Consider the following 72,089-nt stretch of genomic DNA (forward strand, 5'->3'; position numbering starts at 1 on the left):
GAATTATACACCATGACTAAGTGGGATTCATTCCAGGTATGCAAGGATGGTTCAACATAAGAAAATCAATCAATGTAATACACCATATAAACAGATTGAAGGAAAAAAATTGCATGATTATATCTATAGATGCAGAAAAAGCATTTGACAAAATACAGCATCCTTTCTTGATAAACATACTCCAAAGATCAGTATACAAGGAAATTTTTTGAACATGATAAAGAGTATATATGAAAAACCTACAGCCAACATCATTTACAATGGAGAAATCCTAAAATCCTTCCCTCTAAAGTCAGGAACAAGACAAGGATGCCCACTGTCTCCCCTTCTATTTAACATTGTCTTAGAAGTACTTGCTCGAGCACTGAGGCAAGAACCAGATATAAAAGGCATTCAAATTGGAGAGGAAGAAGTAAAAATTTCATTATTTGCAGATGACATGATCCTATACATAGAAAACACTGAGAGGTCTACAACAAAGCTTCTAGAACTCATAAATGAGTTTAGTAAAGTCGCAGGTTATAAGATCAGTGCACAAAAATCAGTAGCATTTCTGTACACCAATAATGAGCAAGATCAGGAGGAAATCAAGAAACAAATATCATTCACAATAGTCAATAAAAAAATCAAGTATTTAGGAATAAATTTAACTAAAGATGTAAAAAACTTATACACTGAGAACTATACAAGACTGTTCAAGGAAATCAAAGAAGACCTAAATAAATGGAAGAATATTTCCTGTTCATGGATAGGAAGACCAAATATTATTAAGATGTCTATCCTACCAAAACTGATCTACACATTCAATGCAATCCCAATAAAAATCTACACAGCCTTCTTTAAGGAACTAGAAAAACTAACTATGAAATTTATTTGGAAAGGAAAGAGGCCCCAAATAGCCAAAGACATATTGAAAAAGAAAAACGAAATTGGAGGAATCACACTACCTGACTTCAAAAGATACTACAAAGCAACAGTAGTGAAAACAGCATGGTATTGGCTCAAGGAGAGACACACAGACCAATGGAATCGAATTGAAAGTTCTGATATAGAACCTCATATATATAGCCATATAATATTCAATAAAGCCACCAAACACACTCAACTGGCAGAGAATGGCCTATTCAACAAATGGTGCCTGGAGAACTGGATACCCATATGCAGAAGAATGAAAGAGGATTACCATCTCACACCTTATACAAAGATCAACTCAAGATGGATCAAAGACCTAAATATAAGAGCCAAGACCATAAAGACCTTGGAAAGCAGTGTAGGGAAACATCTATAAGACCTTGTAATAGGAAATGGCTTCATGAACATCACACCAAAATCACGAGCAGCAAAAGAACAAATAGATAAATGGGACTTCCTCAAAATTAAAGCCTTCTGCACCTCAAAGGAGTTTGTCAAGAAAGTAAAAAGGGAACCCACACAATGGGAGAAAATATTTGGCAACCATATATCCGATAAGAGACTTATAACTTGCATATATAAAGAACTCCTATATCTTGAAAATAAAAAGATAAACAACCCATTTAAAAAATGGGAAACAGATTTAAACAGACACTTCCCCAAAGAAGAAATACAAATGGCTAAAAAGCACATGAAAAAATGCTCCAAATCTTTAGCTATCAGGGAAATGCAAATCAAAACTACAATGAGATACCATCTTACTCCCATAAGATTGGCAGCTATGAAAAAAACAGAAGAATACAAATGCTGGAGAGGATGTGAAGAAATGGGAACACTCATCCACTGCTGGTGGGAATGCAGAAGGTTCCAACCATTCTGGAGGACAGTTTGGCGGTTTCTCAAAAAACTAACCATAGATTTGCCATATGACCCAGAAATACCACTGCTGGGTATATACCCAGCAGAACTGAAAACAAGGACACAAACTGATATATGCACACCAATGTTCATAGCAGCATTGTTCACTATCGCCAAAAGTTGCAGTCAACCCAAATGCCCATCAACAGATGAGCGGATCAATAAAATGTGGTATATACACACAATGGAGTACTACTCGGCTTTAAGAACAAATACACTACAAACACACGTGATAACATGGATGAATCTTGAGAACCTTATGTTGAGTGAAGCAACCCAGGCATTGAATGACAAATACTACATGACCTCAATGATAGGATATAAGCAAGCTAGAGACTGCCTCAGAGAGCTAGAGACTGGAAGATAGGCTTACAGGAAATTGGGGGGTAGAGGAAGGATGTAAGCTGACATCTACATGGGTGAAATCTATGATAAGCTGAAGGTAAGTATGTGCACAAGGAAGAGATAAAATGGGGGCATAGGGTTACCTTTGGGTAGGGCTTTGCGGGTTTTAGGGGGGCTAGGGATGGGCAGATGGGTAATATTGCCCAAAAAAATTGGGGTGAGGGAGGGGCAACATGCAAACATAGGAGATTGTCAGGTGTTGGTTGAGAGTAAAATGCTGAGAAAACATTTTCAAAATATAATTAGGAAAGTTACCTGTTTAAGATACTCAAAGGGGATAATCTGATGCAGGACAGACTCCTAGGGAATATCTGAATGCTCATTTTGCCAGAGTGGGTTATACTATTGGGTAGAGACCCATATAATGAGAGTAAAGGTAGACCCACATCCTGGGGAGGACTAATGTCATCAAATAGAGGGAACTGTATCTCTCAAGAGAAAGGGTGGTTCCCAGGGCATTAGGGCAGTTGAGCAAGTCAAGCCCTCATCAGTGTTGCAAATATTTCTGAACATGGCTCCTCAAGAAATGAAGACTGACTGTCACTGTGAGGCCTAAGGGGAAGGGGGAAATAGATATTGAATAGCTGGAACCAACGTAACTGTAAGGGCAATAGAAGTGTTTCACAAGAGTACACAAGAATGGATATAAAACATGTAATATTACACCAAAAACATATAGGGGATGACAGACTAATAATGTAAACCATAATGTAAAACATAGGATTGCGGTGGCTTGCTCGGTCGGTAGAGGTGGGGTCTGGCTGCGGACGAGGGGTCGGTCCAGCTCTGGACGAGGGGTCAGTCCTGCTTGGGACAAGGGGTCGGTCCGGCAGCAGACAAGGGATCAGTCTCACAAGGGGTTGCGCGGTTTGGCTGACGGGGTCGCCCGGCGAAGCCGGCGATGAAGGGGTCGCCCGGAGAAGCCGGCGACGAAGGGGTCGCCCGGCGAAGCCGGCGACGAAGGGGTCGCCCGGAGAAGCAGGCGACGAACTGGGGACAAGGGAGGCCAGGCCCTTGTCGGGGGCTCTCAGGACTGGAGGGCGCACGGCAGAAGAACTACCGCAGAGACAAGGAAAACACGCAAGTCCACTTTATTGAGGGAGAGGCAACAGTTTTATAGGGGCTGGGGAAGGCTGATTGGTCGAAGCCACGCCCTGTTCTGATTGGTTGCCGGCGAAAGGTCAGTGGGCGGTACTGGACGGGGGAGGGGTGGTGAATAGGGATTGGCTGTTGCTGTTGCTGGGGGAAGTGGCAGGGTTTAGTGATTGGTGGCTGCTTTTGCTGGGGTAGAGGGCAGACTTGAGTTTCCCACCCACGCCTGGCTGTTGGTGCTGTCGGGGGAGGGAAAAGGGCAGACTGGATTTTTCCGCCCACGCCTGGCTGTTGCTGCTGTCGGGGGAGGGGAAAAGGGCAGACTGGAATTTTCCACCCTGTGCCTGCACAGGGAGAAAGAGGAAGAAGGGTGCCGCCCCACAAGGCATCGTGTGGCGCCATCCAGGAGGAGGGGCAGCCGCGGAAGCATGGCTGCCGAGAAGGGGAGACCCGAGGGCACTCTGCACCCATGCCGAGCTTCCTTCAGGGGTGGCAGTGAGTCCGACCAGCCACCCTATTATGGGGGCATCGGAATTAGGCCTACTGCAGCTGCTCCCCCACCAGGCCAGCAAACCACACTTCAGCCGGAGGGGTGACCGCATAGGATAACTAAAAAATTTAGAAAACCGTATAGCTTAAAGTATAAACCACAATGTAAACACAAATGTCACCTTGTTTGAAAGCTATTGTCTCAATATCTATACATCAGTTTCAGTAAATATGATATGAATAAGTTAAAAGATTATCTCTGTGGAAGGGAAAAGGTTTTATAATGGATATGTGGGAGTACTGTATATTGTATATATGAATTACTGTGATCTAAGGCTCTTGTGAAGAGAAGCTCAATAATTAGGAAAAAAAAGAAAAAGATAGGATGTAGAATTTTTCCAAATAAATATGTATTCTGTATCTAACCTTTAAACTCATCGCTATATTCCATTTTACTAGTAAGGGAACCTGACATTATATTGGGCTTCACTTTTCAGGATGTTTTGGATCACAGAGTGGTTCAACAATGGCAGCGGAGGAATACTGGTATGGGATGTTATTGACAGGCAATATATGGTTGACAGGGAGTTATACAGGGCACGTGTCCAGGGTACATGGAAATGTTTGGATATACTCATAGTGGAAACAATTAAAAACAACAGCTGGGGGGGGGGTACTGGGTTCCTGGCCTGGGGGGGGCTCTGTTGTGGTCCCTAGGGGAGCAGTGGCAGTCCCCCAGGTGCAACGGTAAGGGCCAGGAAGGAATGAGGGTCCAACAGTGAGCCCCTGATACTAATGACTATGCTTGTGAGCCTATACACCTGAAATAAGAACAAAACCTAGAGCAGCACTGTGCCTAAAAGTTCCCTCCTGACAGCCTCCGTGTTACTCAAATGTGGCCAGTCTCAAAGCCAAACTCAGCATGTAAATGCAATGCCTTCCCCCCAGCATGGGACATGACACACGGGGATGAGCCTCCCTGGCACCGAGGGATCACTACCAAGTACCAGCTGATGACGTAACTAGAAAATGACCTTGAATTAAAGGTTCAACGCAGACCAGCAGAATATCCCTGTCTATGTATAATAACAGAGTTAAAAATGCTGTTTGACCTAAAATAAGGGGGAAGTGGAAAGGACAAATGAGTTCATATGGCTATGAGTCTCTAAAAAAGAGTCTGGAGGTTATCAGAAGGATTGCCCTTATGCACACATGAGCAGAGTCTCAGAGACAGATAAAGTAGATACAACCCCAGGTATTGTTTCTTCTGAGGGCTAAAGAGACCCACAGGTTTTATGGTCATGGCAGATGGAGTTCACTGTCATGTCAGTTGGCCCTTCTTTGGAGCTGGTGTTTCTGTGTGATGGAGCTGGACTCAGATGGGATCTCTTTTCACAAACCTTTCATGCTACTTTACTGGAATTGTAGTTGGTGCTGGGGTTTAAGATATATCTAGGGGATTTGAATCTCTGGACTGACAATATGATAGCCAGGCCCTGAGCCTCAACAGACCTCAGCTCCTACACTCTGATTTATTGGATTTACCCCACTTAGCTAACATGGAGTTGAAGAAGGTCAACCACCACACCATGGAGCCTAGAGTGCCTACAACTGAAAGCAGGAGGATTGCATCCAGTATCCATGTGGAATCTAAGCCCCCTCTTGACATAGATGTGGAATGGACACAACTAAGCCAAGGTCCACAGGAAGGAAGAATACAGTAAGGATTAGAGTGGACTTAATGATATCCTATTCATGAACAATTGTGGTTAATAATCGAGAAAATGTGGCATTGGTGTGTAAAAGTGGCCATGGTGGCTGCTGGGTGTGGGGAATGGGAGGAAGAGATGAGAAGTGGAGGCATTTTTGGGACTTGGAGTTGTCCTGGGTGGTGCTCCAGGGACAATTGCTGGACATTGTATGTCCTCCCATGGCCCACTGGATGGAATGTGGGAGAGTGTGGGCTATGGTGTGGACCACAGGCCATGGGGTGCAGCAATGCCCAGAGATGTACTCACTAGATGCAATGGATGTGTCATGATGATGGGGGAGAGTGTTACTGTCGGGGGATTGGTGGGGTAGGGGTGGTGGGGGTGAATGGGGACCTCATATATTTTGAATGTAATACTTTTTTTTTAATGAATAAATTGAGTAAAATTTGTTAAAAAAAAAAAAAAAGATTACACCAAGCCCCCAGACTTTTTTTTTTTTTTTTTGCATTACATATGAATGTTGTCCAAATGGAGTTCTCTGTGTCAGATTGGGTTTCTGTCTAAGGACTCTTTGTATAGGTGCATATTCCACACCTGAAATTTGTGTTCCATCTACTCAGAATGCCTGCTTACACAACTATAATTGAGCTGAGCAATGATAAACCTTCTCTAAGGACAGGTTGGGTCATTAAATTGCAATTTAAAGTGAAACTTCCCTTGCCAATGTCTTCTTCCGACATATGCTCCTTCATGTGTAGTTATGATGCTTTCAATCCTTCACTCTAGGAAAATGTCATCTTCTCCTCAGAACCATGTATCTTCTAAGCCTATCCTCTTAGCTCCTGCCTTCCTTTTCCCTGAGTAATTTTGCTTGTTTGAAAGGAAATCACTTTCTGTTTAAGGAGTTGCTGGAAGGTTGGTCTAAAAGAGATGTTTCCTTCTACTTCTAGGTACCGTATTTTTATGAGAGTATTTGCTCATGGGACTATAGCTAGGAAGAATAGGTAATTTGTATTTATAATTTTGCTAAATTGACAACTTTATGAAACCTGCCTGTTCTGAAATATGTGTCACCATGCACCTTTGCAGGAACTGTATAATGACAGAATGATCATCCCATCCACTTTCTAATTAGAGAATGGAGCTACAAGAATCTAGCTAGAGAAACGCGTCTGCTATGCCTGGTCTTGAGCCCAGGTTCTTCTCTTTGGTTCTCCCATATTATTCTTATTTCTATTGTCATCAACAAATTTCTAGGGGTTTCTAGGTCTCCCCTCCCTGCCCCTGCCTAACAGTCCCAAGATAAAAATGCCACTTTGTATGTATGTTACCTTTTACTCATTACTTCATTTTTCATTTTTCTCAACATTTTTTATTTTCAGTATTATCAGGAATTATGCCCAACCAAGAGACAAAACTCTCAAGCTCCTCTGTTAAATATTACCTTTTTCACTCAGTTTCTAAATGTAAGCTTCTTTCCCAAAAGCTGAATTGCTGCCTAGATGCACATCTTCAGACCACCATAGAAAACCTGAGCTAGTTGTTTTCTGTGCACTTTCTAAGTGCAGCAAACCTTCCCCAACCCACCACCATTTCCAAGCATTTTAATTGTTTTTAGTACTTGCCTACTTGGCAGCTTAAAGGCAAACTTCCTTGCTACATTACAGTTCCATTCTTCGGTGACAACGTAAACAGAACTCATAACACAGAGAAGGAAAACAGCCCAAAGTGAACAATTTATGATCCATCAGCTCCTCTCATGATAATTTTGTGCCTGGGAGCTGACACACTGCACAGCTTACAATTTGCTCACACACCCAATCTTCCTTCCATTGGGGCCAGATACTTTACTGTCCTACAGTCACAGCTGGGGACATCTAATTGTGTCATTCAGGTCATGCTGAAGACCCTGTCCTCCATCTAACATGGTGTGTGTTTCCCTTTGCGACTGCCGCATTGTTTTTTAAGGACAACATAACTCCAGGTTGAACTGCAGGAATGACTTCTCTTCCCGCAAAATGGTCAAGGTATAAAGCACACTCTCTTGGCAAGTGCTTACTCTCCTGCTCTTGTCTCGGCACTGTGTTGGATCCAGGCTATGTATTAAACCGTGTGGGTATTGCAATCGGCGATATCTCACCTCCCATTTGCTGGCTGGGAAGCACAACTATGAGTTGTCAAGACAATTCACCCTCAAGGAAACCAGTAAATCGTGGGGTCAGGCTATAGAAAAGTGCTAAAGAAAAACACACTCTAACTAGACACGTCTATATATCTCTTTAAAATATTTCTGTCACTCAAAAATATGCCCATCTCTCCCACATACCTCTTCTTTTGACAAATATGACCCATTATATCTCCACTTCAATGCACTAAAAGTATATATTTTCTCTCAACATACAGCCTATACTTCTTCCTATTTGCATTTGTAATTTAATACATACAAAAACAATGCAATAAACAGTTGCCACATATTTGGGAATATTTCCTTGTAGTTCATCACAAACCCCTAGAAAGGCTTCACCAGGCAAGGATGTGTATGTTTGTATTGTACACATTGAAGTACAGTGAAAGGCAGACTTGATAGATATACCTAAAATCCTTTCAGTTTCCATAAGCCAGAAGAGATATAGCTATTTAAGCACAGCCCTACTTTGTAAAGTTGGTTTTCCCTTCATATTTTTCTTTGAATTTGTCCTATTTAACAAGCATGTTTAGTAGATAACCATAAATTTTCAGATTCCTTTTGGGGAATGCAAATAAATATTACTTTTGTAATAGGTTATGATAATTCCCATTAAAATTAACCATGATGAAGTTAAAATCATCAGGGAGATGAGTACAAGTTTTTGAAAAGACTTGTAAAAAGATGCGCATTGAAGCATCATTCACAATAGCCAAAAAGATGGGAGAATACAAATGTCCATCAAAAAAAAAAAAAAAACAAGTGAAAAGCATCCTTTAATATAGTAAGACAAATAAATACAAGAAATGAGAAAGAACTGCTCAGACTACATGCAATGACATGGGTAAATCTCGGAAACATAACATGGAGTGTAATAAACAAGACAGTAGAGTATTTCTACATGGTCCTAGTCACACGAAGTTCAAAACAGGCAAATCTAATCTACAGGGGCAGATAGTGCATGTGTAGTTACTATGGGGAAGTTCCTAGAAAAAGAAAAAAGGGGTCCTTAGGTGTGATAATATTCCATTTCTTGACTTGGGGTCATTCTCCTCGATTTGTGTGCATTCATTATGTGAAAATCCCCCATTGGTACATTTAGAATTTATACAATTTTCCACCCATAGGCTATACTTTGATTTAAAAGTTCATTTATGAAAAATCAAGCATGAAAAAGCAGCACACACAATAAAACAGCCTGAGAGGGCTCAAGGAGATGGTTTTCGTGGAGTGGCACATTTCTTGCGTGGCATGGAACGTGGTTCTCCAAGACAACCTGCTTGCGGTTTGCTCCTGCCATAATTCCATATCCTTCTTAAACAGCCCTGACACCAATGTGAGGGCTGGGTGAGGTTCCTGTCAAGGGGGAAGGGTAGTTCTCGAAAGTCCATTCTCTCTGTTCCCTGGGGACTTGGCTCAATTGTAAATTTAGTGCCTGCAGCTCTCCTGTCCCAGCTCTGAAGCTCCACAAAGCTCAGTCGCAGGCAGAGCACAGCTGTCTTCCCACCTGCAGGCAACGTCTATCCAGCAGCCCCTCTGTCAAGTTCTCTCCCTCCCATGGCAAGCTGTTAATCCTCATTGCTGCCAAGGAACCAGTCCACCTGCTTCCAGACAAATCCCCACTAACACCTTTGCATTGCTTGTGTCTTTCCTGGTTACTAGAAAAGGAAGCCTTATGTTGTGAGTGTCTCAGTTATGCCTTTGGACCTCGCCTTTTCATGATATATCTTTTATTGTATTCCTTTAAGCCAGCGAAGACAGTTATGGAGTGAAATTATTGAGCCCAACTGATGGTGCTTTCTCCTAAGTACTCATGTGGTTCAAGCGTATTTTATTCCTATGGTCTTTATGAACACTCATTTGTACTCATTAGTAGAATACCTTGTTATTCTTAGAATGTCACTGTAAAAGATGTGCATACCATGTTTGGATTTTTTTTTAATGAAAAATGAATAAGTGATGTCAATTCATTGCCAAGTGGTAGCTAACTAGCAGGATGACCACATCAATTATTAATTAAATGTAAAGAGGAACATTGGCTTAGCCTATTTTAAACATGGGAACAGTAAGGGGGAAAATCCTCCTACACTTGGATTAAAATTCATTCAATTTCAATTTCAAAAGGATTTCGATAATGATTTTTCCCATGATATTCATTTTTATAGAAAAGTGGTTTGCTTGATGACTCAGTAAAATTATGATGTTTAAGATTCGTGGGTTTTGACAAACAGATAATCTATTATTAATTGCTTGATCCAGTTGTGTTTCCTTTCTATAAAGATATGTCTTCTAGTTTCTACCTTGTCCCTTGCGGGGCTCGCGGTCGGGCCCCCAGGAGGGTCGGTCGCAGTGCGGCCGGGCGAGCTCTCTGGGGGGGGGGGTGGCCTCGCGGCGTGTGAGTTCAGTGGGTGGCAACTGGCAGGCACAAAGCCGCCAGGCCAGCCGCCGGCAGCTCGAGGTTTGGCGGGGACGCGCAGTGCGATGACAGACACCACGGAGACGAGGGCTAGGCGCAGGTCTATTTTATTCAGGAAGTGCACACTGTTATATAGCCGCACAGAGGGCGGGGGGCTGGGGAAGGGGCAAGTCCGCGGGGCAGTTGTGGATAGGCTGCAGCGGGGGGGGATGGACCTGCGGTTCATGCCGTAAGCAGTTACTAGGAGAGGGGGCAGGTTGCAGGATAACTCTGGGGCGGAGTTGGAGAGCAGACGGCGGGAACCGCAAGGGGAGGAAGGCGGGGACAATTGCTCCTCTTTTTTTAATTTTACGGAAGTGCGGGGGAGCTGAGGGAAGCCTAGAGGAGGGCGCGAGGGCTGTGGCACACCCGCGGGGAGGAGCGTGAGCAGTGAGGGGAGGGCGGGGGATTCGCCCAGATTCCACTCTATGCAGAGGGCGGTGCGCCCATGCCTGCGGCTCGGGCTGGCTACACCGGCCCCTGGTGTGGGCCGAGCCCTGCTACTTCCGCGAGCCATACCCGGGCCCGACGTGTCTCCTCAGGGCTTGAGTTGTGTTGGGCAAGGACGAGGGCAGCTGCGGCAAAAAGTTTTTGCCATTCGTGGTGCGCACGGATGGTGTGGCGCACGCAGCAGCCGAGGGCGAGGATGAGGAGGAAGAGGAGGAGGAGGAGGGCATAAAAGAGGAGGTTTGAGGGCTTGAAAAAGTGGAGGAACTTGTTGGCAAGGTCTTGGAGGATGGAAGCTTTGAGGGTGGGGGCGGTGACGCGCTCGAGGGAGAGGATATGGGACTGAAGCTGGCTGGTGACGTTCCAAAAGGACGAGTTGTAGGCGCGGAACATCCAGGAGCGCAGGGAGTGGCGTTTGGCGGTAGAGAGGTTAGCGGGGAAGGGTGTGACACAGAGTGTGGAGAAGGGATAACGGGCATCACAGGTGGTTGTGGCGAGGGTGTAAAGGGCTTCGACATCGAGGGCGAGCAAGTCTATTTGCTGTTGAAGGTTAAACAGGGCAGTGTGATGGAGGCGATTAATTTTGTCTTGGTCGCGGAGCGCCAGGGAAGCAAGAGTGGACACATTCATCACAGCGGCGGCGGTGCCGGTGGACTAGGTAAGGCTAACGGCAGCGGTCGTGGCAGCAGCGAGGGAGAAGACAAAGGCTGCCGCGATAGCGGCAGAGATGCCAAAATCTCGGCGCGGGCGGTGGTGTGCTGGGGCGGCGCTCAAGGGCGCGGGGGGCCTCTTGGGTGCGGGGCTGAGGCCTGCCCCCACGGCCGTTTAAAGGTTGCCGGCTGATGTTGGTGACATGGCAGTCGCGGGCCCAATGATAGCCCTTGCCACATCGTGGGCAAGGAGTAGAGGGCAGTCGTGGTGCACGGACGGCGCCTGGCCTGTCCGGAGGTGCTGGCATCGGGCGGTTGGGACACTCTCTGGCAAAGTGGCCACGCTCTCCGCAGTGAAAGCACTCGTTGGAGGCGGCGACGGCAGCAACGACAGCCTGAGCCAGCGCAGTGGTCTGGCCAGAGACGCTGGAGCACTCAAGGACCCAGTCATGGAGGGGTTTATCACGCAGTGGGCGGATGATGGCCTTGCAGGTTGGATTAGCGCCCTCTTGCAGGATGTCTTTAATAAAGGAAGTTTGAGCCTGGTTGCCGACGACCTTGCGTTCGGCGGCAGCTTGCACGCGAGTGACAAAGTCATTGAAGGGCTCGTCAGGCTTTTGAAAAAGCTTGGTTAAGGGCTCTGGGGCGGAGGCGGCACAGGAGCGAAAGGCCTTAAGTGCACATTCGCGGAGCTGGAGAAAGAAGCCTTGCGGGAGGCCCACATAGTTCTGAGGCTGGGTGAAACGTCCGAGGCTGAGGAAGGCATTTGCAGGGTAGTTATTGCCAGCGCGCGCATTTTCGGCGACCTAGGTTTCGCAGTAGGAGGCGAAGTGAGCACGCCAATCAATAAACTGTCCAGGGGAAAGGGTGCCTCTAGCGAGGGTGATCCAATCGTAGGGCACGCAGCGGGGAATGGCCATGCGCTCAATCAGATCCTGCATGTGGGGGCTTGCCAGTCCGTCCTCATGGATGGCGGTTCTAAGAGCTTGCATGTCCTTGGGTGAGAATGGGATCCAGGCTTGGGGGCTGGCCGGAGATCGGGTAGGGTTTAGGGGGAACATGTCGGCAAGCGGAGCGCAAGGGAGTTGGAGGAAGGCCCCGTCGGGTAGGCGGCTCGCTGGTGGAGTGCCAGGGGACGGTGCGTAGGGTGATGATTGATGATCGTCATCGTCATCATCCTCTTCATCCTCTTCATCGTGGTGGGGGTGAGGAGTGTAGGATGGCGGGCCTTGGGGGATTCCGCGGGGGGGCTGATAAAAAGGCGGCCAGGGCGTTGGCCCATCTGGGCAGGGAGAAAATGGAGGCCAAGATGGCGGATAGGGGTGACGTGCGTCCGGAGGAGCGTAAAATGGCAGTGCGGTCGGAAGGGGAGGGTATAAGGAGGCTTGTTTCCGAGAAGAAGCAGGAAAAGGCAGGGCGGAGGGCAACTTCCCCTTTTTGGAAGAAGGAGGAAGTGCGCCATGTTGCCTTGAGGTAGGGTCGGGTGCGGAAGCAGGCAACTTCCCCTTTTTGGGTGAGGAAGAAGGAGGAAGTGCGCCATCTTGCTCCGAGTCAGAGTCGGGCGCGCAAGGAGGGTCCAGCTCAAGGGCAGCCTCAAGCTGAGCCGTAAGTGAGCAGGCATCATCGTCGTCAGGGGTGTCGGGGTGGGCGGAGGGGCAGTCTTTGGGCGGGGCGCACACCATGGACTCGGCGGCGGGGACGCCCTGCAAGCAGGCGCAGATGGCGACAAGCGCAGGAATGAGTCCAGGGGGAAACTGTTTGCGTTCATGCTCCATAGCAGAGGTAACGCGATCAATCAATCAGACGTAAGTCTGAGGGCTCCAGAGAACGCAGGTGGAGAGCCAAGGATTGAAGGGCAGAAGCAAGTCTCAGTAACGCTGTAGCTGCCGAACCAAAACCTTGACATGGTTGGTCTCTAAGAGGGCAGCAAGCGCGTGGACTTGGGGCACTTGCCGGGAAGAGAGGGATGCACCCATGACGGAGCGCAAGGACGCCGAAGAGTCCCTACCTGGAGCGGCGACGTGGGGGGTCTGGCGTCTGGATGGGCCCCACGTTGGGCGCCAACTGCGGGGCTCGCGGTCGGGCCCCCAGGAGGGTCGGTCGCAGTGCGGCCGGGCGAGCTCTCTGGGGGGGGCGGCCTCGCGGCATGTGAGTTCAGTGGGTGGCAACTGGCAGGCACAAAGCCGCCAGGCCAGCCGCCGGCGGCTCGAGGTTTGGCGGGGATGCGCAGTGCGATGACAGACACCACGGAGACGAGGGCTAGGCGCAGGTCTCTTTTATTCAGGAAGTGCACACTGTTATATAGCCGCACAGAGGGCGGGGGGCTGGGGAAGGGGCAAGTCCGCGGGGCGGTTGTGGATAGGCTGCAGCGGGGGGGGATGGACCTGCGGTTCATGCCGTAAGCAGTTACTAGGAGAGGGGGCAGGTTGCAGGATAACTCTGGGGCGGAGTTGGAGAGCAGACGGCGGGAACCGCAAGGGGAGGAAGGCGGGGACAGTCCCTAATAAACCAGTTCTTGTCATGGGTACCATGAGTTGAAGCTTCCTACTCACTCAGCACCAGCATATCCTGGTCCTCATTTGGCAACAAACATTCCTAACCTCAAGAGAAACAGGAAAGGAAAGCACTTAACACCTAAATTGAAAATTTCCAGCAGACCTCATGTAGGAAATATTCAGCTGACTTTTATTGTGTGCTGAATTTTTAATCAAAAATATAGGTGTGCTGAATCAAATAAGCTCCCAGGGTCAGAATCCAATTGTTAAGAAAACATTATCTTTAGTGTCTTTCAAAAGGTCATTTTTTAAAGTCACTTTTTAAAATGAGTATATTGGATTACTTGCAAGTCATTGTTTAATTTCTGAAATTTGGTAGGAAGCAGACAATACCACAGTTCAAAGGAAACAGTAAGGCTAAATACATGTGTTTGCATAATGAGAATTATTATTCCTTCTTTAAAATAGCCTAATGTGTTTCCATGGAAACATTAATGTTCATATTCAAGTGCACTCGGTACTCAAATCTTATTTTAATCACTTTAATTCCTACTGTTTTTCTGAATGTTTCTTAATTCAGGCAATGCTGCCAGAATTTTAGACTTTTTTGATTCTCCAATTATCTCAGCTGTAATCTGATAAGGAAAGTTTTACCTGCAGTTTTCGCATCTCAGAGAAGTACAAACAAGAGCTCAGCGGGATAAAGTAATGTGAAGTTAAACCTGAAAAATGAAGGCTTTCTGTCTAAATATATTCAAAATATACTTTGGGAAAGGTATAGAAATAGCTCATTTAGAATTCAATAACTGCAGCCTTTTCATTACAATCCATGTAATCTAGGTTAGTAGAACTTTACATAGCTACTTCTCTCCACTAGGCATTTTTCCTCATCCTGGGTAGAAACTTTTATTTACAACTCTCTTATTGACATTTCTACCTAATTTTGAGCAAAAGTGTAGGGGCCGTGTCACTGAAATATGGGGTGTGTATTTATTTAATGGTGAATACCCTACGGTTTTGTGGAACAATTAATATAGGCTACATAGTTTCTTTTCATTTCACTGATGTTTACTTTTACTATTTGTTGGTCAACAAATAACAGCTTTCAACTCTTTTCTCATCCCTAGTCCACAAACATGGCATACATTTCTACACCAAATAGCCAAATACATTTAACCCTGACAGTTTTATTTTCAAGAGGATATACAGAGAAAGGAAATAATGAGTAAATGATGTATACCATGAAGAGCACGAGAACATCATAATTGTCAGGGGAAAAAAATAATAATCTGAAATAAACTTAATGGATTCTTTAACCAATGGATTCTTTTCAGAATTTCACCTTTAACATGAGCAAAATCTGTGACACATGGCCTATAATGATCAAATATCATTAATACTACTTATTCTAAATATCTAAAGTACTTGTTGATTAAGCATTTAATTTTAGCACTACTAGAACCACTAAATACTAATAATTTTATTAAAATAGAATTCAATTTAATAGTATTATAAGATAAGTTAATGATAAACTGAATTGACAAATTATTTTTCATTAATCAGAATATGTAATTAGAAGTATAATTATAAATAAAAAAATTTAAAAAAGAGTTATTGAAATTTCATTTCATACTGGAATACAGAAAAATGAGGTAAAACCTAAGAAAATGGCAAAAGGCTTTTAAGTTTCCTCTGACTTTAATGCCTGATAGAATGCCCTCAGAAACTCGCCAAAAATGCAGATTCCCAAGCCTTAATCCAACTCTTATTTCTCTGGGATAGAACACAATCTATAAATGAGAAAGAAAGTCAGTGACATTCTTTCCGTCTCACAGCCTGGGTTTAATCTGCAGCACACATCCGCTTCCTCTGCCTGTGTTTCTTAAAATGTGTTTTAAAAACAGATTTGAAGCTTAATTGGACACCACCCAAACTTACATCCAAACTTGTTCCCATGGGACAGCCCCTCTCCTTCAGCTCCGTGGTGTCCAACTCTTTCGTCTTCACTTCAGAATTAAGCATGGCACCTGAAGGGGGCTCATCTGAGTTAATCCCAGGATTTTTGCTAGAATGCCAGAGAGCAAGCCTTTCCTCCCCCTTGAGTGATTGAGTTGCAAGAATAAAGGGCTAGAGGTCGTGCTGACACCACACACCTAATTAAGAGCCTGCCTCAAGGTCAAGGGAAATAGGGAGCCAGTACAAGCAGGTGACCAGACAGGTGCGTGGCTGCCACGTCTGGCCTCGCTGAACGTCTGGCAGCCAGTTCAGGTGAAGTTGTAGTTTTGTTTTCAGTCTCTCTGTCTCTCTCCCATTCACCCCTCTCAAAAGTGTGAATTCAATTTTCTGTCTTACCCATCATGTGTACATGAAATATCCACTTGCATGCTACTTTATTGGAATTGTAGTTGGTGCTGGGTTTAAGATATATGTAGGGGATTTGAATCTCTGGACTGATAATATGACACCCAGGCCCAGAGCCTCAACAGACTTCAGCTCCTACACTTTGACTTATTGGACTTACTCCACTCAGCTAACATGGAGTTGAAGAAGGTCAACCACCACAACATGGAGCCTAGAGTGTCTACAACTAGAAGCGGGAAGAGTGCATCCAGTACCCATGTGCAATCTAAGCCCTCACTTGACATAGGTGTGCAATGGACACAACCAATCCAATGTCCACAGAGAAAATGTGGAATGGGTGTGGGAACGGTAGCCATGGGGGCTGCTGGGTGTGGGGAACGGGAGGAAGAGATGAGATGTGGAGGCGTTTTCGGGACGTGGAGTTGTCCTGGATAGTGCTTCACGGACAATTACGGGACACTGTAGATCCCCCCAGGGCCCACTGGATGGAACGTGAGAGAGTGTGGGCTATGATGTGGACCATTGACTATGGGGTGCAGTGATGCTCAGAGATGAACTTACCAGGTGCAATGGATGTATCACGATGATGGGAGAGAGTGTTGCTGTGGGGGGAGTGGGGGGCGGGGGCGGTGGGGTTGAATGGGACCTCATATATTTTTTTTAATGTAATTAAAAAAAATAATAAATAAATATTAAAAAAAAAAGAAATATTTATGCATCTATTTGTAAATATTACCATTAGTTTATATGGGTATTTTTTTTTTAGCAGTGTAAAGTCCCAACTTATTTGAAGTTTTATTTCATGCAAATTGACCTAGGGCTTTGTTCTTGTTTTGCTAGTAAAAGTTAATCAACCAGTTTAAAACTGGGTGGGTTTTCCCAATAATTACTCCAAGCCATGGATATTCTTTAAGCTCGGTTTATTTTTTTTTCCCTCCACTCTTCTTCCTTTGACCTACGATTTTCTAACCTAGTGAATCTACCAGTCGATAAGTAACTATTTGCAGTGAATCTGCCAGTCGATAAGTAACTATTTGCAGTGATACTTTATACCTTAGCTTGTTGGAAGTGAACTACAATATCGCCGAATTGAAGCTGAATAATAGATCACCCCAGCAGATGGCTGATAAGCCAATATTTCCATATACAGATTTTCTGGTATATAAGAGTAGTCAACACTTTTTATGAGCAAGTACAAGAAATAAGAAACCAGGACTTGGTTGGCAGATATTGTCAAACTCCTTTTCCCAGGTTTTGATTTGCTTTCAGAAGAAAAATAGTACAGCTTTTACCTGAGCTATCAAAGAAGAGTTTCCGAGGAAAGTAGCAATGGCTAAAGCAGAGTGCTGTTCCAAGCTGGAGGTTTCCGTCCCTCTACCTAACACTCCTTAATTTCACGATTAGCAGTTGTTGTAAGCTATGGTGTAATTTGCACCTTTTTCACGCGGTGGAGCATTTGTGGGGCTCCGTGGAACTCCTCTCTCAGTGAGCAGTTACTCTGTGCAGAACAGCTGTCCTAGAAGCACGTGAGGCTGAGCTCTTCATTGACAGCTATGAATTACAGCAGAAGGGGGAGAGGTAGAGGGGGGGACGTTTATCAGATATGGGGTTGCGTTTGGAATAACTCGCCAGTGTATGCAGGGTGTGTTTTCAAGTTTTGGTCTTCTGTTACAATTTCGAGGTTCTGATTTTTTAAAAACCGTGGCTGCGAAGAAAGAATATAGCATTCTTAAATACTGCATATGTAAACATGCCTAATGTATCATTAGTGGCATATGTAATTAGTTCAGGAATTTTAAAACATGCCGGTTAACTTACCTAGCATTGGATTAGTTGATTTAGAGAACAAAATGATACAATATATATTATTGCTGACCTATTTGTTTTCATTACGATGTGAGAAGTGTTTCACTAACTAAAATTAAAATATTTCCATTAAAACTAACTTGGATCTGGAATTCCATTTTTGTGAATTCCAAAATTTTCTACACTATAACCAATGTTTTTTTTTATTCTATGCCTATACCACCAAATTGAGTATGAAATCTTTTCCTCAATCTTTGCAGCTTTGATAATCTCATAGCATGTGCATATATTGTTTTCTCGGGGTAATAGTTGTTACCTTCTAGGAATTTTTGTATCAAATAATGATTAAAGAGCTTATAGCAGAGCCTGACATATTATAAAGCCTGTGTATGTTGCTACAAGTATTAATTATTGTTACTATTATTATCCTAGTATATTGATGATAGTAAAGCTCAAAAAAGTATAATGACCAAAGATATTCAGAACAATCTACTGAGCTCTTTTTAGCTATTTGTAGCTTTATTCTTTCCAGGTGTCTATTCTTTATTAACTTTGCAGCTCTGTTGATGCTTGCCTTACAGGATACATGCAGAAGTACAACAAAATAGTCCTATTGTGTGAGCAAGAACTTCCTCCTTGGAACTTTTGAACTCTTTCCCCTGGAAACTTGCAAAAGAAAGAATGTTGACTGTGTTAATAGGCAACATTGTTTACATAGAAAAGATCCCCTAAGGGCAACCTGTCTCTGCTTTGGAGAAAAATAAATACCCTGTGGGTATGCTTGGGTTTGCAAAGCTTCTGAAAGTAACTGCAGCAGCTTGTTGTGTTAGCCTCAGGGAACTTTGGGTCTCCACTTGTGGATTAAGAGAGGTACAAGCCTACTATGCCAGCTGTTTTAGTCAACCAAAGGAGTGCTGATGCAAAATACCAGAAATTGGCTGGTTTTTATAAAGGGTATTCATTTGGGGTAGGAGCTCACAGATACCAGGTCATAAAGCATAAGTTGCTTCCCTCACCAAGTCTATTTTCACATGGTAGAGCATGATGGTTGCTGATGTCTGTGAGGGTTCAGGCTTCCTGGGTTCCTCCCTTCCAGGGTCTTGCTTCTCTCTGAGTTTAGGGTTCCTCCCTTCCCAGGGCTTACTGCTTCCTGGGTTCAGGGTTCCTCTCTTCCTGGGGCTTACTTCTGTTTCCTCTGTGAGCTTACTTCCCGGGGCTCCAGCTTAAGGCTTCAGTATCAAACTTCAACATAAAAATTCCAACATAAAAAACAAAACAAAAAAGCAACTCCAACATCAAAAACCTTCCAGCTCTGTCCTTTGCCATGCCTTTTATCTGTGAGTCCCCACCCACCAAGGGGTAAGGATTCAATGCCCTAATGACGTGGCCCAGTCAAAGCCCTAATTATAACTTAATCAGGCCCAGGTACCTACCAGATTACAAACGTAATTCATTATCTATTTTAGGAAGTCATAACCATATCAAACTGCTACACCAGCCTAAAGCTCTCACTGCCTGATGCAACGGTCATCCTTGCACCTGAGCTGTCACCTGTTACCTGATCCCTGCGGGGGCATTTCATAGCATATACAGTGTCCACTGCCAGAAAAGCAAGTCCACTGCTTTTATGCTCAGACTTGTTAGCAAAATCCTGTCCCAGTGACGTTACTGCGAGCATCATCCCACAGCCAAATGGGCCTTCTCTTCTTTAGAGCACAGTCAAAATAAAACCACGAATCCAACCATACCCACTGATTAGGACTGCACAGTTCACAATTACCTAGAGTAGAACAGGGACAGATATCCTGCCCTCCAGTCATAGTGGGAGACCAGGCGTGGTTTCACAGTCCAGGTTGGGACTTGGCCGGAATGGGCTGGACCTCACTGCCCAAGCTGGAATATCCTTGGGATTGGGTCAGCGCTTAAATTAGTTTTACATTCCTGATTGGGGTCCTAATTGTGAGCAATTCCTAGGACCAATCCCTAGGTCCTTAAAAGGCACATGCATGTTTAATTTTTGAAAAATCCCTTCAATGCTAGTAGGATGACAAGAGTTTACTTGATCAGATTTGAATTTACGATCTCATCCTACTCATTGCCCTATTCTGATGTATGCAATAACACCATGGTGGATAAAATATTGCTTGATATCAGATGTATACACAACTTATTTTCATATAAGCAGAGAGAGAAGGGGGTCTTTGAAAGGTGATTTCCCAGTGTAAGGTTGAGGGCTGAGAAATAAACACCAAAGTAATTTTACTGGCTTGTCTTTTGAGGAAGGGGATCTAAGATGCAAAGATGGGGTCAAAAGTACATTGGGGGTTTGCTATGTTACAGACTGACATGTCGTTAGGTGTCCCAGAATCAGCTCTCCTGGGAAGTGGTTCTTAACCATCTCATATAGAAGGTCAAGTACAAGGACCGCCAGAATGGGAAGAGTGACTGGTAGAAAGTGCCACCCTTCTGGATAAAATGATGTCCTTACGATGTGTTATCAGACCACATTTGTGTGGTTTAATGAGCAGCATCCTATTTTAGCAGCGATGAAATCTGGAGTTACCCTAGGTAAAAGTGGGATAATTGAAAAGGGAGACTTCTAATGGATATGCCAAATGGAAGAGAGATATTTTATATTGTGTCAAGAGAACCTGACCCTGTTTACCATCAAATATGTTTGGGGAAGAGGGAAGTATGTCACTGGTAGAGTTACTTAGAAAAGTTATAGGGAATGTACAGAGGTAGTGATGAAGTCTACCCCCTTTGAGAAAAAAAAAAAAAAAAGAAAGAAAAAGAAGCAGTCCCTAAATTTTTGCCACAAATCTGAAAGAAGGAACTCTGACATAGTACCCAAAAATATGAACATGTCCCTCAGATGAAACAAAAATAATGATTCAGAGATGCCACAACACGAACATGTTTCTTGCCCTTAGCAAGGAAGTCCTGAAGTCCTGGGAGTTTCCCATACCTACCCATATGGCCAGACCATATCTTGGAGAAGAGCAGATTTGAGGAAACCAAGTTGGAGAAATCTGCATTGGTAATTTATCCACTAAAAACCAGCCCAATTCAAATGTATCTCTTAAATAAAAAGAAATCTGACCAAATTTTAAGTCCGATAAGATTAAATTTTTTTTTTACTTATGTGTAGGTTGGAAAACAGAGAAAAAGTAGAACAGTTGCAAATGAAAAAAATCTATTTCTTTTCTGAGTTGCAGTGTGAATTAATTGTAGCTTTAAATACATGTGAGCGTAACTGCCTTTTGCCAGAAAATATGGGGCTATGGTAAGATATATTTTTGACCTTTTCTAACTTACAATATCATAGACATGTCTTAGTCCATTGGACTCAAACACATTCTTTTTAATGTCTACCTAATAACCCCTATAAACAACCTTTCACAAAGCAGTGACCCATTCTTTTCTTAATGGATTCACTATATTCCATTTACTCAGTCAATGAGCCATCTTCCAATAACCATCATTCAAAATGACACTGCCCCAACAACTATGCATCATAACTCCATCTTGCCATGGGAATCATTTCCCAATGGGTCAGTTGAAGGCTTACGTGAGATGGATAAGACAACCAATCTTCTTTCTCCATGTTTCCTTTGCCTTCAAGGAGATAAGACTTGGCTATTTCATACAGATAGAGGAGTACACAAGAAAGGGAGCCAAAGACTGTGAGGCAGAATGAGAAACCACACAACTCTACTTCTACCACATGGAACTTGACCCAACAAGTCAGGTGGACAACCCAGATTCAAATACTCTCCACCCCCCTTGGAGTGGGACCACAAGCAACCTTTGCCAACAGTGTGCGTATCAGTTGACATAGCCCCTGGAGTGACATATTAAAGGGGAATTTCCTTAACTTGTAGAAATGTTAAACATTTTACCAAAGTACTTATTGACCATTCACATTTTCTCTCCCATGAATGTCCTGCTTATATTATTTGCCTAGTTTCTCTTTGTTTTTGTTCTTTTCATATTCTTGGATGTTTTGATATTTTTCAGATGTTAACCTACAAAATGTGTTTTCAATATTTTACCCAATTTATAGTTCTCTTCTAGTTTTGTTTTGAACCCATTAAGAACCCATTAAGCTGTACTCAAAGAGCTTATCTTTTATAGATTTCATATTTTATCTTGATGCAATCGCTCTATAAATTTTCTGAATTCACATATTTGCTGAAAATTTTTCTTTTTGGGGATTTTTATAAAGGCTTTAAATTGAGATACAGTTAATTTTGTACATCGTGTTCATTATTTCCAAATAATATGAACAATTCCTTAAAAATAAAATTCACTGAGGGAAACCATGTGTACCATAACTTTAAATGCCATGTTCATTGAAAATTTAAATCTTGGGCTTACATGAATTTATCTTAAGCATCTCTTTTTCTTTTTCACTGATTATTTGTCTAGTCCTCAAGAATATTATTTTTAATACTTTTATAATTTTAGAATTTTAGGTTTACAGAAAAGTTGTTAAGATGGTAGAGAGTTTCCATATACACAGCACCTAGTTTCTCTCATAATTAACATATTGTTTTTGGTACAATTAATGAGCTAATGTTGCTTATTCTTGACTAAAATCCATAGCTTTTCAACACTCCTTTAATTTTTACCAAAGGTGCTTTTTCTGCTCCATGAGTCCATCTCGGATGCCACATTACACTGAGTTGTCATGTCTCCTTTGCATCCTTGGGGCAGGGCCAGTTTCTTAGACTTTATTTCTGAAAAGTGTAAGAATCCCAAGGAGAACTGCTTAGGTATTTGATGGGACCTCGCTCTATTGGGCTTTGTCTGACGGTTAATCTCATAACAATAGGTATTGGGATTTGTCGAAAAGACCACAGCAGTAAAGGGCTGTTCTCCACACAGCCTACCGAGGGTATATCATATCAATGACTTGTCACTGTTGATGTCAATTTCAAACACCAGACTGAGACTGTGGATTCATGGTCTTCCTCTAAAATCACTTTTCACCCCCTTTCCATATAGCTTTCCTTGGATGGAAGGCACCATATTCAACAGAAACTTAAGTAATGGGCATTTATGTCCCACCTCCTTGGGTAGATAGTTACCTGCATAAGTTGGGAATTTTTCTGCACAGGAAATCTCTCCATTCTCCCTCATTTATTTGGTTTATATTTATGGATGGATATTTATTTTATAATATACGTTATAATCTAACATTGCTTTTTTATGTTTGTTGCTCAAATTGTCCCAACTTTGGCCATTGGGAATGCTTCCATTTTCAGCTGGTCCCTTTGACATACCTCCATCAATATGCACGCATGTGTGCATGTGTTTGTTGTTTTCAGTACCCTCTTATTTCCTGGCATTACCAGTCTCTCCAGCTTCACCTTGTATATGGAATCAGGCATTTCTCCAAGGGGCCCTGGGCTATCAAAGTTTCTTTATCCTCCCTGCCGAAAGACATCTTGGCTGCTTCCAGTTTTGGGTGATTATCAATAAAGCTGCTATGAATACATGTGTCAGTGCTTGTGTGAACATATGTTTTCAAATCAGCAGGGTAAAAATCTAGATGTAAATATACTGGAACACAAAGGAAGGTCATTGTTAGTTTTGTAATAAAGGTCCATCCTTCTCTTTCCAACAAATTTGCATCATAGTTGAATGTATGCTAACACACAACTGACAATTCTCTATTTAACATTTATTTTCAGATTGAATACCTCTTTCTGAAAATTACAATTACAATTGTTTTATCTAAATCTTTAAAAATTAAGTGATATTTGTAATTCAATGTCCTGAATAGACTATATTTAGTATAATTGTTTTGAGGTAGACTTTGTCCAATGAAAAGGAGAGTGTCTTATGTATAGACAATATAATTTGTAAGAATTTTCTATTCTCTTCCTATAAATGTAATGCTGTTCTTGTTCTTATATATTTAAAACTTCCATTGAGAATAAATTTCTTTTTTCTGCTCACTGCTAATACAGGTCAATTTTTAATTCTTATATTAACGTTTTATTTAGATTACCTTATTGATGCTAGTATTTATTAGTCATACTTCATTTTTTTCAGGTAAAGAGCCATATCACATAAGAGACATATTCTGTTTTTTTAGTGTTTTATCCAAGTATTTCATCTTCTCTATCTACAACCTTTACATCCTTCAAAACAGCATTGAAAATAAATATATTCCTGAATTTTCCATGGCTTAAATGGGAATAGGTTTAGGCTTTTACAGATTAGAGTGATATTTTCTGCTGGTAAAGAGTAATTATTTTGGAGTCCAAGTAATTTATTTCTTTAGAGAATCATCTAAAATGTTAAAGGAGGTATTTTATTGTTATTCCTCACATTTAATTCTATGCCCTTAACCTTCTTATGTTCTTTTAGGTGTTCTGCATTTTTGTGTGTCAGGAAGATAGGACTGAGCAGCAATTAGAGGAAAAATCAAAAGCTTTTGAGTTTTAAATTCCAGGACTTTGTGTGATTTATTCCACATGTGGAAATGAACTTATTGCTTTAGAAATTCGGCTTGTCTTTCTTTCTGTCCCTGGAAAGCCCCTCCTCCAGTGCCAGCGAGGGCAGGCAGCTTTGTAATGAGCTGGCCCTAGATTGCAAGACCATGTCCAAGATGCTTGCTCAGTTAGGATTCATGCAGAGAATTCCCCTTTCCACTTCCCAAAAGCCTACACTGATGGAGGAGAAAGGCAGGTATGTATGGGCTGAACAGCGGTATCCGTCCAGATCAATAGAGGGCATACCCCAATTACCCAATGGGGGTTGGCCCATCAATGGGGAGAGTGGTGCCCCCTGATTCTTGTACAAATTTATCCTGGGTAATACAAAGTTCTACATAGCCATCCCATGTAATAAAGTGGGTGACTAACATTCCCCCCTCCTTACTTAAGTCAATCTAAAATAGATTCTACAAATTTATAATATGTTATCAAAAATATGTGGGGAAGCAGATGTGGCTCAAGCAACCGGGCTCCCATCTACCATCTGGGAAGTCCCAGGTTCAATTCCCGGGGACTCCTGGTGAATGCGAGTTGGCTGGCACAACAAAAGAGACACAGAGAAGAGACAATGAGAGACACAGCAAACCAGGGAGCTGAGGTGGCTCAAGCAATTGAGTTCCTTTTTCCCATATCGGTGATCCCAGGATTGGTTCCCATTGCCTCCTGAAGAGAAGACGAGCAGACACAGAGAACACATAGCAAATGGACACAGAGAGCAGACAGCAAGCACAAACAAGGGGAGGGGGAAATAAACAAATAAAATAAATCTTTTAAAAAAAGCAAATGTGGATAAATTTTAATGCAGAAGGGCTACCAAATTACCCATTTATTTCAGAAGCAATACAAATGCAGCCTTGAGATAGCCTCCAGAGTTCAGCAGCAGTAAATTGATATATCCAACACTTCAGATTAACCACATAAAAGCAAAGTGGAGCCTACAAATCAAAGTGGTGACATTTCAAGAGTTGACCTGAATTCAAGCTTTGTCTCCACTTCTTATCATCCAGATATCTCTGACCAAATTACTTCACTTCTGAGTCTTAGTATTCTCTTCCTGATTATGGGGTCACCCTCCTACAATTCCTACAAAGACAGTAAGTAGCAATGTGTATGGCAGTTTGAGATCATTTTATGAATCCCCAAAAGAGAAAGATTACGTTTGTCAATGAATCTATTCCTCTGACTGTGATACCCTTTGATTGCCTTAAAGTCAGCTGAGGGGACTTGGATTAGATTCGTTGAAATCATTTTAGGGCTTAGGCCAAGGACTATGTCAGTGAGGCGTGACTTAGGTTGAGTCCCTGCCCCTTGTTGGGTCTGATATAAACAGACCCACATGGATAGACAGACAGGCAGAGAGAGCTCTGTCATTTTGGATCCTTCCCTGTATATAAAGACAAGGCTCAAGAGCTGAGGCCCCAGGGAAAGAGGAGCCATTTGCCTGGTAGCTCACAGCTGAGAATGTGAAGAGAGGGAGCAGCCAAGACTGATACAGGAGGCCTAGAAGGAAACAAGCCATATGCCAGGAGAGAGAGGGATACAGGATCACTTAAGCACAAAGCCTCAAGAGGCTGGACCCACAGAACTCAAGAGAGAAGGGTGAGCTAGGAGGGGAAGGAGAACCAGGCAGAGATCACCCGCCATCTTGCTTTACCACATGCAGCTGACTTTGGTGGGAAAGTACACCATGTGGCAGCTGGCTTTGGTGGGAAAGCACCTCTTATAGTACCTTGAGTTGAGCTTTTTCTTGCCCTGGGAACTGTAAGCTTTACTCAAATTAAATGACCTTTATAAAAGCCAACAGATTTCTGGTACTTTGCAATGGCAGCCCTTTGGCAGACTAATACAATGTGCATGAGATACTTTGCACAATGCCTGCTAGGAACTTGACTTCCTATTTTATCACCTCAATCTGTGTCTTGAACCATTTATTTAATAACCATTTTCATAAAATGAAGAAAGTTCCCAGCCCCTGCATATGCCCTAAATGATAGAAGGAATAAAACTGAAAGCAAGTGGAACAGATTTGGCACAGAGGTTAGGCACCCAATTCCCATGTGAGAGGTCCTAGGTTCAGTTCCCAGTGCCTCCTAAAGAAGACAAGCAGATGCAATGAGCAGACACAGCAAGTTGACAGCAGATGTGGCTCAAGTGGTTGGGTTCTGGGTTCGGTTCCTTGTTCCTCCTAAAGAGGACAAAAAGACAATGAGCAGACACAGAGAGCAGACATTGAACACCCAGTGAGCAGACACAGTGAGTGGAAACAACAAGCAGACAAATGAGGGAGCCATTTTGGGAGTGGGGAGATGAAAGGCAAGCTCAAATGGGGGCAAGGGGAGTGCAGGTATATATTCTAAAGTCCTAAGACAAACAGACTTCAGAAAGTTTCATCATAGCATAAAAACCACATGGATTCAGGTTTTACATTCTAATAATCAGAGTTGTTTGTCATTTTTCAATACTGCAACCAATGAAAAATTAAAAATATGTAGGTAGGTAGATCATTCATGACACATTATTTGTCAAATATGAAAACTTTTTGTAGAAAGTAAAAATAAATGAGCTAGAAATATTTTTACTTCTAGATGAAGGGATTCAGCAAATTTTCTACCCTGATTTTGGTTCAAAGCAGTAAAGATTTTTGAGAAATATAATACAAGCTTCACTGTCTTTTTACACTATAAAATAAGGAATATTAGCAGGACTTAAATTATCAAAATTTGACAGAAAGAACATAATGATTTAGCAGTCTACCAGACTAAAGAAGTGGCTCCTGAATCACTTAAAAAAGTAATTCTGGCAAATTTATTCTTCATGAAAGGGTTGGATTCAGTACAAGATAGCACTGATAAAATATATTTGTGGGTAGAAATTGCCTAACATTTTACTGCCACTTTTTATTATTGACTAACAAACCTACCAACATCTTTAGCAGTAGTCTTAACTATATTTTTCTCCTTTATAAAACAGAAATTAAGAGACATTGTTCCACACATCACATAACAACATAAATGTAGTAGGATTGCTTTCTCCCATGGATAATAGCAGTTGTTTGGAATAATTTTTCCCTAAGAAATTCTGTCTCATAGATTAATGATCATTACATTTCATCAGCTAAAAAAATAATAATTTTATTCAGTTCTTTCTACCAGCAGAGTTGGACCCTGAAAAAAAACATATGATGGATATCTAGTTCACTCAAGAGTTGCTGCAGAGATGTTTACAGAGATTTTATAAATGGTGAAAGGAGCTGCATCATTTTCAGAGACTGAAAATACATGTGCTAATTCTTTCTAATGGGAATATTACTGATATGCTGACATTAAAATGGTCATTAAGTAGGAATATGCTGCCAATTCTGAGAATACATACTGTGAAAATTTATCATAGAGAGAATAAAAGGGCTGTTTGTCCTTCAGGAGCAGAATTTGTATGGACTGTGAATATTAACACTGCAAAGAACCAGCCAACACCCACTTTGCCAGAGCCACTGATGCAGGAGGCTGTGGGAGGGGACCAGAAGATGCCCAATGCCTCCAAAACCCAATGCAGGGATGCTCTGGATTTTATCTGCTCTTATGATTGAACCTTGTCCAAGGCAAAATTGAGACTAGAGCTTCCAGTCTTTCCCACCCATATTTGGAGGCTCCCTGCCCTTAAAAACACTCTACCAAATCAACAAATGTTATCAAAGGTCCAAGAGGCATCTGGTAAAGTGGACAGCATTGGGAAGAGCTTGTAAAGGATGGGAAGCTTGGTTTCATTTAAGTGGCTTCAAGTGCCACTTGTTGCCCCATAGATCCTGTGGGACCAGTGTGGTTGAGGGCTTCTGGCTCAGGAATGCATACAATCAGATGTCAGTGGCTAATTCCATCACCTGGAAGGTGGCCTCCTTTTCAACCTGGATTTCACCAGGAAGTCTCGGTTTCTTGCCATATTGACTTCTTCTTAGTCTGCTTGAGGGTCCACTGGACGCTGCAGCCAACTTCGCCCAGAGTGAGTGATCTATAAAGAAGGTATTTACCATGACTTTAAAATGCTGTTTGACCTAAAGTAAGGGGGAAATGGAAAGGAGAAATGAGTTTATATGGCTACGAGTTTCTAAAAAAGAGTCTGGAGGCTGGCAGAAGGTTTGCCCTCATGCACAACTGAGCAGAGTCAGAGAGACAGATAAAGCAGATACAACCCCCAGATATTGGTTCCTTTGAGGGCTAAAGAGACCCATGGGAGTTATGGTCATGGCCGATGGGGTTAACTACCAGGGCAGATGGCCCCTCTTTGGAAATGGTGTTTATGTGTGATGAATCTGGACTCAGATGGGATCTCCCTTCATAAGACTTTCATGCTAATGTGCTGGAGGTGCAGTTAATGTTGGGGTTTAAGATATATTTAGGGGATTTGAATCTCTGGACTGACAATGTGATAGCCAGATCCTGAGCCTCAACAGACTCCAGCACCTACAATCTGATTTATTGGACTTACCACACTCAGCTAAGATGGAGGTGAAGAAGGACAACCACCACACCATGGAGCCTAGAGTGATTACAACTGAAAATGGGAGGATTGCATCCAGCATCCAGGTGGAATCTGAGCCTCCTCTTGACATAAAGGTGCAATGGACACAACCAATCCAGTGTCCACATAGAAGAGGTGGCATTGGATTGGGAAAAGTGGACATAATGGACAAAGGGTATGGGGAAAGGCAGGAAGAGATGAGAGGTGGAGGTGTCTTCGGGACATGGAGCTGCCCTGGATGGTGCTTCAGAGGTAATCACCGGACATTGTAAATCCTCACAGGGCCTACATGATGGAATAGAGGAGAGTATAGGCCATGATGTGAACCAATGTATATGAGGTGCAGAGGTGCCCAAAGATGTACTTACCAAATCCAATGGATGTGTCATGATGATGGGAACGAGTGTTGTTGGGGGGGGGGGGAGAGGGGGGGTGGGGGGGTGGGGTTGAATGGGACCTCACATATATATTTTTAATGTAATATTATTACAAAGTCAATAAAAAATAAAAAAATTAAAAAAAAATAAAATAAAGAAGGTATTTACCAGGAAGACACTTCCTAGAAGTCCAGCCTTGATCTGGATATCTTTAGATGGATGTTGGTGTGCATGTGTTCTTGGAATTTAATTGCCCCCTCCCTACATGATGTTCAAGCTCTAACCCCTTGCTTCATGAAAATGATCTCATTTGCAAGAGAGTATTTGAATGCATATGTAGTGAAGAAGAAGTGAAACTGGATAAAAGTGGGTTCTCATCCAAAACAAGCTGTATTCTTGTAAGAAGATGACAATTTGGAGTCAGAGGCAGACAAAGTCAGGAGAGAATTCATGGGAAGATGGAGGCAAAGGTTGGAGTGATGCATTTACAAGCCAAGGAGCAAGAAAGACTTCTGGCAAACAGTCAAAAGTGGAAGAGAGGAAGTAGATGTGGCTCAAGCTGTTGAGCACTCACCTCCTACATGGGAGGTCTCAGGTTCAGTTCCCAGTGCCTTCTAAAGTAAAAACAAGGAGATGAGCAAAAAGAATGAGCTGACAACAAGCAGACATCTAGCAAGACATGGAGCAAAAACAAAATAAGCAGGGAGCAAACAGTTTAGTGCCCACCTCCCACATGGGAGATCCTGGTGCCTCCTAAAGAAGACAGTGAGCTGACACAATGGGCTGATGCAACGAGGAGACACAACAAGCAGGGAGTAGATGTGGCTCAAGAGATTGGGTGTCTCCCTCCCACATGGGAATTCCCCAGTTTGGTTCCCAGTGCCTCTTCAAAGAAGACAAGCAGATGACCAGTCAACAAGTGCAAACAATGAAGGTGGGGTGGGAGAGAGAAATAAATGAATGAATCTTAAAAATAAAACAAAAACTGGAAATGACAAGGAAGCAAGGAAGGAGTCTCGGTCTCCCCTATAAGTTTCATGGGGAGCACGGCTCTGCTGACACCTTGATTTAAGTCTTTTGGTCTCCAGAACTGTGAGAAAATGAATATCTTTTGTGGTAAGCCATTGAGTTTAACATACTTTGTTCTGGCTGCTCTAGGAAACTAGACAGACAGCAGGTCTTGCTGTTAGAGTGCCATGAACGTTTGGATTTGGTGAATCCCTAAAAGAGAAAGGTGATATTTTTTAACTAATCCATTCCTGTGGGTGTGAGACACTTTCGATTGGGCTCCACCAGTGAGGTGGGATGCAGGTTGAGGCTCCGCCCTCTCGCTGATATAAATGGAGACAGGAAAAGGGAGCTCCGCCATTTTGATTCTGCCATGTGAGAGAGAGACGATCCCTCCAGCACGAAGCCCCCAAGAGGCTGAGCCCACAGAGCAGTTCAAGGTTGAGGAGAAGGAGCCCTGCCTTATGCCTGATCATCACGTGGCTGGCTCACCAGTGGCTGACTTTGGTGAGAAAGCACCTCTGATGGTACCTTGATTTGAACATTTCACAACCTCAGAACTATAAGTTTTTACTCAAATGAATCCCCATCATAAAAGCCAAACTCATTTTCTGGTACTTTGCATGGCAGCCCTTTTGCAAACAAAGTCAGGTAGGAAACCCTGGGTTTGTTTACGGCCTCAGCTTAAGTGTTCACACCTGGCTGAGTTCATCACCAACCTCAGGGTAGGAAAGCTCAGAAATTTAGCAATTTGTCTGTTTTTCAGACAAATTTTCAGACAAATTGTTTTGGGAGTCCACCGCCATACGCCAACTGGGCTATAGAAGCATAGCTGATTGTGTATTATTTCATATAACTACCAAATATAATTTTTCTCGAGCGTGACAGTATATATTATTTCAATAATAGCATCTGTTTTTGGTCACTTTGCTCTTTTATCCTTTAAGGGTTGGAATATAGCAGCCATCTTTCACCCAATTACAGTCACCTTACACAGAATCCTGTGGAATATAGCTGGGCTGACTCGAGTGAAAACTATTTACCCCCATTGAGTTTGAATACCAGTGTTGTGTGGACACACTGATCATCCCGCCAAGCAACAGAGGAGGCCTTGACCCATGGACCGTGCAGCATATCCCCAGGTCCTAATTCCTGTGCTACTTGTAGGGAGATGGTGGCATTTCAAAACAAATGATGAAAGCAAGAGGATGGGAAGAAGAGAGACAAAGAATCAGCAGTGAAGAGAGAAACCTGCTGCCACCCTGCCCACCTCACAATCCTGTGCCCCCAAAATAATATTTCCTACATCTATTCTCACCTGTCCTCCTAGCTCTGCCTGCTACTCTCCAAATACTTTTTACCAAGATTCACTCTGCTCACCAAACTTCAGAGCCATGAGCCATGCGTTCCCGAACTTCTGGCTGGCACCTGCCAAAGCAGCAATGAAACTAGGGCTGGTTGGATGGTTTGTAACCAAGTAAATGCACCACTGCCTTCAACACAACTAGTAACCTGAAAAGTCAATCTGTTATAAAGAAAATCGATTTCCAGAGAATGCCTTAATCCTTCCACTTTAATGTAGGTTTGATTACTTCTTTTCACTTAATTTCAGTTGCTTTTAAATTCAACTGAAATTTTGACTTATAGAGTACATAAATCATTATATCCCCTCTGACTCAAAAGTATGGCATAACCATTGTAGACATTCTGGGAAAAGTATAAGAGTGTAATTAAGAAAATGAAATATAACCAACATCTTTAATCCAGCAGGTAGTATATTTTAGTGCACCCTAGAATCTGTTTTCCCTACATAACAGTATATATGGAGTATTTTCCCACAGCATTATTACTAATGTGAATCAGAAAGCTGAATATTAATGGCTTTTTACTATTTCATCATAAGCATGTTTAAAAAATATTTTTTTTCTTTATGGTTTGAGCATGATTTATCTTGTTTGAAACAAGCCCCTCCTTTCATACATCACCAGCATTCTTCATAAATTCTTCAAAGTATTCTAATTGTATTCACCACATTTCTGTTATTTATGGAAGTCTGTGTGTGTGTTTATGTACACATCATATGTATATGTGTGTGTGTTTATGTACACATGTGCATGCATATAAGTGTGGGTATAAAGAGTTGGTAGGAAACACACATCTATTTGTCATAGACTTCGGGACAGTTGTCCTAGTTGCAAGTAAGAGTGTGTATTTGTTATACTCGAGCCTTACTCTTAGAATTCCTTGACATATTTTAGGGGTTTGATTATTGACCCAGATTCAAAGATTTTGAAGGATGACTGTCAGTTCTGGGAAAAGTAGAAAGACCTAGTTTAAGAAATACATGGTTTTCCTTCAGTATAGAACAGCAATTGCTACTCAGGTCCATCAATATGCTCATAGCTCTTCTCTCTCAATGAACTCAGGTTCATCGTAAGATAGGATATTTATATAAAAACTTCTTGCAAGAACAATTTCTTTAACGTTATAGTTTTGAGAAATAAGGAGATTCTCCTTTAAAATGACAATTCATGTGTGGTAATACATACTAATGTATCTTAAAATCCTAGAATTCTTCTCTTAACTGCTAAAACATTATTAAAATAGATTTAAACTATTGTTTCAGGTATGTGCATGTGATGTATCTTTCTAGTAAAAGTTTGCTCAGTACTTTGGTCAGATATGAAGACAACTTAGATGAGGAACTCTGGGGTACTGCTTGGCATGGAAATTGTCTTTGAGGAATGCGCCAATGGATAAAATGTTTGATGTCGAAAAAATGTAGGAAAATTAAAATGTATCCCAAAAAGAAACATCCTAACAACTGAGCCAGAAGGTCTTAGCTGGTGATAAAGATTCACTTGCCATGGAGCATTAGACTATTGAAATCCTGAGGTGGGGCTGGTCAGCACTCACCTGGATTTTCCCGAGTATGAATTCGGAATATAATCTTAAGCAATCATAACTATTTTCAAGTTGAACTTACAGGAAAACTAAGTAATGATAGAGGATCTATGGCATTTCATGGAAAAGTAAAACAAAATTTATGTGTAGCCTATGGTATTCTCAGAAGTTTAATTCTGAGTCCATGAGGGATGTGAAAATGTCTCTAAGTAAATATATATATATATATATGTTCTCTTGTTCAATCATGTTGCCTGCAGATTATTAACATTTCTGAATCGCCTAGTTAATTATTATGATAACATGTGTACTCAAAGGGATGGAATGTTTAAGCAATCTGGGTTAGAAAACCTATAAATGGAAGAATCTCATAAAAGAAAAAGAAGCAAGTTGTTCCAAACCCAATTTCACTTAGCAACGTAATTCCACTTAAAGAAGTATCTGTGGGCAGTGATCCTCTCAGCTTAGCTAAATCGTTGAGCAAATGTTGGAGTCCATGTGTTGAAAGGTCTCCTGTGGAACTAGAAATGACTTTAAATGTCCCATTTTTAATCACACTTGCACATTTCAAAACAGGCAAATCCTTTGCAGAGGTGATAAATACATTAGGTCATTGATTTCAATGTCAAGACAGTCAAGGCAATGATTTTGTAACTTTCCTGACCTTACATTGTACCCAAATTTACTCACTTCCACATTTTTTTATTCCTTGGGCCCACCACAGAAATTCAGCATACGTTGGGAAGACAGGTTCTTATTTATACTGCGGCAAAGATATTATGGCTGTAAAAATGAACGAGCTCCTTAAGGCTGACAAACCCACTTCAGCCGACTTTGTGCAAAAGAACACATCTTTCGTTCCAGGGGGATGATAAAAAATGACAGCATTGAGTATTGGCAGTAAATGTCTGTCTCAAATGCATGGCTCAAGAGAGCGACACATCTGACACATCTGGTCTACCAGAAGCCAGGAGAGTTTTCCTTCCCTTGGAACAAAATGTTTCTCACCGCACTGGGGGGATTGGCCTGAGTCTCTCCACGTTCAGAAAGCTTTGTCTGAGCAAGCATCAGAGAAAGTGTTGAAGAGTATAAAGTCTACATTCTTCATGGTATGTAATTTCCTAAGGAAAAATGTTTAACTTGGACCAGAATCTGAGTTCATTTTTGGCTGTGTGTTGGCTAGTGGTGATATGATTGTAAGGGGTGCCAGGTGCTAGTTATAAAACCCCATCTCCACAACCGAGCCATTCACACATCATAGATTGGTTTTTAAAAAACGATTAAAGACATGCTCGGAAAAGTGACAAACTACTTTTTACAAAGTTATGTGTGAAATGCTCTGGGTGAGAAAGATGAGAGCAAACAAGATGGCTAAGACTCATCTTTTCTCAAGTGAGCCGGAGTCACTGGCAAGCATTGTATGGACGAAGCGAAAAGCTCTATCAAGATGTTTGCAACCACAATTAATTTGCAATGAAAAATAGTTCCCAGACATTAAAAGGTCTCTGTATGGATTTTGTACAACAGTAGTCAGAGAAATCAAGCATTTTCCTAATGAGTCTCCAGTGAGTCCTATTTTATTGACTCTGAAATGGTTATACAACGCTCCTTATCAATGCTTCATAAATAAATGCATTTGGGTTCACTTATTTAACCCATAAGAAAAAGCTACTCCCTCTCTCACATGCACATCCCCCCAAAACGAAAACAAAATGCTGCTGGGCAGCTTTGGGTGGTTGTGGGCTCATCTCTCCAAACCCATCTGCTCTTCCATAGGTAATAAGCATTATGTTTGAACCTCCATGGAGAAACAGTGATACCTTACAAATATCATGGTTAAAATACTCAGGTTTCTAAAGTTTCATAAGCATTTTCCTATACTTACCTAATATGCTTTTGAATCTAGGTGAAATATTCATATCTTTAACACTTTAAAAAATATATTATTCCTTTCACAGGTTAACTAACAACGTTATGCACCTTAATGCCTGCTTTTATTTTATTTTATTTTTTTCAAATTCTACTCAATTTATTCATTTTTTAAAAAATATTACATTAAAAAAATATGAGGTCCCCATTCACCCCCACCGCCCCCACCCCACCACTCCCCCCACAGTAACACTCTCCCCCATCATCATGACACATCAATTGCATCTGGTGAGTACATCGCTGCACCCCATGTCCTGTGGTCCACACCATAGCCCACACTCTCCCACGTTCCATCCAGTGGGCCAGGGAGGACATACAATGTCCGGCAATTGTCCCTGGAGCACCACCCAGGACAACTCCAAGTCCCGAAAATGCCTCCATATCTCATCTCTTCCTCCCATTCCCCACACCCAGCAGCCACCATGGCCACTTTTTCCACACCAATGCCACATTTTCTCAATTATTAACCACAGTACTTCATGAATAGGATATCATTAAGTCTACTCTAATCCTTACTGTATTCCTCCTTCCTGTGGACCTTGGCTTAGTTGTGTCCATTCCACACCTATGTCAAGAGGGGGCTTAGATTCCACATGGATACTGGATGCAATCCTCCTGCTTTCAGTGCCTGCTTTTAAACTCCTCACTGGGTGAAACTCATATATTATTGTTCATTGCATAGCAAAAAAATTCCCTTTTAGACTGTCATTTCATTCATCATAGAATTACAGGAGGGAATTCTAAAGGCCCCATCTAAACTACTCTAAAGTAATTTATGAAAAGTTACTAAATCAGGGAAGCATTTCTCATTATCATATGGAATAACAGAAAGACACTGCTTATTGCTTAATTGACTCAAGCTTGTGTAAATGCTGGCTCAGTACTGTCAAATGGATGATGCATAAGCACATTAAAATTAATTCCCATTTGTTATCTTTAGGCAAGATCATGCCAGAATCAAAATCAGAGAGAGATTCTCCTACACTATATTTAAATAGCAAAATGATTAGACTTACTCAACAACCCACGATATATAACCCAGAACTGGCTGCCCCCTTACAATCACAAAGTGACATCTATTTATTTTAATTGTTCAAAGACAACTTGGACTTGAGATTGCAGATTACAACATTTTATTTCTGGACACCAAAGGTTTTGTGGCAGCAAGGTAGCTGGATCCCTTATGAAAATGGAAGCAAGTTTGCACTTCTAGGCATGGCAAGGTTTTTGTAGACATTTAAAGGGAGTTTGAATTCCATGATTGGATGGGGGTGTGTCCATCATATAAAGGCAGGTTTAGGGCAATTTTTTTAATTATATTGGGTCAACACAATTAACTATAGGCTTGATTGGCTATTTGGGGCATCTGCCTTGGTGGAGATTTCAAATCCCAAGTATTTCAAGAGGCCACCCATGAAAGAACTCAAAGATAGCATGGAATATTTTGACTCCAAGGGGTCCCCAAGGCTCTAATTTTATCATAATATTTCCTTTAGTTTAAGCCCATCCTTTCTATGTAATTGTAGCCTAACGTGAGATGCAGTTAGATGTTCCATGGAACAGATTTCTAAATTATAAATAAGATTATCCTCCAAAATAAAAATCTTCTGGCTAGGAAATAACTGCAATAATTTTATCATTTATTTTTGGATAGTACTTCAAAATTCATATTCACATTCAAATACATATCTTTAATTTGGTCTTTTTTCCCTAAGACCTTTGTACAAAGGTGAGAATTTATTATACATTTACAAGACAGCACAAAGCACTGCAAAAACTCATTTCATTTTACAAGAACACCTGAAATTAATTGGCAGTAATATTTTGAGGATGCTCTTGTATAGTTTGTAACAAATGTTTCACACCAATGCAAAGAGTGGGTGGAGGGGTGATGTATGAGATGTTATGTATGTTTATTTTGTAAACTCCCTATCTTTACTATAAATTTATTGTTTATATGTGTTCATGTATGAATGATATACCTCAATTAAAGAAATTTTTTTAAATGCTCTGGACTCCACAGTTCTCTGAAGCCTCTGCGGTACAGACTTTGAAAGAGTCACTCAGAGGCACTCTCTCCGTTACTTCATCACTATTTTTTAGTTTTCCTTCTGACAAACAAGGCCAACAAACAAACAAGACATGAAATCACAAGATATATTATTTGTGCTGATTTTACGCTTGCTGGTGAAACTGCATCCAGAAGCTATTTAGAGCACAGGGTGTAAGGGTGAAAATTTAAAAATACAAAAGGCTTAATTCTCCCTCTTTAACAGAGAGACTTCCACTCCCTCCCGTTTCTTAGTATTTTCTTTATAAAAGCTGTAAGTTTCCTCTTTGACCTTTTCAAATGTAATTAAGGAGGATATCACCCCTGTTTTAGTGTCTCGGCCCCTTCACAGTTTTGGTACCAGAAGTGGGGCGCTTTGAGAAATAACTTAAAATGTGGCAACTGCTTTGCAATTGGGAAATGTGTAGAGGCTAGAAAAATTGTGAGCCACTTGTTAGGAAAAGTCTACATGGGCTTGAAGAGACCATGTAAGAAATATAGGTGCTAAAGGGACTTCTGAAACCCAGGAAGGAAACGATGAATGTGTCCCTGGAAATTGGGAGAAAGGTGAACCTTGTTATAAAGTGACAGAGAACTTGGCCAGACTGAGCTCTGATGTTGGATGGGTGTTAGGACTTGAAAGCAGTGAATTTAGACATTTAGCTGAGATTTCCAAGCTAAGTGTGGAAGGTGCAGCCTGGCTTCTCCTTAGAGTGAAATGCTAGAGTAAAAGGATAAGCTAAGAATTAAGCTCTTAAACACAAAGGAACCAGAAATTCAAGATTTTGAACATTCTCAACCTTTCCAGGCAAAGTGCTCTGAGGCTAGGACCGACTGCTTCTGTCAAGTCCCCCCCTGAGCATTTGAGAAACAAGACCCCAGAAAATAGGGCTCCATGGGAGGCTTTACCCGTACAACTATTTGCAAAAGAGGGGGTGGCTCAACATGGATCCAACCAGTCATTTCTGTGAAGAAAGAACTGGAAAGGCAGTGTTAAGCAAAATAAAATGGCCACCTGCTCTGGGCATTGCATGGAGGGACCATTTTTGGGAAACAAGCATCTCCCAGAAGTCAAAAAATTGACCTGCAGAAAAATACTAATAATGGGACACACACTAAAAGTCTATAGATATGCAACCCCGTCAGTCTACTAGGGATATATTAGAAGGCACAAGCACACCACACTAATCAATGCAGATCTGCTCACCACTGTGGAAGAACCCCTAGAGAAAATGGAAACTTAACACCAGTCAATATGTAACTGGATTTTGTCTAGGTTCTTGACTATGCTGCAGAAATGAATTTCAAGAGCACATTGGGTGAGTTAGGCCAGTACTTTATTAAGGTACGGAGGGAAGAGAAAATAGGAGAAAATAACAGACCATGGGTCCCAGGTAGGGAGGAAGGGCTGAAGATTGATAAACCAGGCTGATTTACAGACTACAATTCCCCATTATAGATTAGAAATCCCCAGATTTTACTTGTGTGTTGATCTATGCAGGGGGTGGTGGGGGCGGGACATGGCAAGAGCAGGGCACAGAAGGCAGGAACGTGCATTGGGACTGGCACCAGGACAGGGTGAAGGCAAGACAGCAAGAGAGCTTGGCGCTTGCTTTTTAAACCATTAATAATTCCACCCACTTACTAATGGCAGTGGAGGAGTCCCAGCTGCTTACTGTTTTGATTGATTACCCCACCATCAATCCCCTAGGAAGGCCCAATGATAAAGTCTTTGGGGAATAGCCAGGGCTTCTCCTGGCTTCTGGAGGATATCTTGTTCTGAATGGCAGAATCTTTTGGTGGGGAGGGGTCTTCCTGCAGCCATCTTGTGGGTATCAACATCCATATGGACTTCTTGCCAGGTTCCAGATCCTCTGTTCATTCCCTATCTTTCAAGCCAGTTTCACATTTGAACATTTCTTCACTTGCTTTACGAGCCAACCACCATTCCTTCAAATCATGCATCACTCAAAGACATGCAGTCCTAAGTTTAATGCTATTAACAGTGTTTTTCTTCTAACTGCACTTATCCAGGAGAGCCCTGTAGAAAGTTCTATCATCTGATATTTTGGACCTGCATGATCTTCATGCAAAGCCTACAAGTGTTTTGCAAAATTTATATGAGCAGAATGAGTGTCACCCTGGACTGCAAGAGACAGAGAAGGGGTGAAGTGAAGGACGAATGGTTTCAAGGGCAGGACCTTGTACCCTATTGTTCAGCTGAGGTCTAAACCAAAAAGATCTCCTGGTACCAAGAGAACAGGGTCACCTGCATTGGTGGAAAGGGCAGGTCCACCCTGACCTTGGAGGGAGCAGACCTTGTACCCCATTGTTCAGGCAGAGTGCTCCCATCCCAAAGTCCACAGAGGCTAGTGCTGAGTCCTGGTACTCATGGAGAGCTTGGCCACTGTTCCAAAGCTAAGAGATGGGTTCAGAAAGAACATGGCTGATGAAGAAGCACTTGGAAGGGGTGGGGCCACCACGGCATCAGGTCAGGCAGACAAACATTGATCCATCAATGAAGCCCAGACCTTGGGCTCTAATGCTGCTTGCCCTGCTGGGGTTCAGATTTACTTGGGACCCATGACCACTGTTTTCCTTCCAATTTCTCTCTTCTGGAAGGGGACAGTCTAGCCTAAACCTGTCCCATATCATTATATATTGGGAAGGTAAAATATGCTTTCCAAGTTTCATGGGCCCACAGAGAATTTTGTGCCCGATCGCAGATCACACCCTGATTTCTATGAGACTTTGTATTTATTGTGCTAGAATGGCTTAAGGTTTTCAGGCTGTTGCAATAGAATGAATGTATTTTGCAGGAATGTGTCATTTTTGGTGTCCACATGGCAGACTTTTGGGGACTGAATTGTATTCCCTCTAAAAGGGAAGTTTAGGACCCAAACTCTGGTCCTGTGGGGGTGAACCCATTTGTAAATGGGGTCTTGGAAGATGTTATTAGTTAAGATTCCCAAACTGAATGAAGGTTGGCCTCAGTCCAATACAACTGAAGTTCCTACTAGAGAAGGCAATTGGCACAGAACAAGAAGCTACAGGAAGAAGTTGGAAGTCAACACTACCCAAAAAAGAAAGGACAGGAGGCTGCCCTGTATTATTCCTTTATGACAGAAGAGCCAATGATTGCCCACGGCCAGTCCACTAATACTACAGTGGCCTTGATTTTGGACCTCAAAACTGTGAGCCATAAATTCCCATTGTTCACCCAACCTGCTGCAGGATATTTGTTTTAGCAACAACCCAGATGTCCCAGCTTCCTGGGAAGAGCTTAGCCTAACTTCCAGCACGGAGGTCTCAAATTGCGAATCTACCAAAATATCGTGAGAATGTGCCTGGGACAGGTCCTTTCCTCTTAGCCACATAAGAAAGGTGAGTTTTCCGTCCTAGTGGGTCACCTATGATGGACCATGTTCTTGTTCAACACTTGATAATAAAACTGTTCTCCTTCATCTCCCATCCTTGTGGGGAGGTTTTCTGGGTTGAGAGTTTTTACTTTTAATTACATTTCCCCAACAACAGCTCAACTAATACCTCCTCATATGCGGAACATGGTCTTCCTCTTTGAAACATCACACAGATCTCCCCTAGGTCCCCAGAGAAGAGTCTGAGGACACCAAAGGGATCCACCCTGTATCTATTGCTTGGTTCAAACGCACCCAGCACAGTTGTCTGCACAATTGAGCTCTGATCAAGATACAGGCTCACTGAACACCTCTGATCTTGTTTACTATCAAAAGAATATGGGAAGCAGATATGGCTCACATGATTGAGCTCCCGCCAACCACATGGCATGTCCTAGGTTCAGTTCCCAGTGCCTCCTGGAGAAGACAAGCAAGACAGAGACCTGGGGCAACCTCAACAAACAACACAAGGAGACACAGAGGAAAGACAATGAGACCCAACAAAGCAGGGAGTGGAGATGGCTCAAGTGACTGAGCGCCTCTCTCCCACATAGGAGGTCCCAGGTTCGGTTCCCAGTGCCTCCTAAAGAGAAGATGAGCAGGCACAGAAAGCACACAATGAATGAACACAGAGAGCAGACAGTGAGTGCAAATCAGCGAGGGGGGGAATCAATAAATAAAAAATAAATCTTAAAAAAAAACACAAAAAAACATTCCTTCTGTAACCAAGGTTTAAGAACTAGCAAACGATCATGATTACCCAATTATGTAGGTGCTTTTCTCTTACTTTCACAGAGTAGCCAAAGTTAATACCTGAAGTTACTGAAACTCTCTAGATGAGTCTCACCCTTGTTTATACATACTATCGTGTGGTTATTCTAAACTGGTCTCACCACTGTGCATACTTGCTATTGTATTGGGAATTCTTCAAATGTCCTATTGGAATGCATAAAATCCCTCGTCTCCTCAGACTCAGGAAGACAGATTTTAGGCAGATAGGTCATCCCATCTCCTTTTGCCACTTAGCAATAAACTCCTTCTCTCTTTTAATCAGCAGTGTCCCAAGAATTGGTCTTTGGAGCACATTGGGCAGAGAAATCCCACTTTTGCTCTGTAACAATTCCACATTTTCACCAATATTTTTTCCTTGCCCACAAGGTCTATTTTATCCTGAAGATTTGGACAGCTGCCCAGTTAACCATTAGGCACTAAGTTTTGTGTTGCCTTTTCGTCCTTCTAGTACAGCTCTTCCGACCAGCATTCCCAGCAGGAATTATATTTAGTCACTGGGGTTATTTTCCCTGAGTGGCTCTGGGTGCTTGTATCTTCTTAGGGACACAGCCCATCCAAATGATCAGAAACAATGCTCTTTATTTTCCTCTATTTGTGAGCTAAATTATTTTCCTTTTTTTTTTTAAGATTTTATTTATTTTTTATTTCTTTCTCTCCCCTTCCCCTACACCCACCCCAGTTGTCTGTTCTCTGTGTCTATTTGCTGCGTCCTCTTTGTCCGCTTCTGTTGTCAGTGGCACGGGAATCTGTGTTTCTTTTGGTTGCATCAGCTCTCCATGTGTGCAGCACCATTATGGGCAGGCTGCACTTTCTTTCGCACTGGGCATCTCTCCTTACGGGGCGCACTCCTTGCGCGTGGGGCTCCCCTACGTGGGGGACACCCCTGCGTGGCAGGGCACTCCTTGCGCGCATCAGCACTGCGCATGGTCCAGCTGCACACGGGTCAAGGAGGCCCGGGGTTTGAACCACGGACCTCCCATGTGGTAGAAGGATGCCCTAACCACTGGGCCAAATCCGCTGCCAATTATTTACCTTTTAGTAATAACTCTGTTGTCTTAAAACAGCCAGTTGTCCCATTTTATAAATTGGGGGAAAAAGGCATACATTTCAAAACTGAGTAGTAAAGTACTTATATATATGTTTTTCACATATATTTGGACATTAAAAATTCAGTTTCATTGGCTTTTTATATTACTGTGATTCGCATCTCAAAATTTCTCCAATGAAATTTAATAACTTTTTAAAAAAGATTTATTTATTTCTCTCCCCTTCCCTGCCTGCCCACCACCACCCCAGTTGTTTGTTCTCTGTGTCTATTTGCTGCATCTTCTTCTTTGTCCACTTCTGTTGTTGTCAGCGGCACAGAAATCTGTGTCTCTTTTTGTTGTGTCATCTTGTATCAGCTCTCCAAGTGTGCAGTGCCATTCCTGGGCAGGCTGCATTTTCTTTCCCGCCAGGCGGTTCTCCTTATGGGGCACACTCCTTGTATGGGGGCTCCCCTATGTGGGGGACACCCCTGAGTGGCATAGCACACCTTATGCGCATCAGCACTGCACATGGGCCAGCTCCACACAGGTCAAGGAGGCCTGGGGTTTGAACAGCGGACCTCCCATGTGGTAGACGGACGCCCTAACCACGAGCCAAGTCCGTTCCCCTAATAACTCTTTATAACATTTATGTTGCAAGGTGATTTTACTTATGTTATATTAAAAGAAAATTCTGAAATAATGTTAATAATTGTGATTTTGAATATTCGTATTTAGTCTTTATTTTAATGGCAAGTGTTTTAGTGTTATAATGCATGCTGTTAATTTCAGTAAATGATTTTTTAATTTCAGTAAATGATTTTAAATGTTAATTTCAGTAAATGATTTAAAAATGGAGTATCTTTGCGAATTTGTTGGCATCCAATGATGTAATCAAATTTTCCCTCTAGGAAAGCAGATGTGACTCAAGAGATAGAGTTTCCGCCCCCCATATGGGAGCACCTAGGTTCAAACCCTGGGGCCTCCTGGTGAAAAAGGAGAAAGCATGCCTGTGTGGTAAGCCAGTGCCCTGCGCAAGTGAGTCACACAGCAATATGATGACTATCAAAAGAGAAAAGGGGAGAATCAATGTAAAGTGCAGCAGAAACCAGGAACTGAGGTGATGCAATTGACACGGAACCTCTCTCCCTATCAGAGGTCTCTAGGATCAAATCCTGGTGAATCCTAGAGGAGAGTAAATTAGAAGAGCAGACAACACAGACAGCAAACAGCAAAAAACAGCAGGGTGGGAGGAAGGGAAGAGGGGAAAATAAATAAATCTTTAAAAAATTGTTTTTTTACCTCTAAATTATTTGAAGTGTTATATTATGTGGCTTCTTGCATTCCTGGAACCAAACATACCTAATCATATGTTTTGCTTTTTCTAAATAAATTATTGGATTAAATTAGAAAGTGATTTAGTTTTACCTTTATTACAATATAATTGAATTATATATTTGGTGGGCTTTTTTTTTAAATGTTTCAGGAAAATTGGGGAAACATATCAGCTTTCTGTTGTAGGAAAAATTTTGCATTTCAGTGAAAGTTATGTTTAGGCTATAGCTCGTTCTTTCAATTTATCAAATTGTAGTCCACCTCACTGTCTTTGAGCTAGTTTGCAACACCTTGGAAGTTTTAGGTAACTGATACATTCTTTCCTCTCAGAGCAGTTTAATTGACTTCCTTTCCCTTCTCTCCCTTCAGGGAAAAAAAAATTGTCTTCATTTCCAAAGCATCTCAACATGCTTTAACTTATTTCAATGTGTTTTAACTTTCCCTTTGAACCATTACCACACCTGCCTGTTTACCTCATTTTATGAGTAAAATTCTTTAATATTTGTTCTTTATCATATTTGTATGATTTTCCCATTCTCTGAAAATTTTTTAACACTTCACCTGGAAATAATTTGATTAAAATAGGGATCATTGGTTCCCTAACCTTAGAACAAATAAAACTAGCAAAGCAGTCTGGAAGGCAAGTTTCTCTCACATTACTATTCTGACAAGATTCTTTCCTGTTCTGGATCAATTGTAATAATTTATATTTGCTGAGGAAATGACTCATTTTCTAAGAGCATTTAAAATTTTAAATATCTCCCATATCTTTAATTAGACCACATTTAATTGGGCTGGATATGCAAATACACACACAAATTCATCCAATTCATTATTTTCTTTCATTTTTCTTAATTAGGCTTTCCTGGATTTTGTGTCCTATATCATTGTAACACATAATTTTTAAAAAATCCTTTATATTCTTTATTCTCATGAGAGGATGGAGTAGGAGAGAGTTTTATCCTGAATTCCAAGCTATTGATACCAAGCAAAAGAGGTTTTTTGTTCTGTCTGATGCACATCAAACACCAATTTCTGAGACACAGGGGTTTCAAAGAGAAAGAGTTTATTGGTTAATGCATAGCAAGGGGCTCAGATGGCCTAAGATCAGTCTAGAATGACCATCACAAAAGCAGCTCCTCATTAGAAATGACCACATAAAGGTTATAAAGTCTTTCTAGAACAGGGGTTCTTAACAAAAGGTCCATGAGCTTGAATGTAAATTAAAAAAAACATTCTTGCAGGGCATGTGTTCATGTGCATGTGATGTATTTATTAAATAATACATGGTATAATGTAGACTAGGTAAGGGGTCCGTGGTTTTCACCTCACTGGCAAAGGGGTCCATGGAACAAAAAGGTTAAGAATGCCTGGTCTAGAACAATCATCACAAGAGCAGTCCTAGTTAGAAATGACCACTTACAAAGGTAAGGTCAGCCCAGAACAATCATCACAAGAGCAGATCCTCGTTTGATTGATTACATACAAAGTAAGATCAGTCTAGAACAATCAACACAACAGCAGGTCCTAGTTAGAAATGACCACTTAAACAAAGCTAAGGTCAGACCAGATCAGTCATCACAAGAGCAGGTCCTCCTTAGAAATGACCACTTACAAAGCTAAGGTCAGCCCAGAACAATCATCCCAAGAGCAGGTCTTACTTAGAAATGGCCATGTATAAAGACAAGATCAGTCTAGAACAATCATCCCAAGAGCAGGTCCTACTTAGAAATGCCCATGTATAAAGGCAAGATCAGTCTAGAACACTCATCACAAGAGCAGGTCCTAGTGTGATTGACTATAAACAAAGGTAAGATCTGTCTAGGAAAACCATCACAATAGAAGGTTTACACATAAGTGAGTGAGTCTAGTTTGAAATATCCATAAACAAAAGGTAAGATTGGTCCAGGCAGTTTCAGTAATTTCAGGTATTAAATTTTAACTATTCTATAATATACTGGGGGAAAAAAATCTACATAATGATAGATCAATCATAATCATTTGTTAATTCTTGACTCTTGGTTACACAATCATCTTTTCTCTTGCACAGTTCTGCAAAAGGCACATATGATTCAAAATGCATTCTTCTCTATCTTCTTTAACTCCACTCATGATGTACCAGGCACAGGATATTCCATATAGGTATATGTAGCAGTCTGATATAATTGATGAATTCCAGAATGAAATATTGGATTATGCTTGTAATCTGATCAGTACCTGGGCATGACTGAGTTATGATTAGGGTGTTGTGTCCCCACTCCTTGGTGGGTGGGGACCCACAGATAAAAGGCATGGCAGAGGACAGAGTTGGGAATTTCTGATGTTAGAGTTTAATGCTGAAGACCTAGGAAGTCAGTGCCTAGAGGAAAGAGAAGCCAGCCCCGGGAAGGAAGGAACCTTGAACCCAAAGAAAAGCAAGCCCCAGGAATGTAGGAACCCAGGAAGCCTGAACCCTCATAGACGTCGGCAGCCATCCTGCTCCAAATAGACTTTGGTGAGGGAAGTAACTTATGCTTTATGACCTGGTATCTGTAAGCTCCTACCCCAAATAAATAACCTTTATAAAAACCAACCAATCTCTGGTATTTTGCACCAGCACCCCTTTGGCCAACTAATACAGTATACATACACATAAACACAAACACATGCACATCTTTGTTTGAGAAAGTTGGTTTTGTTTTCCTTTTTAGCAAGGAACCACAAGAAATTATTGATGGCATTTATCTTTTGGGAGATGGATACCAAAGCAGCTTTTCATTTTTTATGCATTATTTAACATTTTTCAACTTGTTCATGTATTCCATTTATCATTACTTTCATTGCCAGTGTGGTAGTACATCTTTTTATTTTCTTCCTTGCACATCACTCTATTAACAGAAAAACATTCATATGCAACTATGTATCATCGTCTCAAATTGAAAACCACCCAACTGCCGATCAACCATATAAAAGTATTTTGTGACGATGCCACAATTTATTTCTAAGAACTGCAGAGAAGGAACAGACTACAGCCGGAACGCAGTAGGATGGATTCATCTCACAAAGTGGGTGAAAGTGCTCATCAAAAAAGACTGTAGGGTTCCAATAGAGAGAGTTCAAAGGTAGGTAGAATGAGTATACAATGTTAGAAATTCACACAGTGGTTAGAACTGGGTGATGGAAGAGGGGGGGCTCTGGTTAAAGAGCAACACAATGTGTCTTCTGAGTGATAGGTGATAGTCTCTGAATCTGGAAGCTGAAGATATAGGTACCTTTTTTTTTTAAGTTAGCAAGCTATACAAGTATGGAATTTGCCATTTTTATGTACGCTTATTATATTTCAATAAAAACAATCACGTGAAAATACACACATAATCCCTGATAGTCCCAAAGGCAGGTAAAGATTTGATAGATGGCAGATGTTGCATTAAAAATCACTGCAGAAAGAAAAGGTTATTAAATAAATTTTGAGACAATTGAGTTTCCACGTGGGAAACAAACTCTCTCCCCTGTCTCACCTCTCCAAAAAAGGGCTAATAATGGTTAATTAGCATTATTTGAATCTTAATAAAAGGGTTATTATGACTATTAAGGCAATAGGACTAAAACTTGCAGATTTGGAGGGATATTTCATATTATTTCTAAACATTTGAATCGATAATATTTCCAATTCAATCTTTATTTGCATTATGACATTTTAATATTATTCCTAGCACTCAAGGGCATTTTCTAGAGGTGTTAATGCAAACTAGTACTGAAAAGAAAGACTCAAACTAGAGAGGGGGATTAATTGTGTATTACTTAATTAAAATGAAAGAGGTATGGCAATTTACTCCTTTTCTCAATATTCCATCTGTTTGTCACATATCCCTTTTTGCTTTTGTAGTACAGAGTAAGATGGTCTCTATTCACAAAATTGGTAGGTTGAGTCTACAATGTAAGAAAAACAAAAGCCATGACTCTTTCCTGGGAGCTCCTCATTTTTATCTTTCCCAGAAAATAAAGAGTAAGAATAACATGCACTGCAAGGCCAAGAAAATTTTAAAACAGTATTAAAACAACTACTTATAGAATCATAAATTATGGATGCATAAGTCCATTGGAAAGGGGGCTTCACAATAAAAGATTCAGAAATTTGAAGCAAGAAATTTAATTAATTCTCTGAATATGGCAGATCACCTCATTGCAACTTTTGGATTTCCAATGGTATTAAAATTACCCACCGTTTACTTTCTTAGTCGTTTTTGGTTTGAACCTAGGCTGTTTTTTGGTTAACATTTTTCAAGGTTTTGCGTTTTCAGATTGTCTGGATCTTTCATATAAAGTCTACAGACTGGTAAAACCTCCATTTTTATAAAGAAGACTCCTCCAAAGGTATGCTCTGACTTCATGTTTTTATTCCTATTTTGACTGGCTCACCTACAGCTGTTTAAGTCATTCTTTTCCAGGATATATTTTTATCAGTTCAATGTCCAATGCCGCAAGTGGCTTTTTTACATTGGGAAGTATGGAAGGATCACTCCCTTTTGAGAACGGTTTTACAATACTCTTTGGGTGATGAAAGGATACATTGTTAACCTTCACTAGAATGCCTAACAAAGCATAAGAGAATGGCATGTATTTCTGAGAGTTTTTGTAAAAAGTAAGGCATGTGTCTTAGTGTAGACTTCCAAGTAATTAAAGTTCCTGAAAAGACCACTTGTAAATGGCAATGTGTCATTACTTGCCGCCACGATTAGCAAGACTGAAATGGTTGAATACTTTACAGACCCTTGCCAAAGGCCCTGAAATTCTGACAGATTTATAATGTGAGAGCTGAAAGGAAATAAGAAATGTAAAAAGCGATGTTTTAAACAAAGAGGCAGTCTTAAGTGTTTCTAACAAGAACTCAGATTAGTCATGTTTGCTGTAATATAAATGATGCATTGACCTCTCTTGGGAAAGATGTTTTCCTAAGACACCTGCTTCCAGAAAGTTGGTTCAGCAATGGAGTTTGAGGTCTTCTCAGGCAAAAAAATACAAACCAAAATTCACAACCACAAGAGGTTCTTACCCCAAGACTTTGAGGAAATTGTCAACAGTATAGAGGATTAGCGGAAATAGGAATTAAATATTCTAGGAATATATACCTGCTCACCTTGGAGAGTTGATAAAATAAAATTCATATGCATATTTCACTTCCATCCCTTCTTTCTCTGCCCCGTAGTATTGACACATTCAAATCTTCTAAAACAGTCTGCCTTATTTCCACTCCACCGTATCAATTAACCTGGACATCCCATAATCTCTGGTCACATTTATGTCTTGCAGTTTGATACTGATCAGCTTCTGCCCATTATTGTTTTCCTAGAAATTTGATTTATGAAAACCTGGAGAACTGATGGCCAATGATTCAATATAATTTTCCAGATTCTGGGCAAGTGGCTTCTTCGCACATCTGCAGGCTTACTGTAACTCCTTAAAAAGATACTTTCCAACACTTTTTGGAAAAAGGTATGGGTTATTACTTAAATTATTCTGAGGAAGATGGGGAGGCATTTAAATGGAAGCACAGATAATAGTCATGGTTCTGATCTATTTCAAGGCTATGGTATACCATGAGTTGCGTGGTGGAAAGGGAGAGAAATTGTGGGAAGGGTAGGGAGATGGTAAGGAAAAGAGGAAAACTTTCCAAGCAGCAGGGTAAAGAGACAAATAGGGTGATAGGTGGGGGCCCACAAGAGTGTATTTGTTTTGTTCAACTTTCCAATATATTCTAAAAAATTATAATCCTCAACTAGCACGTATTAACAGGTACCTCACATTCCCTAGGCTCAAAGTTTAAAATCCTATTGGCCATAACAAGTAGTTTGCAGCTCTTAACCTAATCAGACTCTCTCCTCCGAGTCAATTTCTCAGCACATATCTAGAGTTCATTTTGCCACTGATTGCTAGCATCATTTTTAACAGTACCTAAATTGCTTTCCAAAATAAGATATACTTTAATATTTGATATAATTTAAAAATGTTGCAAAATTTACTTAGAAGTATAACTCAGAACTAAGGTTTGAAAAACCCAGTCCAGAGTTACAAAGCTCTTTCCCAATTTCTCATATTCTCCGAGTAGGATGGTGGCCTAGTTTCTAACTGAAGTGAAATTTCAGGTGAGCCATTTATTATTCATTAGACTTTATTCCTCACTATAAATCATCCTAATAATGGGGGAGGAAAAAAAAAGAGAAAGTTCCCATTATGTGCCCTTTTCAGGACACATTTAAATACTTTTACATTATTTAAAATATAGTAGCAAGAGTAATTTTGAAACACAATCCACTTATTCCAGCCACCATACCAGCTGACATTTAAATTGGCTCAGCTTCTCAAAACAGTGCCAGAGAACAAGGACTCATTGTGCCGTTTTGGAAAGTTCATTAGTTTCGTCCAGGTCCTGAGAAGAGGAGAACGGGAAGCTGGGAAATTGAGCCAATTAATTACAAGGTATGATAATGACAGAACAGGAAAGCACTGTCTTGTCCTTAGTGTATTTGGTTGTCGAGGTTCGTGATGAATTGTCTCGTCAAATTTAGATTGGCCAAGTTGTAGGAAAGCTGTAACAAGAGAAGGGACGAGGAGGCTTTCTGATGGTGAGGGCCAGGTGCTGAATCAGTAGACTCTTGGTCACGCTTTAGAAAAGATGGTGATTCACTGAAGGGTAACGACAGAGTCATTTGGCTGGGTAGTTTTTTGTCCTGAGAGCTCTCCTCTTCATTGTGATGTGTTTAGCATCAGCCTTGGCTCCAGCTACTATCAGTCGTGTCCACCCATGTGGGTGAAACAAAAACATCTTCAGCCATTGCCAGGTGTCCCCTGGAGGGCAGAATGAGCCCCAGTCTAAAACTACTAATAATGGAGAGCTGTAAATCTAGCGTTTAAGACCATTTGTGTCTCTGGGTTATAGCCAGTCTGTTATTCCACTTATACTCAGTATTGTGTGGGCTCGTGTGAATGCATCTCTTTTACCATATTTTACGGTCAAGCAAATGAATAAGCGAGTTAGGATTTCTTTTTTCTCTTCAAAGGTCGTATTTCTTCCAAATTCTTACTCGAAATTCGATTTCCTTTTCTTGTTTTGTGTCCTATTCCATGAAAGAGAGCATCTATTTCTGGTCCCTACCACATTTTTAAACATATTTATTTATTTGCTTTATTATTATTATTTTTTTGTACCTCCTTCCCCCAGATAATTCTCTCGTCTGTCTCTCATTGTTCGCTTGCCTTCTCCAGGAGGCGCTGAGAACAGACCCTGGGACCTCCCACATGGGAGGTAAGAGCCCAACCGGCTAAGCCACATCTGCTTCCCATGGGCTGCAGCCTCTGCTGGCTTGTGGCACCTGCTCGTTACGTCAGTGCAGCATCTGCTCACCTTCTTTAGGAGATTCTGGGACCTGAACCTCGGACCTCCCATGTGGTAGGCGGGCATCCAAATGGTTGAGCTACACCTGCTTCCCCCTACCTCATATTTTCACCTATGTACTGACATGCAATTTTAAAACCATGGAATAAAATATCAATTTTTACGGCACCACCTGATATGTGAGAACAGTCTTAGTAATTTCTGATATGACAGCAACACGGTTTGCCTCAAATTCAGCAGCCACAGTGCTTATGGATAAACACTCCAGGATTTCAGGCTTACCATTTGCAATAAATGGGGGAAAAAATCCAACACCTCTTTTACAAATATATCTATTATCTTTTTTTTTAAGATTTATTTTATTTATTCTCTCCCCTTCCCTACCCCCCTACCAGTTGTCTACTCTCTTGTGTCCATTCGCTGTGTGTTCTTCTGTGTCTGCACGCATTTTCGGTGGCACCAGGAATCTGTCTCCTTTTGTTGCATCATCTTGTTGCATCATCAGCTCTGCGTGTGTGCAGCACTGCTCCTGGGAGGGATGCAATTTTTTTGTATGGGGCGGCTCTCCTTGAGGGGTCCACTCCTTGCACATGGGGCTCCCCTACGTGGTGGACACCCCTGTGTGGGACAGCACTACTTGCGTGCATCAGCACTGTGCATGGGCCAGGTCACCACATGGGCCAGGATACCCTGGGTTCTAACCATGGACCTCCTATATGGTAGGCAGATGCTCTATCAGTTGAACCACATATGCTTCCCATTATATCTATTATCACTTACCCAACTCTGATGCTTATAGAATAGAAAATACATAGGAATAAAGGATTATTATATTTCATGTTGTTAAATTTAATTGTGATTTTATGCATGATCCCAACAGATACTTCAAAGCACTTTTTCTTCACAATCACAAACCATATTATCATTTCCTCAATTATTGTATTCTTTTAAAGTAGAGCTGTTGTCATTTCCTTAACATCCTTTATTAATCATGTTTAGATTTAATTCCCGTCTTTAGTTAGCTATTTTTAAGACAAGCTGACAGAATGCCAGACAATCGTATTTCAACACTATAATGGAAAGAGACTTCAACTAAAATTGAAATGGAACCTTCATTGACTTAAGCTCTTTTTGTGTTTATGAATTCTGCCTGTAAATGGTTTAGAAAACAACTGCCTACATGCATTACAGATTTCATTTACACACATCAGTTGTTTGTCATTGTAAGTTAATAGAGGGTTCTTTTCACCTTGAAACATGTAAAGGAGCATCAATTTAGACTTTTCTAGATGAGGCCCATTACTTTTTTAGGAAAATATAAAGATTCAAAGGGAATAACACAATTTTTATTATATTATATTTATTTTAGAATGAAAGTTTAAAAATCTAACACTTTCTATAATATTCATGTCCTATTAATATCAGAAACTACATAAAAGAATACAATATCTGAACTGAGGGGCAGAAGAGAGAAAATTAATTTGAGCCATAATCCTAGAGATTGTCCTTTTTGGAAACTTAAGATGTGAGAGGGAAGGCTAATTAATAGTCATAAAAATTAAATTCATTGTGCATAACCTAAGGGCAAGTATATTTGAAATTAAAGGTAAGAATTTATCCTCAAGTCATTAGAACCTATTTTTCTTTCTAGCACATAGTGCAGAATCACTCTCCAACTATATCCAATAAGTTGATTATTGAGATAAATGAGTCTGCCAAATAACTTGTGTTTATTATATAAAAGGGACTGGATGCCATGAGAGATATTCTGTTTTGGGAAGGGATATTCTCTCTAGGTTGTAAAAATACATGTCTGTGTACGTATGCCAACCAAGTCAATGAAATTTAGCCACCATTCCCCATCCAACCCTTCACCCAGGAGGTAGAACCTGTGAACATCAATGAAATTCTTTGGTTTGTGGCTTCCATATGGGTTCAAATGAAAAGCTGTATCCAGAGATCAGAGGTGGTAGGAGATTGTGGTTAGGCATTTGCCTAGAGGCAATTCCCCGTGGGTCCCTCGTTTCTCATGACCTGCAAGCCACAGAGTAAATTCCCTTCTGTTGTGTACTATCTTTTCAAGAATGTTGAATTAGTAAACCGCCTTGGAACACAGACATGGTATCTGTCCAGGGCAGAGGGAAATTTGTTTGCTGTATGGGGTAACAAAGTTTCAGAAACCTCACTAGAAATGGATACATAAGATTAGTTGCTATCTAAGCTTGGGTTCCTCACCTGTAACAAACCCACTGTGTAGGCAGCATGGACCAGGATACACCCCTTCACTCCTGCAGCACTTGGGGGACAGAAGCGGGGGAGGGTAATAAATTGCCTGGAGTGATTAAGTCTTTGTCTCTGACCCCAGAGTCTCATATCTTCTCCCAGCATCGACAAAGCTGTGGCAAGCTAACTCTTAAGCTTGCAAGAAAGATACAATCAAAGACCTGTCACAGTTCTTTGAAACAATGATTCCCTTCCCTCATTTCTTTGAACCTAGTTCTGGGTACATCTCAACCTTGAATTTTTGCCCTATCCCTTACAGTTCCCATTTGTTTCCTTCAGCTGTATACATAGTTCCTTTATAAATATTTTTACAGCACACTAATTTGGGTGTTTTTTTCCCTTTCCTTTTGAAAACTGTACTGATCCAGAGCCCAATAATATTCCATATAGCTTGAGCATTATGCCAGAAGGAAAGGAATTGAAAGAACAGATGCAGGCTCTAAGAAAGTAGATTTAAATAGAATGAACAATAATTAGATGTGGGATGATGTGGAAAGACAAAGATGCCCTGGGACACTTAGATGAGGAAAGTTCACACTATTAATCAAATTGAGAATGTCAATTGGGCACTGCTAAGTAACAGTATCCCAAACAGTTACACAAAAAGCTGTTATGTGTATATTTTATTTAAATTGGGAATACATAGTACACATACCATTTCCTCCTCAAAGAAGGAAAGACCATATCAGCAATAAATATTTAGTATTTCTAATGGGATAGAAAACATGAAAGGACTCACTTAATACTATAAATACCATGTAATGTAGTTTATTACTGAAATGGTATATAAAACAGATGTCACATATGCGTCAAGTCACTAAAAAGAAATGAACTGGCATTTTGACTCTCATTTCCTTGATAGTAACACGCTAACATTTTTAGGATATAGAAGAATCTGATGGCTGAAAATCGATATGAGATTTGTTGAACTAGAGGTTCTCGACCAAATATGATTTTGTAAGCAGAACACATAATGGGCAAAATATGGAAATATTTTTTTTGACATTTTTGGTTCTCAAAACTGGGGAAGGGGTTGCTCCTGGCATCTAGTGGGTGGCTATCAGGGATGCTGGTAAACTTCTCACATGGCACAGGACAGACCAGTGCCCCACTCCCTAGGCAAAGAATTGTCCAGCCAAAATGTCAGTATTGCCAACACTAAGATGACCTATGTTAAGCTTTTCTTGCTTTAAGCAAACTGCTAAGCCTCCATTATTGTTAGCTCACTTAGTTGCCCTTAAGCTTCTTTTGCCTACTTTATTTGCAGGGAAATGTCTTTAAATTCTAACAGCTTAGAACGTTATTAATATTCATCTTCTTGGGTCCACTTCAGCAACACTTACTGCAAGCAGCTCTGGATCCCACACTCAAGATGTCGCATTCTAACGTCACCAGTAAATTATCGGAGGACCAGGTACCTTATACTGACCCTCTCCAGAGTGAGCTCATAACTCTGGCAATTATTTAGACACATTCCTGTTTTATTTCACTGTCTCTCTCTTAAATATTCACATGTTCCCCTTCTATGTGCTTAATATCACTTGTAGTTATAAGGTGAAACAAAAAATCTAGCATTAAATTTGCTTCCAGATAGAAACATGGACTATAGACTATCTTTAGGATTTCCCCCAACAATATACAAAATAGTGTAAAATAATTATTTAAGATTATAAATGCATGCATTTGAAATCTGTTGTCATTATTAAAAGAAATATTATCTCATGCTAGACTTTGGAAGGCATGGGTTCAATTTCCATTTTCCATATATTAGCTTTTGACCTTGAAAAAGACACAATAATGTGTTAATTTTCTTGATTTCCTCAACTGCAAAATGGTGATAGCAAAAGCAACATTAGATTTTGTCCACTGGGTGGAGGGGGAAAATACAGAGCATACGAAGAACCCTGGCATGTATTGACACATGAATATCTAACCATTAATTTGAGAACGTTACATAGGAAGTCAAAGGAAGTCAGAATTATTAGACAACATGTTAAAAGACAAAGGATACACTTAGATTCAGAGCAAACCTTGACACAGTATATATTGATTGTTTCTATATTTCAGGTATTACTTTAGTAATTCATCTTTTGTTTCCTATTAGATTCAAACTATGGAAAAGAAAAAATGGATAATCTTAATATCTCATATGGTAGTATAAGTAAGAGAGGGAAGAACCATATCTTTAGTTTTTATGTGACACAGTTCTGGAAAGCTGTAATTGGATAATATTTAGCAACAAATAGCTTAGTTGCTGCCCTGAAAACTTTAGAATTTTGAGCAGGACATCAAGAATTCTGATTGCATAATTTCATTAAAAGTCATTAAAGTAGATCCAAATAAATGAAGAGGAAGAGAGAAAAATAATGATTACCAATTTCAATTGGAAAATTTAACTTCTCTCCATAACTGATAGAAGAAAGCAAAAAAGGAAATCTCAGCCAAAGTTTAGAGTACACGTACCAGAAAAATCCACAGGGTCCATAAGAAGTGCAGTAAATTATAAGCAAGAATAAAGAAATGCCATCCCAAGTAGCCCTCATACTGTAGAAACCAAAAATATTATATTTAAATATGAAGATATGAAAAAGATGATTAAAAGTCTGATTAAAATTTCTTTAAAAATTAAATCCAATATATCAATTCTTGTATAAGAAAGCTATAACACTAAAATTAAGTACTAGGGGGAATAAAAACATGCCTGAAAATGAGCTAAAATTTAAAAGCATAATGCCCAAAAATATCAGAAGACATAATGTTAAGAATGTGGAGCAAAATTAACATGAACAGAGAAAGAAAAATAGTGAAAATGTTATGATAAAGTCAAGCCATTTATTTTAAGAGTAAACAGATAAATACTAAGTTAAAATGGGGAGTTACATTTAAATAATTTGTGTGTGCTGCTCCATGAGTGTATATAAAATATTCAGTAGATCTCATTTGAATGGCAGTGACACATTTTGGCCACTAAAGAAGGTAAATTTTAATATGGGATAAAGTCTATTCTAGTGAGAATGTGTTTCTTTCACCTTCTTTACATGGAAGAGTTTTTAAAATAATCTACATGGACCAGCTGGATGCCAGGTCCATTTGACATCTGCAGATTTGTGTAATTGGGGTGAGGGACAATTCATGCATAAATTTGGTAGCTGTTGCTGGTAAATTTGGGACAAACTGTAACACTGACCAAACCCTCTTAGTGAAGAAATACTAGGTCAGTAAAATCAGGAATGGGTATTGGGGAAGAAAGTGTAGGTGAATGTTCATCTGGTCAACCACAAACATCTTAACACAAGATGTGAACCAGCTGAAAGAAGAAATCTCTAACCTACATTAAGGCTACAAAACAAACTGAAATGAACCAAGATCAAAATACAGTTAGGTTTCTAGTCAATGCTTTTTCTATTGCAATCATAGCTTTTATTTTTGCTCAGTTTCCTCTTAGGAAAGAAAGAAAAAAGGTTCAAGCAAAAATATTTAAATATTAAGTCAGCTCAATCAGTGCTTCTATCTTCATTTATTTTTTTATTATCCTAGCTTTCCAACGCCCATTAGGCTGCAGGCTCCATGAGAACAAAATCTCTTTTCTTCACTGAAGTGTTTTGAGAGTCTAGGAACACTGAAGTGTGTTGAGGGCCTAGAAAGTTTCAATTCCAAATACGAGGCCATCAATCTAAGGACATTGTTGGGAGCTGAATCATGTCCCCCACAAAAGGCATGTTCCTGGCGGTGAGAATCCACTTGTATTTAGAACCTCTGAAGAAGGTTAGTTTAGAAGAATGAAGGTGGACCATAATCCAATACGGCTGACGTCCTTACAAACGAAGGAAACTAGACATGACGAGAAGCTACGGGAAGCAGCCAGAAGCTGAAAAACCATAGAACCCGGAATAAAAAAGGGATGTTGCCGTGTGTATTGCCATATGACAGAAAAGTCAAGGACCGAAGATCGCGGGCAGCCAGCCCCAGAACGACAGCCTTGCTGTCCCTTTGATTAGGACTTTTCCTTGCTTCAAACTTCTGAGCCAATAAATCCTTCCTGTTTGCACCAACCCAGTGTATGGCACTTGATTTCGGAGCTAGGAAACTAAAACATAGACTCACAGGGCAAATCTGATCCACACCTGGTTTAAGAAACAAAATTTTATTAGGATGAAGCCATGCGTGACCATTCATTTATGTGCCGCCTATGTTTGATTTCATGCTACAAAGGCACAGGTGAGTAATTGCAAGAGTATGGGGGGGGGGCCACAAAGCTGAACATATTAGCAGACCCTTTAAAGCAGAGATTCGTAGCAAGGAGACCATGGCCTCGGATTGAAATTCAAAAACCGTTATTCTTGGGGGACGTGTTGGTGCAGGTGTGATCTATTTATTAAATAGTATACGGTAAATTGTGGACTTAGCAAGGGGTCTGTGGTTTTCATCCGACTGGCAAAGGGGTCCGTGGAAGGAAAAAGGTTAAGAATTCCTGCTTTAAAGTAAAACTTGCCATCCCCTAAGTATTTTGGACCATGTCCTGACTCTCCTCTCTACCCATCACCCTATCACGACCGATGCAATCTGTTTAATATAATTTCCAAATCTGACACAAAATGCCATACTCTATAAAATGATAGCTTTAGAGTGATGTAATCAGAGTTCAGACCCAGGATTAAAAACTGGTGATTCTATTTAGCACCAGAGCAAGGTTTCTGAGCCTCTATGAGATCTGTCAGGTGGGGAGGGGACCTTGAATTCCTGTTCAATCCTAAATAACTTTGAGCAAAACAAAGCCTCCTCTTGGTTCCAGATGTGCTGGCCTTGCAGGCCTGTACAACCTCCCCAGGCTGTGGCTGTATGTGTTAGAACTACCCAGGCTACAAATGAAACCCACGTGGAAGGTGTTTGAGGCAGCCAGAGATTTAAAAATAGGTTCACCAAAAATAAAAAAGGTAAGGTTTTACATTCGAGGCCTCCTCTAAAAAGAATTACTATAAAAGCTTCATGCCATGCTGTAGAGACGGTGCTAAAAAGGTCACATTTTGGAACGAAAATGCCTCATTAGCATTTCACTGGTAATACTCGGATTATAATTGCTGCTTTCCCATTTCTTTTAAGCAGCATATTTTGTTTAACGTTATTTAACTGGCGAAAGTTTCACCAACTCCGTGGTCACTGACCTAAAAAAAAATTGCTTAATTAGAAAGTTAACCTAAAACAAATGTTAAAGAAATTATACTCCAGGAACACAAAAACATTTCCTTTTCATACTACAACAGAAGAAAGCAAGGCCATTAGCCAAGTGGTATATTTAACCTTCGGTATTTCTGCAAGGAATAATACAAAGTTATTTGAGTCGCATATTTCTCCAAAGGAGTTTAATAGCCAGAGAAATAAGGAATAAAACAGCCTCTTTGCCACACCCTAATCCCAGCCCTATCGAAGTTTCTCTTTACAATATGATATTTCATTTACCGTGGACATCCTTGTATTAATTTTGCTTTTTGAAAATATTTCTTTAAAACACCATTTATCCTGATTATTGAGTTTTCCAGAACCTCCTTAAGGGTGGGTGCCTCCCCCACTTTGCTGTAAGCTGGCCCTTTAAAGGACTGCCAATTACTGCCTTTGATTTATAATTCTTGCTGTCCCAACACCATGCTCCATTCTCCTCTCTTAAAACTCATATGCCTTCCAGAGGCTCAAATCTATCAGCACTCTTATACCCACTGCAATTTACTATCTGCTTTCACACGCGTCTTAATATTTCCAATAGGTATTCAAATGAGTATTTAAATAATTGAAAGAGGCAGTTCAATAACTCACCGAGAGCCCGATCGCATTTAAGAGGCAAAGCAGGAAAGCAGACACAAGCCATACGCCCGAGTTCATTTATGTTTTCTCTCCAGTTCAGCAGATTGTATTTCTAGTAAAACAAGAGGTGATGAGTAGGTGGTTAGCCCATGAAGCTTTTTTGCTTGGGCCTCCAGGGACTGGGAAATTGCAATTTCATCTCAGGACACTTATACTTTCTTTACAGCTCAAATGTTACCTTTTCCAGAATCCTTTATTTTAACGTCTCTGGGAGAACACATTACAATTAGTCTATGTCGTGAGAGCTTGCTATCCTTTGGCAAAGGTGGAAGGATCAGGGGTAGCCTCTTTCCACTCAGGCCAGTGTTGAGCTTCATGATGACAGCCTACGTAACAGAACGCAAGACCCCTTAGACAGGAAATAACATTCAACATGTGTTTTCCCCACACCGATTACTGCAGACGTTAACAAAAGGTAGATGCCAAATAAGGATGCACTGATCAACCATCATATGAAAAAAGACAAGCTAGAGAAGTTCCAATCTCTTCTTGTCCAATAACGAGTGTTTTCTAAGATATCCATACCCCACGTACAATTTTGATTCCTGAATATTAAAACGATGGAAGGAATTGTACTGCACTTTTTACAGGAAGCGGATGCAGCACAGAAGCCGTTACAGCTGTTTGGCCATTGCCTTCCACTCTCTTATTTCTCTTGTCCTTTCTGGAATTTTGATCCACAATGAGGGAAAGGAAAAGAAGGATTTGGATTGTTCCTGGTAGTTTCAGTTCTCAAATTTAGAACACATTTGTTTCCGGTAGATCAGATGCTTTTGAAGGTCAATTCAGAAATGTCTGCACTTGAAACTGGTACATGACTCACTCTGTGTCTGTGAAAGGTCACACATCAGCAAGAAGTGTCATCAAATGTAATTATTCTTCTATACAGGGAAGGAAAGAAGAGCCTTCATTTAAATCACTTTAGGGAAAGAGAGCTCTTATATCATGAGAACTTTTACTTAACTTGGCAACTCAGGCCTAATTTATAATGCAATGTGTTTAGAATTATTATTAAGGCAATAACAGGGGATTCTGAGTCCAGCTGAGAGATTCCCATACTGTATCTGATCTCATTCTAAAGATGGTAGAAAAGAGAAGGTGTCTGTAGATGGCCCATAAAACCTAACCAACTGGGGGACGGGAGGGGGTCATGTCTTTAATTGTGGTATAGTAAAAACCTCCAAAAATCCCATGCTCCAAAAAACCAATAAGAAAACTAGTGAAAAACTGTCAAAATCTGTTTTGTTTTGTTTTTCAGAAATCTGTAGATTAACCAGGTGTTTACGGCAATCCAGGAACATTTATTCAAGAAGAATGACTGAATTTCTGTTTTTAAAAAAGTGAAGATTGCAGCGTTTTAACTTGCACTATTTTCCATTTCTTCTCTCTAGCTCTGTGATAGCCTTGAAAATGAAGAGCCCACGATTCTGGGAAAAACCAGCAGCCTGGCAACTCCCAGAGGTATCAAAACAAGGTTGGAGTCCTATCAGCCCCAAGTCCCAGAAAATTCTCATTTGACCTGGAAAACCCCATTTACAGGACTTGTGTTTATTTGACCTGCCTCAGAGCTTGTCCAATCAAACAGCCTTTTCCCAAGGTGATCATCAAACAGAGTTAGCAGCAATTATTTATTATGGCAGTTGCTTGAAGTGGTGACACCACCAGAAACAAGTAAATGGGGGATTGGCCAAAAAAATTAGAAGGAAATACTGTGGAATGAGATATCTATAGGGGTTTTTAAAAAGTTAGCCTTTCTGGGGAAACTGGAAGGCAACATATCTGTTGGTGTGTGTGCATGTCCAGTAAAGATTTGAGAATGTCCTCTAGAGTCATCTCTCCATAACTCTGAGGCACTGTTCAGTCAGGAAATGGCAGAGAAGTGGTAAACTACCACTCAAAGTTAACCAAAGTATCAAAAAAAGGAAACAGCCGAATCTCAAAACAGTGAGGGCACTGAGTTTTGAAGGCATGTTTCCAGGGCACAGCAGAGCCTTGGCAAAGACTGGTAGACTTGAGGCACTTAAGGAAATCTCTGTTCAATCATTAGCTAAAAACTAAGCTAACTAAGCAAAGATGTTGGTGATCACATGACAAAGAAAACAGTTTTAATAGAATTGCTACAGTTTTGGAGCTCCTCAAAAAGTTAAACAGTTACCATATCATCCAGCAATTCCTCTTCTAGGGACATACCCAAGAGAATCAAAAACATTCACAGAGAAGGGTGTATGTGAATGTTTATAGCAGCCTTATTCAGAAAAGCCAAAAGGTAGAAATGATCCAATTGATGAAAGGAAAAACAAACCGTAATATATTAAGACAATAAATTATTGTTTGGCAATAAAGGAATGAAGTTATCGATGCATCCTACGATACAAACGGACCTAGAAAATATTGTTAGGTATAAGAAGTTTGACACAAAAGTCCACATATTGTGTGATTCTGTTTTTATAAAGTGTCCAGAATCAGAAAATCCAGAGAGAGATAAAGCAGATTATACTTTCCAGGGACTGTGGGGAAGAGGGAATTGTTAGCAATTACCAATAGGTACAGGTTTCTTTTTTGGAGCAAGGAAATTTCTCTGAAATTAGAAGGTGATGTTTGTAAAAAATATGCAAATAAAGCTAAAATCACGGCAATGCATAATTTGATATTATTTTATGGAATTTGAATTATAACTGTAAAATAAGTACTAAAAAATTCTTTGATGAACAAAATGAACAAGAATGCTATATTAGTGTCTGAGTCAAAAGAATACCAAAACTTTCTTCTGAAATGGCTGTAATTTGTTCATCATGGAATTTTGCTTAATTCTGATTTTTAAAAATATTATATTAAATGATTGCTGATATTGGAAAAAAAGGTAAAATAAAAGAACTGTGTCAAAAATTGTAGCATATGCCCCCTGCTGTTCTCTAGTGTTTTACTTATCACAGTTATTTTCAGATAAGGATAACTCTTGTCCTTATGTTCATGACAGGGGCCTAAGATAGCAATGGTGGGAAAGTTAAAATGTGGAGAATTCCAGCAAAGGTACACCCCATCGGTCCATATGTCTTCATTAATTAATGCACAGATAATTTGATCAATTCCCTCATTCGTTCACACCATAAATAAAGCACATTTAGATGCCAGGTCCTCTGCTACAGGCCAAATCCCAAGGGAATCCTCATGAGCCTCGTAGAGTGGCTACCATCTTGAATGCAATGGAAAAATGCTGGAGACAGCCAAATACTTGCATTCCTATGATTCACATACACTATTTTCACTTGAAATAGCTAGAGGCATGATGAAAATATGGTCCTGTAGCTTCTGTCCATGTCATTCAACGCAGGTTCTCTGGGATGTTATATCCATTGTTGAACCATGGAGACAAAAGAGCAATGGGGAAGGGGCGGTGGGAAAACTATGGACTGGGTAAGGAAGCATAATCAGTCACAGATCCAAAATCAGCTCTTTCCTTCTCTTGTATCCAAACATTTCCAAAGCTATGGAGGATAGTTTAACTTTATTCTTTCACATGTTCATTTAGAACGTATTTAGTGTTGTTTTTTTCCCACCTTATTAGTTTCCTGTTGCTACTTGTTATGGATTGAGTGACATCCAAGTCCGAATCCCCAGTCCTGTGGATGTGAAACCCACCTGTAAATAGGACCTTCAAAGATGCTATCAGTTAAGATGTGGCCATAGTGAATCAGGGTGGCCCTCAATCCAGTGACTGGAATCCTTGCAAGCTAGGGAAATTTGGATACAGGGAGTGGCAGTCAGAGGGTAACAGAGTCCCTGTGACAGAGGAAGGGGCTGAGTTATGGATTCTCAGAAAGTCGCTCAGAATGCTACAGACTTTGGAGGAAGCATGATCCTATCAACACTTTGATTTTGGACTTCTATCCTCCAGAACTGTGCAACAATAAGTTTCTCCTGTTGAACCTAACCCACAAGAAGCATTTGTTATAACAGCAGTGACAAACTGAGACAACGCAGGGACAAGTTATCACAATTTTAGCAGCTTGAAATAATGCAAATTTATTTTCCTATAATTCTATAGGTCAGAAGTGTAAAATAGTTCAGTAGGGCTGTGTTCTTTCTGAATGCTCCAAGGGTGAACCCGTTTCCTTGTCTTTTCCAGCTTCTAGAACCTGCCAACATTCCTTGACTTATGGTCCTACTTCACATGGACCTTTGCTTTTGCCATCGCATCTCCATCTGACAATACCCTCTTCTCTCCCTCTTATAGTGACCCTTGTGATGACCTTAGGCAATTCCAGGTAAGTAAGGATAACCCCTGTATCACGAGGACTTTTACTTAGTTACTTGAGCAAAGTCCCTCTTGCCGTATAAGGTAACGGTCATGGGTTCTGTGGTTAGGATGTGAGAAACTTTGAACAGTCATTATTTTGCCTTAACATTCCCACCTTGCTAAAATATCAGTCCATAAATTCACCCATTGAGTGAGATTCAAATGACTAACTTTTAAAAGGGTAAATCATAAACATCTCATGCTACTGCATTTCTGTAAATAGTCCATTCTTTTAAGAGTAGATGTTTAGCTTGTTTGTATTTGTAAATGATTTAATCTCCATAGGCATTGACTTCCTTTCTCATCTAAGTTCTTCCAGAAGAACTTTCTTTTTGGACATTCTTTAATCTTATAAAGGTATTTCTTATGTGAGGTATTGTCTGGTATTCAAATTTTTAATTGCGAGCAAAGACAAGGAAGTTATTTTTTAAAACTTAGTTTTGAAGCCTTCACTTTTCCTGAGTGATATTTTCCTATAAAAGAAAAGCTTAAGAAGTTTCCCTTCAGCAACTGAGTTCCAGGAGAAGGTAGGTGTAAGCCAAATTCATTACTCACAATATGTATTATTTTGGTAAAGTAATAGAAAGGCCCCTAGGCTCAAAATAAGAGAATTTTTTTTTTCTTTAATTTCAGCTCTGTTGCTAAGTAGATTTTACTTTCCAAAAGTCAATTCACTTCTCAGGTCTGTAGGTTTTTTCACCTTCAAAAGGATGGAGTTGACCTTGTTCTATGTACCATCTTTTCCATCTCCCACAGTCTTATGACTCAGTCTCTGATGATCGGGGATATTTTTGTTTTCATTTGTCAAATCAGCCCTTACACAGGGAAAGTTTCCGTGCCTTGGAAAATTGAATTTTTATGCCCGTGACTCTCAAGGTGACCCAATGCAGACAAGCTGGATCATAAATGCAAATCAAAACCACACATCTTGCTGTTCACTCTAAGACTATTAGACGTGAACCTTGCTCCCAACATTTGATGAATTCGTATTTCACTTCAATACCTTCTCACGGCATTTTTTAGCGTGATGGCCTGAAAATCAGCCTCATTATTTTCGGGTCTCACGTCATGATGTTTGTTTTATTTATTTATGCCCTTGCTCAAATCACTGAGTTGAGAGAGAGTTCCGAATAGGCAGAGGGATTCAAGTCCATTGGGTTCAACCACAGTGGAGTTTATTACCTTGCTTTGGAGCTCCTGGGCACAGAACCCTTGTGGTTCAGAACCATTGTGGATTTATATTTCAGTGCTCTTACCTGCTTTTAGCATTGCCAGTGTCAAACCCCCAGTTCCTTCTCCAGCTCTGTGCTGTCATTTCAGAACAGCAGCTGGTTTATTCTGCTTTGGCTTGGGTTTTTGAGAAGTGATCATGCAATCATTTTTCTGAGGACCTTTTGCCCAAAGCGTCTCATAGAAGTGGCAAATGCATGGGCTTTATTTACTTATTGTGAAGTTGGGGAGCAACACAGAGTTTTTCTTGTCAGAAAGGCACTGCTTCCAGGAAGAGAGAGAACCATTCTCCAAAGGTCATGGGAGCAGGTGGCAAAAGAACCATTGTGTCTTTACCTTCCTCTGGGCCACACAATTGAGGTATTTTGACTCCATCTTCACATCCTAGATCATTGCATTAATTTCTAATTTTCCTGTTCCAAGGGCACTGAGGGCTCTGATTCAGGCAAAATGACCCAGGATTCACTACATCAACAAGAGTGTTGGGACAAAATGTCATGAAAGGAGAACAATAGTAAGAATCACATCCTAAGACACATGCAAACCCCAAAGCATATCATATATGTGCTTCCAGAGGGGTTAGCAAATAAACACAATAAAAAAATAGCAAAGGTTTCACATGGATTTGTACTTATAACATGAAAAGGCAAGTGGTCTTAAATGTGTATTTATCTGAGAGAAAAAAATATATATATTTAATGATTTATTTTATTTATTTCTCTCCCCTTCCCTGCCCCCCACCCCAGTTGTCTGTTCTCTGTGTCCATTTTGCTGCATGTTCTTCTTTTTGTCTGCTTCTGTTGTTGTCAGCAGCACAGGAATTTGTTTCTTTTTGTTGCGATTTCTTGCTGCGTCAGCTCTCCGTGTGTGCAGCGCCATTCCTGGGCAAGCTGCACTTTCTTTTGCGCTGGGTGGCTCTCCTTATGAGGCGTACTCCTTGTGTGTAGTACAAGTACATGCCCTATGCATGGACACCCCTGCGTGGCAGGGCACTCCTTGAGCACATCAGCACTGCACATGTGACAGCTCCACTCAGGTCAAGGAGGCTCGGAGTTTGAACCGCAGACCTCCCATGTGGTAGACGGAAGCCCTATTCTGGGCCAAGTCTGCTTCCCTAAATATATATTTATACACATGTGTATATTAAATTATCTCTACCACCCAAGAGGAGAAAATCATTTTCTTTGACTAGGTAGATAGCAGCATGATTTGTTTCGGTTTTGTAAGAATTAACTAGGTAACTATTGTCCACGATCATTTTGGGATAGATTCAAAAATAGAGGAAGTAAGAGAATATTGGTTCTGCTAATAATGATTCCACTTGAATTTCAAAAACTAAAGTGCTATAGAACATCATACCAAAAGTTAACACATCAAACCTTCATTTGCCTTTAATAGATGGCATGGGTATATACTTTTTAATTGTTTAGAAAAAGTGATCTTTTTTTCTGTTGACTTAAGAATCACAAATGATTATGAAAAAAAAGTGCTGAGGCTAGAAATATCAACAGATTCCTTTGGTTTCTGTCGAACTCTACAGTTCAGTAGGATTAAAGTGATAACCTCAGTTGGACTAGGGTTCTTTTGACCTATCATACATCTATTTCATAAACAAAAATGAAAAACTTAGCATTTTTGCCTTGCACCCAATTATTTGCAAACAATGGGCATGATATGGGAAGTGTTCCTGATGATGATACATTTTAGTGGAAACTACTTGGAAAAATCTTAAACCTTTATAATTAGCATTGAGTATATCATCAATGGATATATGTGTTCAGGATTCCATGCATATTCCCAAATAGTTTAAACATTCTTCTTTGTACTGTGTTTTATATATTAATCCTCAAACTTTAAGAAGAAAACACTACGCACTGTATAAAATTGGCGTGCTTTTTTGCATGTTGTTTTTTGTCTTTTTCTTAGAGTCCAACTTAGTTTTACCTCTTCTCTAAAACTCTTTCGGCAAGAGGGTAACTTTTTCCAGAGTCCTGTACTAAAAAAAAAAATCAAGTGTCTTCTCTTTAAGTGATGCTCTGAAATTCTTCAACAGGTGTGAACATTTGTTTTCCTAAAGAACAGCCAATTCAAAACACCATCAAAAGCAGGAAGAGATCTAGGAAAATGGGCATCAGGATTTAAAGAGTGGCTATGAGTCAGGTGCAATTTAAAGCATCCTGCAGATCAATCCGCTTACAAGGGAGGAGCTCTTTACTGAGAGGAGATTATGTGTCATAGGACAGCACCAGGGTCAGCTGTTGGTCAAAGTAGTTGTGAATCTTGCTATTCAGGTGCCGGGGCCCTCCAGGATGCTCAATGGCCACGACATATTACCCCAAGTACATCTATTACCAGGTAGCAGGACCAGGAGGGACCGAGAGCACAGGGTTTGATTCTCTCCCTCTCTTTCTCCTCTCTCTCTCTCTTTCTCTCTCTCTCTCTCACACACACACACACACTTTAATGAGCTCGCAGAAGGAAATCACCCCTTTGCCTGGGTTCAACCCTCTTTCCATTCACTGAACTGAGCGCACCAGATGGCATATTCCATATCTTAGATACTGTTTTTCCTGGTTTTGCCTCTCCTCATTACATATTCATGTCTCCATGTATCCACTTTGGGAATGCTGGTTTCCAAAATTTTCAGTATGTTTCTTCATTTGGTGAGCATTATAACCCCCCGAATGGGTTTCTAAATGAGATTTTTGCCTTTATGACTAGTTATTCATTTTCCCAATAATATCATATTCTTTGATAGGAGACCTCTTGGTATACATACATTTTTTTTACATATCCATAAGGCAGAGAAGTTCAATAGTTTTTTACTTTAAAAAGGTGTTGATGCTGATTCTATTTTTGCAAAGCTTAAATACGCATCACAATCTTGTTAACGTCACGGCTTATTGGTACCTCTTCCCTTACATTTCTTCATTATGCAAAGGTCATTTGCCGTTTTCCTTCCTGAGTTAAGTGAACATTTCAGTCATTTCATATTGTTTCATTTAGACTGAGGCTTGGGTTTGGACAAGGATTTGAAAGAGCCTGCTAAGACGAGAATATTATTATAGCAGAGAAATTTCTTCCACATAAATTTCACCTCTGGGCTAGGAAAAAATTTTAAATGAATGGTAGGCCCAAGATTTCTATGGGGATATCCTGTTCTGGGAGAAATTTTAACTTCATAATAGAAACATCTGCCACTATTTAGCAGTTGTAAGGAATATCTATTCATATACATACATACACTTGGAATAGAAAAATTAGAAGGTACAGCAAAAGTAAACTAGAACTTTGAGATCACTTGTGTTCAAGAGAACCATTTTTGAAATCTTCAAATATATACTTGACAGTTTTATTTGTTGAAAACGTCCACAACAGTTTCTCCCATCCCACTGGCACTTCTTATAAGGTAACTTTTAAGAGTCTTCCAAAATACAAAGGATTCTATGTTCTCTTCTCTAGAATCTGAGCAAGTTTGTGAACACAAGGAACTGTTGCTATGTAAATTCCAAAGCGGGTCATAAAATGTTATGCAGCTTTCTCCCAATTCTCTTCATTTTCTTCTTGAAACCCAACTCCGAAGCCATGGTGATGCCCAAGCATCTTCATGGAAAGGCCATTTATGGGACCTAGCAAACAGCCAGCAATCATCAGACATGTGAGTAAGGTGTCATGTGATTCTAAAGCTCAGCCAGAGTGACCCGTAGCCTTTCATATTTTCCAGCTCAGGCCCCAAGCATCACGAAAGAACCACTCTCCACAAGCACTTTCAGAATTGCTGAGTCGCAGATTCCATTACCCCAAACACCTGACTGCAATTTTACGGAATTAAGTTAAGGATGGTTTGTTACACAGTAATGGAAAAAGAACACAGACACACAGCAAAACGCTTTTCAAACAAAAACTAAGACAATTAAATAAGGTATCAAATATATGAAAAATTGTTTGCAAAAACCTTTATAGGGTGTTACTAAATATCATTCTTTTGATACCTTAATATATACATTGTGGTATACACGCTTGTGAGAAGTCTTAGATGACATTGGGTTCAAAGGAGAAAATGGACAGATTCACGATAGGAAGATTTTTAAAAAAATATAAGTTGTAATATTTTAAAAAGTAATAATAAAATAAATGTAAGTTGTTTCAATTCATGTCATTCAATTCATGTAGTTGGTAAGTAAAATGGCATTCCTCACTATTTTAAAGGTTTTCGTACTGTGATGTGATCATAAAGTATAATGCTGAGCTACTTATTTTGCAAACAGGTTTTGCACCTTCACAAATGACATTCTGGCAAGAAACTTTTAAGGCATAAGAAAGATTCTTTCACTGACAGCTAGGAGGGAAATTAAATTTAAAAGTGGGCATTATCTATCTTGTGTCAGCATTCGACATAGCAAAGTGATTTTCAGTGCCTTGTTCTGAAACTTTTTCAAGGATTTCTTATTTTTGAGTATATGAACCAAGCTGAGTTCTTAGTGGAATAGCAACATTTAGTAACAAAATACAAATTAATAGATACCATTGTCTATTACTTTTTGACTCAATGGCTAAATTAAGAGGAGGGAGGGGAACACTTGACCTTAGCTGTTAAAAACAAATCAACATACAAAATCAAGCTAAATTGAAATCAGAAAGATCAAAAACATGTGGTTAAATTCCAATTCACTGGTAATCAAGGAAATGGAAATTTAAAATAATGAAACAGAATTTCACAGCTCTTAGCCTGGCAAAAATTAGTGGCTGCTCTATCTATTGCTGGGAAAATACAGGAAAAGGTAAATCATACACACTGCATTCAGAAGCAATTTGACATTGCTAATGACATGGAGAATCTCTCTTCCACATGTGTCTCAGCAATCCTTTTCACTGAGGAAGGAGGACATGTTCAAACAGGAGTTATCTAAACAGTCTCGAGAGAGGGGGCAAGATGGCGGCTGAGTGAACATCCCTGTTAGAGTCTTCTGCAGGGAATCGGCTGGGCGGCGTTGGAGACTCTTTGGGACCGGATTGTTTCGGGATTTTTGCTGGTCCGGAGGTGTCTGGACATCGATTTGGAGGGAAGGTAACAGAGAGGATTCATCTGTGAAATATACACGGAGATCCCAGCTACCTGTAGAGGATTCCCTTCTTGGGTAGGCGGAGACGAGGCATCTAGCCCCGCTCGGTGGGGCTGAGCCAGGCCGGGCCGGGCCGCGGTAGCGTTTGGAGCCGGGCGGGGCCGGTTCAGGCCCCGGCTGCGGGCCGCGGTAGCGTTTGGAGCCGGGCGGGGCCGGTGCAGGCCCCGGCTGCGGGCCGCGGTAGCGCTTGGAGCCGGGCGGGGCCGGTGCAGGCCCCGGCTGCGGGCCGCGGTAGCGCTTGGAGCCGGGCGGGGCCGGTGCAGGCCCCGGCTGCGGGCCGCGGTAGCGCTTGGAGCCGGGCGGGGCCGGTGCAGGCCCCGGCTGCGGGCCGCGGTAGCGCTTGGAGCCGGGCGGGGCCGGTGCAGGCCCCGGCAGCGGGCCGCGGTAGCGCTTGGAGCCGGGCGGGGCCGGTGCAGGCCCCGGCTGCGGGCCGCGGTAGCGCTTGGAGCCGGGCGGGGCCGGTGCAGGCCCCGGCTGCGGGCCGCGGTAGCGCTTGGAGCCGGGCGGGGCCGGTGCAGGCCCCGGCTGCGGGCCGCGGTAGCGCTTGGAGCCGGGCGGGGCCGGTGCAGGCCCCGGCTGCGGGCCGCGGTAGCGCTTGGAGCCGGGCGGGGCCGGTGCAGGCCCCGGCTGCGGGCCGCGGTAGCGCTTGGAGCCGGGCGGGGCCGGTGCAGGCCCCGGCTGCGGGCCGCGGTAGCGCTTGGAGCCGGGCGGGGCCGGTGCAGGCCCCCGCTGCGGGCCGCGGTAGCGCTTGGAGCCGGGCGGGGCCGGTGCAGGCCCCGGCTGCGGGCCGCGGTAGCGCTTGGAGCCGGGCGGGGCCGGTGCAGGCCCCGGCTGCGGGCCGCGGTAGCGCTTGGAGCCGGGCGGGGCCGGTGCAGGCCCCCGCTGCGGGCCGCGGTAGCGCTTGGAGCCGGGCGGGGCCGGTGCAGGCCCCGGCTGCGGGCCGCGGTAGCGCTTGGAGCCGGGCGGGGCCGGTGCAGGCCCCGGCTGGGGCCGCGGTAGCGCTTGGAGCCGGGCGGGGCCGGTGCAGGCCCCGGCTGCTGGCCGCGGTAGCGCTTGGAGCCGGGCGGGGCCGGTGCAGGCCCCGGCTGCGGGCCGCGGTAGCGCTTGGAGCCGGGCGGGGCCGGTTCAGGCCCCGGCTGCGGGCCGCGGTAGCGTTTGGAGCCGGGCGGGCCCGGGTCAGGCCGCGGCGGGTACGGAGCCGGGCAGGGCCGGTCCAGGCCGCGGTGGCGGGAGGTGGATGCCGGAGCCGGCTGGGCCGCTGTAGCAAGCGGAGCTGGGCGGAGCCAGGCCAGGCCAAGGCGGCGTGAGGAGCCGGGCAGAGCCGGTCCAAGCCTCCGCGGCGGGCGGAGCCGGGCCTGCGGAGGGGTTTCTGTTTTTTTTTTGTTTTTTTTTTTTTTATTTGTTTGTTTTTTTTAATTTTACTTAATTTTTTTTTTTTTTTTTTTTTTTGAGCATCTGCAGTACTGGGGAGTTCGTGGGCCCTGGGCGGCCTATTGGGGGTTTGTGGGAAGGGAGGTGCTTGCAGACCCATTTGGGCAGACAGACGGGGGGGTTTTAGGGCAAAGCGGGGGGAAGTTGTTGTTTTAGATAGTGTTGCAATTGTGACACGTGTGTACCTGTATCTCTCTTCTCCCTATCCGTTCCCCACCGTTTGCCCAGCCTCTTTTTCTTTCTTCCTTTCTTCTTGCCTTTCTTTTTTCTTTATTATAATTAGTTTGTTTTTTTTTTTGTTTTTTTTTTCGGTTTTCTCTTTCCCTCTTGTCCCTCATCTTCCACTTATTTTTACTTTAATTCAAGTATACAATAGGTGCTACAGGGAACACCTCACATTTGCTGGGTTTTCCCATCCTCCACTGCCTCATTTCTGTGTGAACTGATTTAGGCTACCTACACTATCCCCCTTCCCCTGCATCTTGATATCCACTATCATCTACTGTCTCTCCTATATTCCACCCCCCACCTCCCGTTCTTTGATCCACAAAGTGTCTAACTCTTAATTTCTAATACCTTTGTTCTGTTTTCTGTCTATTATCCACTCTTGAAACTATTACCTTTCTTTTCTTTTTCCCTCTCTCATGAAAACAATAGCTGTGTAGTTCATACCATATTCCTCCCAAATTCAGTCATCAACTTCATAAAAG

The sequence above is a fragment of the Dasypus novemcinctus genome, chromosome X, assembly GCF_030445035.2.
Source record: "Dasypus novemcinctus isolate mDasNov1 chromosome X, mDasNov1.1.hap2, whole genome shotgun sequence".
Classification (NCBI taxonomy): Eukaryota; Metazoa; Chordata; class Mammalia; order Cingulata; family Dasypodidae; genus Dasypus; species Dasypus novemcinctus.